We start from the raw sequence: 72089 nt of genomic DNA on the forward strand, positions 1-72089 counted from the left end.
ACAATTGAAGGGCAATTGATGATAGGGGAAGTGGGTTCTTTAAGATACTTTATTATTATTATTATTATTAAAACTCACAGAAATACAATCCCAGGTGACACACAAGTCCCACATATTACAATCAAATTTGCCTTGGAAAAATAACATCACATTTGAGACATCCCATCAATATCACGAAAGATAATAAATAAAATCAGTCAGAAAAATAACAAATAACTTGAAGGAAACTTTCAAAAACAAATCTCTAACACAAAAAAAAAGAAAATCCCATCTCATTAGAATCAGTTTCCCGATCAGCAAGAAAAAAATCAAAAATTTAGCTGTTACATACAATTTTACGAAACACATCGTTCATATTATTAAATAAATTCTTTAGATCTTTCCTTAAAAGTATTTACCCTGTTAGGAAAGGACTCGTATAGTTATGCGAGTAAACTGTTCTAATCAACAATCGTTTTATTAAGAAATGAAACATTTTTTAAAATTTGTTCTTTGTGCCCGACATTTTACCTTGATTTTGTGATCGTTCCTCCTTTTAAAATGTGGATATTCCGTGGATTTCTTTCCTTAGTTCTGCCCTAGCTTTCTCTCCCTTCAGAATGAGTAACATTCCACAAATTCCGCTTCATTTTTATTTTCAAGTAAGCCTCGCGCGACTATTTCCTCGGGTTTACTTTGCCGCGAATCAGTTTTGATTAAACTCTCGACGGTACAAAGTGCAGAACTCGGAGAACGTCGATTGCTTCTCGACGGCTTTGTGTCACTTGACTTCTCTGTGCGTCTGTCGTGGTCCTAGCGGCTAATGATAATCATAAATATTTGATCCAAATGTCACCCAAGTTCTCAGACCCAGGGGCAGTGTTAAAGTGAACCAAAGGAGGGGTCAATCAGTTAAATGGCTAATTCAAATCAATTAATATTTTGTATGGAATGTTAGGGCAACGAGAGCTTTGCGAGCAGGATTTTTTTAAAAGAAATTTTAATCGTGGAACTCGACCCGAACGTAATTCTTTTGTAATTTAATGTACTTTTTCTATTTAAATTTCAAACGTATCGCCATAAAACATGTGATGCTATTGCAGAGTGTAGTATGATCGGATCTGACACATTATCTATGATTTCATCACTTTTGAAAGAATTTCGAGAATGATTACCTGTGTTGAAGATTAGAGCATATGCGTATAGTTTTATCGAGAAGAATGTTAATTCCGCTCTGTCTACTCGTATCCGAGTGAACTGATTTTTTAAGTAGCCCTAAACACATTAATTGCCCCTCCACTTCCAACTCTACTCTCGCGGACAAATTCAATCTGCTTTCCCTCGTCTTGGATTAAGACTGAAGTGATATTGAAAGATTTGTCCCATGGTTTTAATTTTTTTGTGACAAATGCCCAAAAATATTATGATGACCTGGTGACGGCTGAAAAACTGTGTGTTGCGCTATGGTGCCCTTGAAGGATAAAAGGGCTATTTATTTAAATGTGTTATCTGCCGGTCAAAGTCATAACTATGATTCAATATATTTAAGCAAATATAATTGCACATTTTATATGGCCCATTAAAATTATTTTGAAGCTGCTAACGTAAATACCGCTGCACTATTGTTAGATTTCGAGTGCAACGGAAGGGAAATGAATACATGTTGCAACTCCTATCAACATAATTTCTAAAAGGTCATGCTATTTAATTCTGCCCGAAAACCCGGATAATTTACGAAGTAATAGCTTAATTGCTATAAATGAATGTAATGAATTTTAAATAGTGAAATGGCTATGAGTAAATTTCAGTATGCGGTTGTTAGGTCTGAGGGGAGGGGGTGGTTTAAAAAAATAAAGATAATAATTGGTGCCACGGTGGTGTAATGGGGATGAGCTAGTAGCGATGAATTCGACGTGGAATTTGTCGGTGGTTGGTGAGAGATCAAGATAGGAAGAACGGTGGATGAAAATATTATTTATTTGACGTAAGATTTCGTGAGATGGATGAGATTTTTTCTCGAGAATTGGAGATAAAGATTGATGTCGAATGAAGATGTTTTTTCGCAATGAAAAAATCGCATATCCGAGTGAGGTGCAATGCCTGCATGCTATGATTTGAAATACTGTCGTAGTCAACCATTCATTGTAGATTACAGAATGTGCTCAAGTAAAATGGATAATTCTACGTGCAGTGAATCTCGGCCGACGAGGGGAAACTTGCATCGGCTCCTTATCCGTGTAGATACCCATCTTGACGGAACTTTGGATTAATATTGACCGAATGTATGTGGAAATAATATTTTTGTCACCTGATCCCACGGACAGTGGCAAGTGTGGCTCGTGTGTGAAGCAGCGACTTATTGAGAGTTGACTTGTAACCATTCTCCGTTGCGTTCACTCACTTTTGGCGTGTCCATTCACACGTCCTAAAAGGAACAGTTTTTACTGATCTGCTGGTACGCTAGCCATCGATGGTACGTGACGTCAAGGTAAGTGGTAAGATAAGAAAGGTTTTCAATCATGAATTTGGCATGAAATTTGATAGTAGGCGCCAAATTAATCGAGTCTTACTCATTTTTTGAACCTAGTTTCAGGGGCTAATTTAAAAAAAAATTGAAGGTCAAGCATCCACCAATAATAATAACTCATTTGGCCTCTGCCAATCCTGACATTGTATTTCATTTGTTTATAAGAATTAACAGGGATAGATTCTTCTCGAGAGAAAGGCATGGGAACGCAGGGTAGACGGTTTCGGTGGATCCGTTGGCCTGACGTGTTTATAGTTTCTTACCACCACCACCGTCCGTCCTTCCGCCTCGCCGCACCCGGCCCTGCATCCTCCCGTGCCGCGCCGCGCCAAATCCTTCCTTCCGTTCCGCTCCATTCCGCTCGAAGTCGGACCTCATGCCGTCGTCATAGCACGTGGACGGCGCGGTGTGGGGTTTGACGGAGGTGAGAAGGATCGGTGGGGGGAGCGTGGCTTTGGGGGAGGGGGGAGAGGCGCGAGGGTGTGAGAGGGGCCGAGGGGGGGGTGGCATGGGGAAGGGGTCGAGAGGGAGGAGGTTTAGGCGTCCGGTTGTGGCTTCTCCATATCCCCGGAGTTGGTCGACGAGGACGGAAGCTTCTAGGAGAAGCATTTCAATTTTGTTTTTTTTTTCCTGTTGTCATCACGCTCACGTCCCCTCCCGCCGCGCTTGGAACTCTGGGGGTCTCGGCTCTGCGTCGCGCGTCTCCAGTGCATCGTTCGTCCGTCGCGAAGGGATCGCCGGATTTTTTCGGACCTCCCGCGTTTCCCTGTGCAACCTTCGATTCGGTGGAAAGTTGTTTTTTGTTCCATCCCTTGTTACCGGACGCACTTCGATGCTAGCCAGGGTTTCCCTCTCTTGAAGTGGGGTGGACGTGGTGAAAAAGGATATACCGACTCATTTAAAGTGGGGGCTGTTTGCAGTGTACTGTTTATTTTTTCCACCCGCCAGAGTTTTTGTAGTGTTTCCCTGCAGTCGGTGTCCAGAAATGTTAATTTGAGATCACGAAGGGGAGAGGTGATCCCGTTTTCTTCGACCCTGGGGTTTCCCGGCGTGCTTTTAAACGGAGGATGGACCTCCAGGTTCGAAAGGTTACATCCGGAGATCGTCATTGGGATTACAATTATGCTATTTTCAAATGACATTATAGTGTAAAACCGGGTGTTCAACGGAGACATGACATCGAAAATCTGGTCTTAAATGCATTTATTAGGTGGTGACATCAATTTAAAAGGTATAGTTGCAGTTGATATTTTGTCGGCACCAGCCACGAAGAATAGTGAATACTATCGTCGAATTTACGGCTTAATCAGCGTCTATTTCTTAAGGATTATTGATGGATTTATTCATATTTTTCTTGAGGTCCCGAAAGGTGCGATGTTGGGTCCCAGATAGTTCATGAAGTCGAGGGAAGCGTATCACTAATAAGTGTGGCGTGTTTCGCTGTATCTCATTGGATCGTCTCGTTTGATTGTCCTTTGAGACTGTCCATAACCCCCTTGGATTGAATGAAAGGGGTCAATGTCGGGTCCGACCCCTCCCTGGCGGGTAGCAATGGAGCCTCAAGGATGACTCGGGGCGACAGTAATTGTGTGTGACTCTAGCTCCTGCTTGCAGCGCCTCTCCTTCCTCTTGCGGCGTGCGTCGCGTCACTAGTTTGTGAATGGTTTGCCTCTCGTGATGATCACGTGAGAGTTTCTTCTTAAGTGCATCCCGAAGTGGTGACTGGGGATTTGTGTGGTGGCGGAAACAATAGTCTACAACTGTAGAAGGACTTTCAAGACTCCGCGCGTTCTTTCCTTTGGAATACTTGAATCGGCAGAACGTGTACGAATGTGATGGTTGAAGCGCGAATGCATTTCTGGCCCATTGACCTTTTTTCTGCTAATCGAGGAGTTAAGGGACGCGTAAACCGGCTGACTTTGACATCTTTGCCCCCGCTCTCCCCTCGTTTGTTCGAAGCCTCGGCTCCGGGTGCGTAGTCCACACCCCGGATCGGGCGGCACCCGTCGACGACGGTGCCCCACTCTTCCGGAAGTTCGCGGGTTAGCACTCACGTTGTCCGTCTTTTCGTCCCCCGGATTCCGCGTCGCATTACAAGGTTAAACCGGAACCCGCGAGCCAAGACTTTCGCCAACAACCCCGCGATCCCGAACAAGAACCCTACTCCATACCTCCTGCACCGACCCCCCCCCCCCCGTTTTTTTTTGGAATCCCCGCGGGAAAGCGATTTTCGACTTTCGCAATTGCGAAAAATGAACGAATCCTTTCGATGTCCCTAAGTTTGGGGATGTGCAATGCGTCCTCTTTTGACCGCAGTTCAGCCGGATTCGAGAGTTCAACTCGGATATTTCCGTGATTATGTCCCGTTCATAATTCATAACATGTTACACGAGACCGGAACCAAGTTTCGCCTATGCAATCGATTTACGCTGACCAAACGGGCATCAGTGTGAGCTGGGTTGGATACAATCTTCACCACACCCGATTACGGTTTCTTATCGAATTAACGAAATTTACGTTCCATCGCACGTACCAATGCACTCTTAAAAAAATGTGATAGTGATGTAATCTGTGGTCTTTCCCTCCCGATGAATGTGTATTGAATGACTTTTCCATTCAATCGGACGGACGTGGGTCGGAGTCGTGGCGATAAATCGTCATCAAGCGCGCAAGAGGTCTCTCTCTCTCTCTCACAAAAACGCGTCAAACATTTTCGACAGCGAACTTCAGCTCTGCGTCTGGATGTGTAGAGCCCATTCGCCGGAGACTTTTGACGACTTACTCACCCCGCTTGAATCACCGGCTGAGACCCTGGGTGACCCTGTCGAAAGGAAGTGGGTTGCGGAATCTTGAGTCGGGTCAGCTAGAACCGTGCGAGTCGTTCGATAGCTTCCACTTTAATCGCTAGGTGGCGTAACGATCGCTCGTGTGCGTGTGTGAGTGCGTGTGGCGGCGAAGACTACAACGAACTGATTAAGTCATCCGTTAAGGAGTTGTGTTGATCGGAGGAGACATGGAGGGAGGTGAGAGGGATCCCGCCCGCCTGAGCTTGGGCTCCCTGGCCCTGCCGGCCCTGGCGATATTTCTCATTTCCTGGACGGTGTCCCTGAGCGCGGGTGTCTTCGTGTTCGCCCTTGGGTCGCTCGTCTTCTCCCTGGATCGTCTGACGGCGCAGGTGAGTGTGTCGCCGCGACGCCTGGAAGTAGTCGACGCCTCGCCCCTCGAACGGCCACCCTTTCTTTACGCATGCGCTTAAATCCTTTCACTTCCGAGTCCATTCGTGCGCTACTTGGGTTTGTGCGCCGCGCAGTTTTTAATCTCTCAATCGCTTAAGATCAATGGCGGCTTGGTTGCACTTTGGCGGCATGCCGTTGTTTGGTTTCCTGTCGATTGTTTTTTGATTTAGTCCCTATCTTGTTGCCATTTGTCAATTTTTACGATCCATGTGCGTTGTAATTTTTTGTTAAGATTTCTCGAAAAACCAACCATCGATTTATTCTTGATTTTTAATTTATCTTACAAAGAACACGAGATTATTTCCGTAAAAATATGGGCGAAAATTATCATTCTATTTCGGTGTTTTGAAATTTTATGCCGTAATGTCATTATAAAACTTTACGTGATCAAAGTGCAATACAAGGTGTGCATAAAATGTGTCGGTAACAATTTTGAATTCTGACGTGCATTGCGTGGAGTGCTGAATACAGAGCGTCGGTTGTTAGGGGTGCTCATGATCTCAGATATCGCATATTGGCATTGATAAGACAGTGAAAACACCATTATCACTAAACATTTGGAGACGCGAAAGATATAAAGCGCTAAACTCGTCTTCCTGAAAGTCTTGACGGACGACCAAAAGAGCACAGTCGGTAATATCTGCTTGCGGAGACTTTCTGCAACGGCATCGCGACGATTCCCCGACCCCCTTACACTCCCGGCTTGGCACCAGCAGACTATTTCCTATTCCCTATAAAAGTGAAATCCTCCCTCCCTCAAAGGACACCACCGTGGGACCCTAAATGAAGCCGTCAATGAAGCTAGAACGCGTACCCTTAAAGACCTCCCTGAATCATCTCACCAGGGAGCCTTTGAGTCGTGGAAAAGCCCCCAAGGCAAAAGCGTGTCGACGCTCAAGGGATTTACTTTGAAGAACTTTGAGCTATTGCGGCAATATCTGAAATAAATCTTTCTTTCGGAATATTCTCCCGATACTTTTTATGTAAACCTAGCAGATATTTATCACAATTACAAAGCCATTTGTCATTCATCTTTCAATGAATCAATAATGCTTTCTTATTCATGAAAAATCATTTCGTGCCTCAGGTCAACGAACTGAAGACTTGAGTTCCATCTTCATGCGCAGATTATATCCAAAAATGGAAAGTCAGCTGACGTGGCAGGGAAATAGGACAGCGTTGGATCGTGAAAGCGAAAGGAACAGGAAAGGGTGCACATGTGCATGGGGATTTCTACCAAGATCAGCTTTACGATAGCATGGTCAACGCGATCACACTTTCATCAGTGTGATCAAAGAGGATGAAGAGTTCCAGAGTAACCCGCTCCTTTTTTTTCGGCTTTTCCCAGGGGAACCGTGTATAGGTATGGTTATCGCGTTTCACAGGTTTTTCATACACGATGCATAATTTGTATGCAAAATGCCGGGAAACGTTTTGGACAATTAGATTTATTTAAGATATTGCTATACCATGCCTCAAAATTCTTCTAAGTACATCCCTTGAGCGTCGACATACCAAAACGGTTTTCCCACGGCTCGAAGGCTCCCTTGCTGCCGGATTCCGGGTGAGGGCACTCTTGTGGACACGCGTGCAAGCTTCCTTGACGGCACTTAAGGTCCCATGGTGGTGTCCTTAGAGGGAATAGGATTTCGCTTTTATAGGGAATAGCCAGTTTAGATATTTAGCTTCGCCAAATTTGTAGTGATAATAGTTAGTGTGCTTCTTCCTTATCAATCGCAATACGACCCGTGACCATGCACGCACTTAACAACGGACGATCTGTATTCAACACTTCACGCACACGTCATGAAAAAATTGTGACCGATACTTTGTGCTCAAACTTCTTCTATCGTAGCTTGAAAATGACGTCCCCACGAATGGTGAATTGCCGATGAGAATGATGTTCTTTATCAGTTCCCGTTGTCCGCAGGTCATCATGAGTGAAGGGAACTTGCGAAAAACCGAAACTAATCAGTCTGGCCGATTTCAATCATGCCAATGGGTTGCGAAGAGATGATGGGTGATCCTAAACAATCGGCAGAAAATCGGCCTAAGATGGGAGGGACATTCGTCGCAGACATCCATTTATTTTAGTACCCTGCTGACCACCGCCAGGGTGTGTGGCAGGGGGTGTATACACACCAGAATAATTGTTGCCCGAACATGACCCTACCGTGGTCGAACAATGGTTATTATGATACCCTATCGTTTGTGGAAAAAATGACATCGTAAATCTATCTGTTCTACACTTAATCTCTCTACATTTACTAACATGGCCTCTCCTACCATAATACGATGGGGTTAATGATACATTTTCAATGTCACTGCTAAAGAGACGTCTTTCCAATCAATGCAAGAGCTTCAACCTGTAGTTTAACCTTCGCTCCATTGAGTGATTCCCAGCCTAGCTGCTCTAATATTTTGGATACGCTACTAAGTTTATCATAACAACCTTTTACAAATCTAGCTCCTCTACGCTGCACGCGATCCAATCCGGCAATCAATCCAACTTCGTGAGGATCCCATAATATACTTGCATCATATTCCAAATGAGACCTAACCAGTGAAAGATAACATTTCTCTTTGACCTTTTCATCAGATTTACTCATTACTCTTCTAATAAATGCTAATTTTTTGTCAGCTTGTCTACATATTGCCCCTAGTATGTGTTTCACCCAGGAGGGGTCGTAAAAGAGGGTAACTCCAAGGTATTTAATTGAGTATACACATTCCATTTCGGTGTTCCAGATGCATTAGGCGTTCGGAAGGGAATCTCTCTTTTTCCAAAAATTTATGATTGCGCATTTGTTTAAGTTTAAATCTAATTGCCAAGTATCGCGCCAGCGTTGTATAACATTAAGGTCATCTGACAGAGCTGCTTTATCCTCATGACTACGCGGTCAATGTCGTTAACGTAAAGTGGGAATAAAAGACGCGGCAATGTCGGGGGTGGTAGTCTCATCAAAGGGTGTCCACACGGGGGCGAGATATGAGTGGAAAAGGATCGAGAGTTGTTTTCACTCGATCCCGATCGACTTCCTTTAATCGCGATGTTTTCGATCGCCAATACCTCATTGAGGAGCAAATGATCCGTTTGGTGCGAGTGATCATCCATAATTGGAAATCGATATAAACTGTCGAAATCAAATGGAGGAACAGTTTTTAGCGCAGCTGTTCAATTTATGCTGTTCCTATTTGTCTCTTGCATACGCCCTATCGCTGCCTTCTTTCATTCCCGGCCTCCCCTCATTTACTGCCGTCAGTTGTCTTAATTGAACCATCGTGCCGCGGAATGCGTCCAATCAGGTTCCCTCTCCTTGGGAGTGTCGCACGTGAGAACCCGAGGTACTTTTTCTTCATTCGTCATTATTCCCTCTCGGGCTATTCTCCGTGTCCTTGGGCGTTCGGTATCTTTGAGTTTAGACTTGGGAGGGTGGTGAGGGCCAATCAGGCCTTTTTCGGAGATGGCGCCGCCGCTTTCGAGTCCAGCACGTCCCGAATGGATCTCTATCGCATTCGTCGGTGAATGGCGTCGCGTTTGCCGTTCCATGCCTCTCTCTCTCTCTCTCTCTCCCCCGCACTACCTCCTCATTTGTATCGACATTCAGTCCCATCACGTTCGACGGTGAACTGTGCATTCTCTGAATTCGACGATTTTGACGATCTAACTTTGTGAAAATTCATGATCGCTGGATAAACAAAACTTGGCATTTTTCTCACGCGAATAAACTTCAGTGTGAAAAAACACGAAGTGTATTCGTTATGCATTCCCTGGTTCAAATGAATGATCGCTCGCGTGGCACATCCTGACGACCGCGGTTGCCGGGAGACGGCGGCCTTCGCGTCGTCGATCTGCCGCGCTTTCACAGAAACCAGAGACCGGCCGTCATTATTGGAGCGTATGTGGAAGAGCGCGTTAACTTTTAAAAACCTCAACCATGGAAAAAATGTTCTTCATGGAATAATTCCTGAGATAACGGCATTTTGAATCTATTTCGCCCGATCAGTCGACAGAAGATAAAGCCGTTCACGAGAGGGAAAAGCGTAAGGAATTACCGCGGGTAGCGCGAATAAACTTTTGAACGCCATGCGCACCTTAGAAAACTTAGTCCCTGGTCCTTAGTCCCTAGTCCTTATCTCCAACCCTACCTTGACCAGTTGACACCCTACTGGTATGAATTTCATTGAATAATAAATTGGGTTGGGAGTCTGTAACGGTTGCGTGTCCTGGAATATGCCTTTGTTCTACTGAATAGCATCAAGTAACGTACTAATTATTGAAAAGGTCAACATTATGAATGCAAAGGCTTAATCGGGGTTCAATATTTCAAATCAACTGCATCCATAAGCTCTCTCTTTTTCTACTTCCCGAGATCGTCTACTTGAAGGCAAACCGGAAGCCTCAACAGGAATTATGTGCGTGCGTAGTGTAATTGCTGGAGCCATCAATTGTCTCCGCACGTAACCCGCTGTGTCTGAATATTTGAGGGACCCCCCGGTGACATTATGGCGGGAAACACCCGAAAGGGACGGTGATCTGTATATCAGCTGAGTTAAATGAATGAGGAACAGGGATATTGGTTAAGTTTTGAACCCGAAGAAGATGAACTCGTGAAGTGCTCTCTTAAATGTTGTCGCGGATGATGGAGAGTTTTGTTATGTCGTCTGGGAGAGAGTTGCGCAGACGTATGACATGAAAAGATTGGAGATATAGGTAATGGATGAGAATCAATTTAAAGAAAACAAATGATATGAGATTTCCAAAAGAGAGGATTGCTACGCTCAGCGTTTAAATAGGAGGATTGAAACCATGGTAGTAGTTAGAACGATGTACCGTTTTTTATCCCGGAAGGGCTTTGCGTTGAGATGGTCAAAATATTCGGAAAAAGATTTGCGTTAGGTAAGGAAGATTCAACGAAGGAGGAGGCTGTTGATGACGGGGACGTTGAGTAAGGATGATAAGAAAGACTCGTTAAAACTTAGATATGGAGCGTAGCTATGTACGGCGCGGAAACGTGGTCACTGAAGCGGGATGATAGAAGTAGATTGGACGATTTTGAAAGGTGGGTTTGGAGAAGAATGGTGAAGTTGAAACGGACGGGGTGGGCGGAGAGAGGGGTTTGTTTGGAGAATTCCTATGAAGGCAGGAAAAATGGATAGAGGACGTATTAGTTGGCAAAGAGATGTTGAAGATTATGGTGATAGAGGGGGGAATGTTAGGCAAGCGAGGAAGGGGCAGGAAGAGGATAGGACTGTTAGACGAGATGAAGGGAGGGAATAAATTCGTCTTACACGAAGCTCAGAAATGTGGCGATATTCTCTACGTTTCGGTGTAAAACAGACCTCAAATTCTAAGACTACCAATAATATTAACGACGCACTGATAGGCGGTGGAGGGAGCAAAGCGAAGTCATTCCGGGGGTCGGGGCCGTCATTAGCAGCCAGCGATAAATGGTCGCCCCCCCCCTCCCCCTAGTATGTTTAATAAAAACAAGGCGCGTGAGTTATTTAATTGAAATCCATTGCATTTCCATCTACGAACTATTCCGAAAGCCTATATCGCTCGCTTGCCCCGTAGCATGCGCGGGTGGGGCGGAGATGATGATGACTGCACGCTTTACGCCATTTTCCTCTGTCAATACGCCATTCCGGGGACTGCCAGTTCCGATGCATCGCCTCTGTTTCCTCTTGCCAATAAGTTCGATAAAGATTATTTATTCTTCGATAAAAGGATAGATGTCTTGATGCGGATTTTCGTGGAAGTGGGCATATTATATATATATATATATATATATATATATATATATATATATATATATATATATATATATATATATATATATATATTATATTATATTATATTAATGAACTCGAGGATGAAATATATAAATCATGATTTGATCTAGCTGAAATAAAATGCTTCGTTCAGTAACTTTCAGAGTGAATTCCCCCAATCGTCTGCTGGCATCCTTAGCCAGTGCTCATTTATGTTCCCCCTTCTTTGATAGACGCAATTATATTTCAAATTATCCATTCAAGCTTTGCTCGCCGTGGTACATGTCAATGGCACGTGGCACATATAACATCCGTGGAGTTCCGAGGGCAGTAATTCGAAAGGCAGCAATTCTGTGTTGCCTTATCGTTTAATTCTCATTCCTTTGGCGTTTGGCCAAGTGTCTCGTGACGCACTCTGATTTTCCTTCGTTTTTGCCCTCTGGGGCGCTGGCTCTCCATTCGCGGCAAAATGATGGAAGTTCCGTTTACGGCGGAGTCGTCCCAGATCCCCCGCCGCGGATGGGGGAAAGAGAATGGCGGAGGCCCTCGCCGTGGAAAAGAGCGTGTCCATTTAAGGCCGGACTACGTTGGCCTATGGGCTCTCGGGCTACGTCGAGGGCTTGCTGCAACGACTTAAAACAACGTCAAAGGTCGTGGTCGGCAGGTGCCCCATATGTTCGTCGAAGAGGTTTTTTTTCGTTCTTTAAATATAATTGCGTCTCTGTAATTGCTCTCCTAGTCATCATGCCGTGACGCTTAATACTTTTTTTTATATCCTTGACTCATAAAAATCTTTTATGGTAGTGTTCTCGTGTGCCTACGGATGCGTGACTTGTTCCTTTTTTATCGTTTTGAAGCTTCAATTGGCTCGAATAACAGTTCGCGTGTACTGCATTGTGTGTGCTACTCTAGGAGGGCGCTGCTATCTCGCTGGAACATTTTAATCCTGATGATTTTTTAAAAGCTTCCCTTTTACATTTTCGATTTGCTTCAAACCCGTAACTTTGCAACGGCCCAGCTGAGTTTCCCTCGGTAGTCTTTGATTTACATAATTTAGCAGAGTTTTGCGATTTTTGCGACGGCCTGTAAAATATTCGTAGTGGAAGCAGGCAGTTTGTCTTTGAAATGTGCTACACATCTACATCTACACAATTCCACGCAACCCTCCGCAAGGGAGTGTGGCGGGGGGTGTTAGGTCACCACCCGTCCGTTAACTAGAAGTAAACCACGTGGAAAGCCAAATCATGTTTACCTCTACACAAATATTAGTTTTTTCATGCACACGACAAACCTTAATCAGCCACGGAAGAAAGTACTCACATGCAACAATATTCAATAACAGGATATTTATATTAAAATCATGCTGTAGAACTGTTAAAAAATGGGTATTTTGAATAAAAAGAAAAACATGCAGGAATAAACATGCACGGTACGGACAAAATATAAACACTACCAATTTTAATTATCTCCTACGCTATTGTTGTCATGTCTTTTTTGATCTCTAATGGTACGAGGAAAGAACGACGTTTTGAATCCATCCGTTCTGTTATCTATGTCCCTTATTTTACTTTGTTGATCTGATCTGCCATAGCAAGTAAGTGGGGGCCTGTAATATGTCCTTAACATCCTCAGATAAGCAACCTGCCTCAAATTTACGCTGTAAACTGTTAAGCATATACTTAACCTACTTAACCTTGGCACATACTTAAACTACGTATAACGACCATATAATGGTACTGGTGTCAAGAAAATACTGGTGTTCTGACTCCAAGGAAAAAAAATCCAATGCGCCGTAATTGTTTTGAATGCAGTGATACAGGGCGTAGAGACGATGGGCAATGGGTGAGATGTGCAGATTCATTGCTGTGAAATGTGTATGTACCGGCCGTTGGACGGGAAATACTTCTGTCGTGATCCCATCTCGAAAATTAGATTCCTTTTGACCTGCTGAGTACTCGTCGTCTACTTCGGCTCTTAGTTCTTCGTTTGAGGGGAATCGCCCTCCGCCTTAGAGGAAAACTTTGAGCTTTGGGAAGAGATGGACATCCGATGGAGCCAAATCAGGCCAAGTCGGGCGGCGTCAATTCGTATCTCAGTTCACGCACTCCATGTTGGCCGTGGCGACGGCACTTGTATGTGGCCCTTGCATTGCCTTGATGAAAAATGGATTTCTTCCTTGCCAAACCTCGCCTTTTTTCGTGTCTCTTTTGGTGCAGTTGGTCCAAGGGGTGAGCGTAGTATTGGCCAGTAAATGTGTGACCAGTGGGAAGAAAATCCATCGGCGGAACCCTTTTCGCATCCCATTAAACTGTAACTCATATTCTTTTCGGGCTGAAATCTTTGCTATTTATTTATACCAATTTGGGAGGAATGCATTTGGAAATTGTAATTAAAAAACAGGAAATCTCAGACAGAAAAATGTTGTGATTTAATGTCATAAAAGGAAATGAAAAAAAAACTTTCTTGCAAATTTAGAGCATGATAACTGGAAGCTCGATAGTGAGACGTGATGCTGGCATTTTCGGAGAATACGGGTATGTTATAGTGATTTGGAGATGCGTATATGTCAACTTTGACCCTTTGATTGGCATCGGAATTCAATTGCATCCTAGCGAGTTTCAAATGATGCTGGCGTGCATATTTTAGTAATATTGAGTCTTGCCAAATTATATTAACATTTAAGCCACATTACCTTTACGTAAGTACTTTATTTGTAAACCATATTTTCATATTTTGCTTTAAAATGCCTATGACTAAAGCCATGTACGTGACCGCACGTATATTCCCCTAATACATGACACATGCCAGTTATTGGAGTGCCTACCGCTGTTGGGTTAATTGCCATTGAGTAATTATGAGGATAGAGGTGGAGTATCGCCGACGAGGTTTTAAATATAGTGGACGAAGGGAAGGACTTACCGTTGGTTTAATCCGAATGAGAGAGAAGCAGAGGGTGGGGGAGATGTTGAGATAGAGCGAGAGAGAGGTGGAGTGGGGTGTTGCTGGGAGAGGGAAGGAGGGAGGACGTCTGAGGTGTGGAAGTGGGAGGGGGAGGGAGGGAGGGTTTTGGAAAGCATGAGGGCAGGTAAAGGAAAATAAGGACTAGAGGAATCGATCAATGACCAAAGGAGAGAGCAAGTACGCGGTCTATGTCATGCAAAGTAATAATTGCTAGCGACAGACCGAAAGCCACCCCTGACTGATAGGTTTAATGATATTTGATTGGCTTGCATGGTACTGAAACGCTCATTTTGTGCTCACTTGCCACAAAATGAGTGCTTTTATACCCTGAAAGCCACCGCTATGATGTGTGGTAGGGGGTGAATACACCCCAAACTAATTTTGACCCGAATATGACTCTACCGTGGTCGAACAATGTTATTCTGATCACTCATCGTTCATGGGGAAAATGACATCTTAAATCCAGCTGCTCTATTCTTAATCTCTCTAATTTTCTTGACATGCTTCCTCCTACCGTAGTACGATGGGGGTAATAATACATTTCCAACATCACTGCTTAAGAGATAATGCAAGAGCTTCGATCTGTAATTTAAACTTCGCACCATTGAGTAATTCCCAACCTAGCTCATCCAATATTTGGGATACGCCACTAAGTTTATCATCCGAATCTTTTACAAATCGGACTCCTCTACGCTGCACGCGATCCAATCCGGCAATCTATCCAACTTCGTGAGGATCCCATAATATACTTGCAGCATTTTCTAAATGAGGCCTAACCAGCGACGGATAGCATTTCTCTTTGACCTTTTCATCATATTTACTCATTACTCTTCTAATAAATGCTAATTTTTTTGTTAGCTCGTTCACATCTTCCTCGAATGTGTTTCACCCAGGAGAAGTCCTGTGTGAGGGTAACGCCCAGGTATTCATTCGAGTCTACACATTCCGTCAGTGAACCATGAACCTTAGTGTCGACGTAAAAGCGAATATTCCCGAACGCCAACTGCATCGGGAAAGCAAAGCGTTCCCGACGCAGTTGGCGTTCGGGAGGGAATTGCTCTTTTTCAAAAAATTCATCTCTACGCACTTTTTTAAGTTCGATTCCAATTGCCAAGTGTCACACCGGCGTTGTATAAATAAATGATGGAGATGCTATCGCTCCTCAAGGGCTCGTTGCTCCCGCGCGATAACCCTTTCTCTTTCCCTCCTTCTTCCTTCCCATCACCTCTTGGCATCTTGGATTGCGCGCATATGTACGATGTCCCAACGACACGCACGCGACAATTCCGGAGGAAGGAAGCGGTCCGCCCCCGGTTATCGGTTCCGACCGATTATCAGTGAACAGTTAATCGGTTCCTGCGGCCTTCTCACCTCAGCCGGATTCGACTACCAGGGGGTCGCCTCCGCTCCACGCATGCGCGGGTGCTTCCTCACTCTCAATTGAAGCGCCATTGAGGGATGCACATGGCGCCATTCGCCATGATTTCCCATGACGAGTTGTGGAAAAATTAATGCTGGATCATCGAAATATATATATATGTATGAAAGAGGCATTAATTATGAAAATGGTGTAATGTCCTCTCTGATCGCATAACCTCGATGGCATAACGATGACCATCCTGCACACACGTTTACTCAGTAAATCACTTGGTCCGGTTAATGCCCTCCGAATATGAATGCCCATAACTATGACTCTAGTGTTAAAGTGTTTAAGAATGGCACACTTCCGATCTTCGTTGACAATAGAACGCCATGGTATCACTTTTCAAATGAATACAAACCCAATTTTAAATGTAACATATTTGTGAAAATAATGTTCTGGACGTTCGACGCTGGGAAATAATTAAAACTTTCCCTTGAGTACTTCATGTTTATGTATTTTAATTTTCGTCAAAGTGGCGACGACTGCTTCATTCACAAGACCCGCTTCTTTAAGCAGGTGCTCTGATCTCACTTGTCCGACGTATAATTCCGTGTAATGTTCATCTACATCTACATCTACTCAATACCCCGCAAGCCGCCGCAAGGGCGTGTGGCGGGGGGTGCTAGGACACCACCCATAATTTAGAAAAGAAAAATAATAAAAAAAAAATCGCATGCAATAACGACAAAATCATATATAAAAAAAAACATGGCATACATTCATGCATGAACACTTACACCCCACACACATGCAAACACTCAAACTACCAACTAACATACACATGCACCTGAAAGTATACCTAACATCTCTATAGTGTTTAATTTTGTTCCGACTTGTAAATTCAAAGTTTTTAATATTTCTAAAGTGACTTCGGTTTCTTGCTATTATGATTACTGATTGTTCGGGGAAAGAATGAGTATTTGTACCTATCTGTCTTGGAATCTATCTCCCTTAGTTTATCTTTGTGGTCTGATATACCTAAGTAGTGTGGGGCCATTATAATTCCTTCAGTGTCATATTTAAACTCGTTTGTTCTGAACCTTTCTAAAAGTCTAAGCCTCGCTTGTTCTCTCCGCACTTCAAGTGGTTCCCAGCCTAAATCCCCTAAGAGACCTGTCACACTTGTGTTTTTATCATAACAATTTTTAACAAATCTAGCGGATTTTCTCTGGACTTTATCTAATTCTTTTTGCCAAATTTTCTCCCACGGATCCCAAATACTTGCGGCATATTCCAAATGAGGTCTAACTAGAGCAAAATAACACCTCTCTTTAACTTTTTCATTACATTTCCCCACCACCCGTTTTATGAAGCCAAGTTTCTTTAAAGCTGATCCGCATATTGTCCTGATATGTGCTCCCCATGAAAGGCGTGGTGTTAGAACAACCCCCAAATATTTAACTTGATTTGCCGTAGTCAATACTGAACCCTCTATTTTGTAGTTTATATCCTGTTCCTCGCTTCCTTTATTCCAAAATTTCAAAACTGCACATTTATCTATATTAAGTGTTAATCCCCATTTATTGCACCATCCCGAGATATTGTCTAAGTCTCTAGAGAGTAGCTCGCGATCTAGTTGGCTCCTTATTTCCCTGTATATCACCGTGTCGTCAGCAAATAACCTTAGATTGCTACTAACGTGTGTGCTTAAGTCATTTATGTATATTAAGAACAGAAGAGGCCCTATTACACTTCCCTGGGGGACGCCCGAAGTAACATCTCTCTCCGTTGAGCACAACCCATTTATGACTACTATTTGTTTGCGGTTTGACAAGAAGTCCCTAATCCAATTAATTATTTTCTCATTGATCCCATAGTATTTAAGTTTGTGTAACAATTTATTGTGTGGGACTTTGTCGAAGGCTTTTTTGAAATCCAGGAATACTGCATCAACTTGGGTGTTGTTTTCTCCCGATCTAAGTATATCGTGAATGAAGAGACCAAGTTGTGTTTCGTATGTTACCAATATAAAACGATTATATAACATCAGTGATATAAATAGGGTCTTAGGGATATTGCCTTAGTCTGCCCTAAACTCCAGACGTTGCCGTTGTGAGTATGTGATATTTCGAAGTTTCTCCTTGAAATTGTGTCTGGTTTGGGGAGCAGTGTCCCCGCACCCCAGGGATGTCAGGGAGAAATTCTGAACTTACTTTTCTCCAGGGCATTTAGGGCTGTCGATCCTGTTTACCCTTCACGAGGCTAAGCGAGTCGTAACGAGATTAACTTCTCCGCGATTCTCTCCCTCGCGAAGAGGCCTGGAGGCATTGCCGCCTTCCGTTACGGCCCCCTCTCCCGCCGCGAAGGGAACTCAAAGCAGAGGAAATAAAGTTCAGAGAACTCGAGAAGGTTAGGCTAGGTGAATTTCACCCGGAGTGCATGCCGGTGCTGAACCAACCGCCATAGACACCAATGTTTGACTTGGCGAGGGAGAGATCTAAAGGCCTAAAGGGGTGTGATGGCCTCACGTCCACCGACAGGGTGTCAATAAGGGAGGCAGTTGCTTAAATCCCTGCGGTGGACTGAAGCTGAGGGTCATCTGGTAATCGCTCCGTCCACTACCACTCCCACTGGTAATAGTGTAACATTTAGATACGGGCAATCGATGAGTCGAGAAGTGCTTCAAAGTGCTTCTTCCCTTGAGAGCGTCGGCACGCACTTTTACCCTTGCGGCTTTTCCACGACTCGAAGGCTCCCTGGTAGGCGGATTGAGGAATGTCCTCAATGGTAAGCGTGGAAGTTTCTTTGATGGCTCGACTTAGGGTCCTATGGTGGTGTCCTTTGAAGGACGATTTCACTTTTGTGATTACGATTTACCCATCTGGTGCCAAGTCGGGACTGTAAGGGAGTAGGGGAATCGTCGCGATGTCGTTGCGGAAGGTTTTCGATAGCAGACACTTGACTCTTGCTCTTGGTTGTCTGTCGAGATCTTCGGGAGGACGAGTTTAGTGCGGAATTTTCGCATCGCCAATTTTCCAGTGATAATGGTGTGTGCCCTGTCACTGTCTTATCAATGCTAATATATGATACGTGCGATCACTTATCAACGGACGGTCTAAATTCAGCACTTCACGCACGCGTCAGAATTAAACATTGTTACCGATACTTTTCATACAAACCTTGTATTAAGAGATATTATGGATTCTGTCGTGAGTGGCTGCTGTACCACGCCGAAACGCTTCAGACGTGAAAAGTGACCCACAAAGGGAGCAAAATTTGTTCTTACCAGAAGCTAATTCCTGTTAATCTATCTGTTTTTTACCCTTCTCGCACGAGAGCACGCTAATGGAATGGAGGATATTGAGGAACGTGTAGTCACGGCATCATCGTATTTAAAACGGATGGGGACATGCAGAGGAGGTATAAGGTTGATGACTTGTCAACTGGCGACGAGAGCGTTTCAGAATTTGGCACGGAAGGGAAAATTGTGAAGGACGGAAGCGGTTATCACGTTTTGGACTAGTTAAAGGAGAGTGAAGGGAATATTGGTGGAGGGAAGTTGTTCATGTGGCGTAGAAATGTTTTCTAAAGATCGTGATTTACTGTTCAGAAACCACAAAATGCGCTTCCATGGTTTTGGTGATTTAAAGCACTGCTGAAGATGCCTCGGCAGTTACTTTAACGGAATCATACCTTTATGTACGTATTTTGTCATTCCAGCACTTAACAGCGCGAATACCATTCGCCTCGACCGAGTTGCGAACCCGGGTCCCTTCATGTCCAGGCGAGTGCTTTCACCATTGAAGCTACCGAGGAGCCTCCTTGCCAATCTTTACGTCGAGGCGAATTATTTTTATGCGTTGAAATTCCTGCATTTCAGTCCAGTTAAATTTACTATATTTTAAATTGAATTAATTCAAAATTTGAACGCATATGAAATTAATTAGGTATATTAAATCAGAGTTAAATCACGTACAGATCGCAGATATTTAAAGTACTCTAGTCTAAATTGTGGCGACACGAATGCAACAGTGTGGCGTCCGTCGAAATCCAACCAAGACGCAATAATATTGCTCGCGTGTCATTGTAGTTGAATGCCGTACATATTATTACAGAATTGTGTTAGGCACAACGTTAATAAGGCCGTGTGCGCGCGTGATGTTTTGTGAGCGAAGGATGTAAATCCTCGTAGGATTGGGTGGAGAGTACAGAATTAAATTTGAACGTACGTACATATTGTAAGTGACTGAAAGCGAATGAGGCCTTTCGCGTATTGCCTCCGACCGAAATAATGCTCGCGTCAGTGCACCATGGAAGCGTTTTGCGGTTCGTCCTTATGCGCAATTTTCACGTGTGGTTTGAGGTCGCTCCTTTCGCCTGCGGTACCGCCTTTCCTTGTTGACATTTCGTGTCCGGGTTGTTAGGAGAGGGCGATGAGGGGCGGGAGGTGATCTGTGAATGAGCATCATTTAGGATCCCCCGCTCCGTGTTCGTTGCGGTCAAGGGCTGTTATTTCCCAGCGCCCCCGTCGCGTGCGCCGCCCGAGTCAGTGGTCATCGAATTTTTAGGGAAAGGGAAGGACAGCCCTCCAGGGACGAACTGTCGCCCTTTGAAGCAAGCTGGAAATGCTAATGCGTGCCCTTTCGGATGTGTTCTGTTTGGAAGAACAACAATGGAAGCGTCTCGGCGATTTCGACGCGAATGCTCGCAGTTTTCTCGTTACGTCTTGTTTTGAATCGGCCCCCGACAAGCACCAAACCACAGCAGTGCACGACAACTCGACCTACCAACGTGATGGAATCCTAATAAAGTGATGATTGATGCCATTGAGGTTAGTAGAAGTGAAAAAAGATCACTCCTTTCACGTTTGAGCGAATGTTGTGACTTATTTAATGGGAGATCCTTTTGGTAGGCCTGGCATTGCTTACGACGAGTTCGCCAGGATGTCGTGCGTGTCAATCGTGATCCACTGACTTGCAGCAGTTAGATTTTCTTCGGCCGACGCGAATGGCATCCATGTATAGACATTAATGTCAATTCGTTGGAATGTTAACGTCGTTAGGCGCGGTGATAACACGGCGGCGTGTGAGTTGTATTTTTGCGAGTGAAGAATGAGAATCCTCCCAGTCTTGGATGGAAATTATTAAAGGTGGAAATGTCGCTCTCGTATTGGCAGGCAGAGAGTAGCTGTACGAATCGGTATCTCACCTTTTTCTGCAAAGAGTCGCCAATCAATTGTTCTTCTTCGGAGCATGAAATGGCGAAGTCAATGCTTCACGAAGCCAGAGTATTGGGTTTTGTGAAGACGACGTAGTCGGTAGAATGTGGACAGCCGGAAGTACGCGTCGAATGCGTTGTACTTATGTGACCTATCCCGCGAGTCACGGGTCTCCATCATCTGCCGGCGATCGCTTGGTGGCATGTAATTCCTTGGATTACGTATCGATGAAGCTAACGGTTTATGGCTGAAATGCCTGCTCTCCTTTCCCCTTCTTCACCCGGCATTCTTCCTTCCATCACGACGTGCAACTACTGCCGAGACTTCGTACTGCCCGAGTGCCGCGTGAGCCGCTCCCCTTGGGTGTTCGGGGCGGAGAGAGGGAGGCATTTTGGAAGGAATGGTGGGAGATGCAATAGTTAGTGGAGCTGAACAGTTGTTTGGTGTGAAGCAAGCGCTTAGCTTATTTAGTGTAATTATAAACAATGCTTCCCTCCCTCCCTTAACCACGGTCTCTCAAAACAAAGCGAACTCAATTCTCATTGCACGTATAATCTTTTTACGTATATATTTTGTCATAATTTGAATGACTTACGTACTTAATAACTAAATGGATATACATTCTGTCAAGTATTATTGTTGAAGCAGTATTAATGGCATAGGGAGCTACGTCAACGATGAGGATTATTAGTTTTTCTCACTCATAATGAGAAACATGATAAATATTTTCGTTCTACCTCACCACGTCCAAAATATAGGGTATTTTGTTCTTACAAAATGTTCCTTTATCTCAATACTTTTCAATTGCGCAGTTTCGTTCGTGGACCCCCTCCCTGTAGATTACTCATCACTTATCTTCAGTGCGAAGTATTTGCCGGAGCGACCGGTGTGCATACTGGTCCCGGCACGCGTGTCCAAGCCGTGGGCGCAGGCGAATGGATGAGTCGGGGGTGGTAAAAAGGTTGCGAATTTTCGGTGTGCGGAGGTGGCTGTTAAGGACGTGATGTTAAGACCTCTGCCAAGACGTGGGGTGCGCCATGTTCGCGCCCACTGGGTTCCGAAGCCCAGAATATCCCCGCGCGGGCATCCTTCGGACGATCTGAAAGACTGCCAGGGTGCGTGAATTTGCGTGCGAGTGTGCATGAATAAGTTATGCGGGAAAATACGTCCCAAATCCTTCTCGTCGAGTGGACTTCCCAATTTCCGTTTGTGAACTGAGATTCTCGAATTGGAGAAGCCGAAGGAGGGCGTCAAGGCGGGCGGGCCATCCAATCATGCCGCTGTGGAGTAATCATTCATCTATTTGCAAATCGAATTCCGGCAGTCGAAGACGAGCGGTCATCAATTTTGAGTGGCTGGTCTAATATAACTTATGCGACAGTGTGGTTCTTTCTGAATAACCTGGAAAAGAGGGAAGGTGGAAGATTTTGATTGCATAGATTAGTATTTGAATGTCGTGGTGTATTGGGAATCCGGCGAAGGGAATAAAACAGAAGAGAAACAGGAGAGGGTCTGATTCACGTGAACGAAATTCGAGAAAATATGGAATGGCATAGCTTGATTAGTGTTAAGTAATTGATTTATTCTCAAAGGCGTATAAACTTGATGGAAAAGGGCTGAAATAGCCCTTCAGGTATCTTGAGTCCAGCCTGGGGAGTTCTATTAAAACACGAGAGTTTATTCATGCTCAATTTTAGTTTAAAAACATGGTCATTCTTTCCTTTAATTGTCGCTTCTTCTCCTCCCTTGGACAACTCCCACAAGGACCACCCCTTGCACTGCCCCTGCTCAGGCAACGCTAGCATTGCCACAGAAAATTTGATCTCTCTTTCAAGCTTCATCACTATTTTCTTATCCTTGCATACATCTGTTGCCTCTGGTCACATTCATAAATTGCTTCCTGTTTCTCTCCGTCTCCCCATCTCAAAACATTTACTCTTCTCGAATATGTATATCCTTTTGATGATTTGACTTTCATCCTCTCTCTTTGCCTGATGAAATGAACAACACATACTTCCGTCATGCTTGTCTATTGCTGTCAGTGCATCAAATCAACATTCTTTCATTTCCTCCTCATTCCTCCACTTTCAATCTCCACTCTTTTTCGCCACACATTCTCCTCAATCGCTCTATTACCCACTGCATTTAGTTAACACATAGGCTTATCCTGATCACCATTCAAAGTTCTGTTGTTCCATATCACTATAAAGGGAGAAACAACAGAGAATCAATATTGTGGTGATCAATGGACGTGTCGGGAAATGTTGACTACATATAGTACTACGTACCATATCGGCTGGCGGTGGCGGTGGGGTAATGTCTTCGTCTGCCGACCCAGTGGTTGTGGGTTTGATTCCTGTCCAGGTGGATTTTCCTCCATCTAGGGTTTGGTTTTATGCAATATCTAAGGGTTAAGTGGAAGAAGGGACTATAAGTCTCAAGCTCGCGCAATTAAGTCGATGAATAAATGAATAAATAAATGCATTGCCCATAATTGAATGTAAATGGTCATGTATGTGCATTCCTTTGCAGTTGAGGAGCAAGTCGGAGAGGCCCTCTGAGTCTCCGGACAATGTTGAGGACGGCAGCAGTCCAAAGGGCGCCAAGGGGTTGCTGGCTGAGCGCAAGGGGAAGCTGGTGGAGGCGGCAGAGGGCTGGAGGAACAGGGTAGAGCCCTCGGATGCCATTGGGTTCTCGGTGGCCGGCAGAATGGGGAAGCCAGCACTGCCCCCCTCTGCCGCACTGCTGCCACCTTCGGCAGTGGCTGCAGCGACCACTCCACCATCGACGTCCCCGCTCCCTGCAAGGCGTACCAAGAAGACACCGAGGCCAGCCAGGTTCCGAAGCAAGACATGTAAGTTGCTCGGTCTCTCATAGTGATGCAGGGGGTTAAGTCATCATCAATTAATGATAATGTGTCATTGGTTCTATTGCGGAACAATATTAAATGTGATATCCACTCCGAGGTTATCATAAACTAATGCAATTCAGTACTAATATGTGGTAGTTAATTTTTCTCAGTGATGTTTTGTTTGGTCCAAAAACCCAAATCATAAAACCAAAAATTGCACGCAAAATTGATAAAAATATTATTTAGGTCTCGGTTATCTTCCAAGAAAGTCCGAACATGCCTGAAACTCTTTCAGGCATTCATATTACTTTGAATTACAGCTTTTCAACATAAAATATTTTTTAAGATTGGCAGCCTATTTTCTCTCATTATCATTATGAATTTGCCACTTCATTTGCAGTATTGTCGACAAAAATCAAATGTTGTGTTTGATGTATCTTCCCATTATGACAATGCAAATGAATTTTCAAAGTTGTGCTCGAGGTTTAATACTTAGGTGTTTTTGATTGCATTCCTCATGCATGGGAAAGCACTGCTTCAACAAAATAGTCAGTAGTTCCGCCAACCAGAGCAATTGTTTTGACAGTGCTCATTGATGCTTTGAAGGAAATGGTTCCATTATGCTTCATACCCTTTGCTTGATGGAAAGTCCGAGTGACAAAATATTGTTCTGTTGTTGACGGAGAACTCTTAAGACTGGTTCATCTCAAGCAATAACTGCTATGTACACGGTAGAGTGGCAACAGATATGAGAGGAAACGTTTGCAGTTGCCACCGCGTTTGGCGTGAGATTCCACTTGTCACTTACTGTCCATTCCCTTTCTCTTTTTCAGCCACCAACTTGGCATCGGAAGCCGCAAGCCTGGCGGCATCATCCCCATCTCCCGACACTCCCGAGGATTTCCCATACTCCTTGAAGAGGAGCATCTCTGCACCTGGGTGCGAGGACGGAGACTTGCGTAAGTCGCTCATTTTCATTCCTTTCACTCTATTCCTTGCGCCATGTTCTCTCCATGAATCTCAAGAAAGCGAGATGGTTAAAATTATTCATTAAGACGGAGTAAATGCCATTTGATCATGGTGGCAGAGTCAGTCAGCATTGCTGCTGAAAGCTTTTGCAAAATTTGTTTTGGTGCATTTAATGTGCGAGTAGATGGATTTAAGTGACACTTCCATGACTCCGAGAGGTCAATGCCACCACTTCCATGACTCCGAGAGGTCAATGCCACCATATGTTATTTCTAATGTCCACACTCAAGGAATTTGCATCAGGAGTCCAAAGAATGCGAGATGTGTTTCCAGCATCCAATTTCCAGATGCCTATGTATAATATTTTCTTATCTATTAAGTGCATTAATATTAACCTGATGCCTTCCATTTTTCTCCAGTCCAGGGTTTGGCAGGGGCTTGCAAAGTTGGAGTACCTCGTGCTGATGATGAAACATTCACCGAATTCTTCAAGGGTTTGTCAACGGAGAAGGCATGGTCGGAGCACTTGGACCTCGAAGTGGATGACTTTGACTGTCTGACAAGTCAATCCGGGGAACTGTGAGTGTCTAGAGTTCTATGTGGGAACAATTTAGAAATCAGTTCATTTTGCAATGTCATTTAATATCATTAATCCAAAAGTTTAAAATATTGCTCGTTTAATTTATGTTGGAGGTATCTGATGTTACTTGAGATTTACACTTAACAATAAAATTACGAGGGTATGTATTTCTGAATTGGAAAAAGTAGTGGATAAGGGGGAGAAATGAAATTTCATTACCAGTTATCAATCGACAATTGTGTAATGGCTTTAACATTAACTATCTGACAACTTTGGTCTACCTGTGCTTGTCAGCTTCGATTACTACTTGTAGGTATGAGTTCATTTTCCTAATTGTAGCCCTCCTGGGTTAATGAGGATGGTCACTTCTCCTCTTAATGTTTTTTTGTATAGATGTCAAATGAAACTTCGTAAAAGGATTCTTTGCCAAGTTGTGGAATCTCTTTCGGCTGGTCCGGCCTAAACAGCAAAGAAATCACTCACTGGATAATACAATCGTCTCTGTTTTGAATCGCACTCAGGATATTATTGGCTGTCAGTAATTTCATGGGTTATGAAGTTAAATGCAGAGTGAAGCAATAGAAAATTATAATGTGCTCATATGCTCGAGTGTGTGAAATATTATTTTTATAGTGATTATCAAATTAAATTTATTTTTAAGTTATCTCATTAAGAGTTGATTTTTATGGAGTCCCAGTTTTATGCAACCCCTATGGTCCTATTAAATTCTCATTAATCTGAAAACAGCCCTTCAGCCTTTACATCGCATTTTAACAATGGTATAACAATTGATGCAGTTACGTACGCCCATGCCGTAGGTGGAGAAAAACCCACCTGGGTGGAAATCGAACCCACGACCTCTGTGTTGACAGGCAAGGATGTTACTCCACCGGGGCCGTTTGAATTGTGCATTGAGACTGCTCTCCCGAGCAGTTTTTTGTTGAATGCATTAATTTGTGACACTATCCTTCCGCCATTTTCTCTTCCTTCCTACGACAGGCTGCTTTCCATCCCTCCGATGGTATGAGATTAGACCTCTTCAATAGCCAATCATGTAAATCCACCCTTTCCATTCTGATTAGTGTGGCTCTTATGTTTGTCTTTGTTCGATGTGCTGCTCCCATCGCTCTACGCCATGCGTGGCTGGGGAATGCACCCTTGGAATGGATTCCCCCGTGAAACGTCGTTCCTGCGATGCTGCTCATTCCTCTGCTGCTTCCTTCATCGCTTTGTAATTCCATTCCCTCATTGTATCTACCATTTTATTGTATCTCCCTCCTAACACTCTCTTGCAGTCAACTTTTACTTCTGTCATTCTCTTCTGCTGACAGTCCCATCTTTAAATGTCTCCAAGTCAAATCTCTTTCCCTCTTCTTATAAAGTGTCAATTATACTTGTCCCGTCATACATCCTCTGCGATACAATTCTTCAGTTGTAACTTTGCTCAACTTTTATTCTATTCCATTTTTGCCGGAGCCACGCTTGAAAGCCTTCTGGGTATCTCTTTACATTCTGTCCAATCATTCCTGTTTTGGATATGTAAATTGTAATATGCCAGATAAAGCATTCATCAAATCTTTTTCTCAGTTCAATGTTATTTCTTTTGACTGTTCATAGTTGTTTGAATGTACCAAAAGTCCTTTAAATTTGTGGAGTTTCTCATCTCAGTGGGAGTTGAAGGGGAGGTGGCCGAGGTTATTTGTGCTGCTAGGGATGGATGGGAGAGGATGAAGGGTGAAGAGAAACCTGGCGTCGGCATTAGCGTAAAGCTTACTTTCTCTTAAAGAAAGGCACCAAGGGGGCCTCAGTGTAATGTCCCAAGCGATGGACGGCGTACTCACTTAAAATGCTTTCCATAATGCACCTGAAGGAGGGTTGGAGATACCACTGAACAATATCTGCCATCTTGTCTTTGCATCCCGTGTACAACTGGAATGCCATTTCATCACACTTTCTAAGGATTTGCAAAGGAATGAAACTACTTGTTCCATTCCATGTCTCTACTCTATGATCACTTTTAAGAATCTTTCTTTCTTATCTCTACACTCGCATTACTGAGATACTTCATTCTATATTCTTGGTTACATTCGTTTTCATTCCTCAATATTTCCCCACCCACATTGTTTGTCTGCATTGCGCATAATTCTCCACGGCTTTTATTTCACTCCCTCTCCTTAGGTTGGTGCAAAAGAAAACTGTGAGAAAGCAGCAGCGAAGGCTGGCTACGTCACGAAACCCTGTGAGGGCACTGGCCGCCCGAAGTGACCTTCGCGAGGAGTACTTTGAAATCAAGTCAACTGGTATTGCGGAGAGAGAGCTTCGCCGGATGAAAGTTGAAAAATGTGAGTCACTTTGAAACTCGGTTCACCTTGTTGCTGGATTCAAGTGGAATGGAGTGAATGTGTGAAATGAGCTCGTGTCCTAGGAATATTTTGCATTTTTTTATCCCACATTTTTTTATTTTTTTGCTATCACAAACAACTTTTGTCAATTATGTGTGTTCCCTAATTGGTTTGCCCAACGGTTGTCAATGTTTCCTCTTCAAAACTGTGAAATGTATTTATTTATGCGTGGGGCATGCATTTTAGTAAATATTGCCATCAGTGGTCCTAAGACTGATTGGGCTGCCCTCTATCATGCCGTCGGCTAACCTCCTGATGCCCACATATGCCTTCTCTTTGCCGTCTGAGCTGTTGGGAAATATGTACTTGGTCATGTGAAATTTGTACCCATTTTCACTGGGAAATATCAAATTGCATTGCCATGTGGTTCCAATTTGCTTCTTACTTATCAAACAAATAATTAAATGTTTCTCCCAAAATATCTCCTCAAAAACGTAGTGTCTGTGAACTCATCAATGGCAATTGAGGCATTGGCTGGCCTCGCCAGCAAGGAAGACTTCACCGCCGTTTCCCTCAGGAAAGCCAATGCATCGCCCATAAATGCTTCGATGTTGCCCTACAAGCACCCGATGCTGCTGCTAATCAAGGGAAGGCGTCACGTCCAGACACGACTCGTGGAGCCCGTTGCCAAGTCCATCAACCATGGAGACACCTATGTCCTCGTCACGCAGCATGAGGTAACAGCTCTGCACCAGAAGCATGCAACGTTATGCTTTTGTGATTTTATGGCGTTGAGTAAATTCTTAATAACAGAGACGGAAAGTCCTGAAAGTTTCACAGAATAAAGATTTACTTTGACTAGTTCCAATGTACTTCATCATTTTCAAGTTCTTGAGGTCTTGAAATTGATGCAGTACATCGAAGCTAGTCGAAAATAAATCTTCATTGTGTGGAAAATTGTTAGAGTTACCATGTCTGTTATTATGGAACATTTCCACCTCATGACACCTGAATACGTAATTTATAATAAGTAAATTAGTGTAGCCAATAATGAGAAAACTTTAGAAAGCTCCAATAATGTTATTTTGGTCAGCCTGTGACCGTCAATGGGACAGCGAGAAGACGTCAGTACTGCAGCACTGTTCTATAACGAGTGAAATTTTTATTACTGGGCTAGAGGTATTAACTTAACTTCACATTCACAGCCAATAGCTCAAATGTCTTCCTTCATTTGTGTTTTTGTTTCAAATTTTTGTATGAAAATGAAGCAACCGCTCTCCTGCTCAGGTTATGATGTTCTTTTCTATGAATCTTAATGTATAGTTGATGTTTAGTCATCATTATGCCTAGCTTAGAAACCATGTAATTAAATTCATGTAATGGACCTGCAAAGCTTCATGATTTGATTTGCAAATCATTTTGATGATTAAATGGTCAAAACAGTATTTCTTTCAGTAAACACACAAAGAATCCTCTTGGACTAATATTCATTTCAATTTTAATAGCTCACAAATAAACAGAGAAGAATGCAGAATAGCTTATGTTGGAAACAAAATGAAAACTCTTTCTGTTTCAAGTCATGATACCTTTAAATAAAACATGACAAGAGTAATCATTTTTAAAGCAATTTCAGGGTGGAAAAAAATCATGCTCTTTGTATGTTCAAAATTTTTTACGTAATGTCGAAAATATGTCTATTGATGATTGCTATGTTCAAGTACTTATAATGGTATTTTTGGGATTTGGAGTGACCTCTCTGTAGCTTAATTACTAATTCATGGTAACATACTTCACTCTACTCTTTGCAAGTTGACTATTTTAGCCAATGGAGGTGTTGGTAAGAGTGAAGAAATGAAACAACTGTCATTTAAGGTCAAAATAATGACCTTGCATAGTGGTTGTAATTTTAAATCCCCAAATATTTTAATACTATGAAAAAAAATGTCTTCCCAAAGGTCTACAATTGGATTGGGGATTATTCCAATGTGATTGAGAGGTCGCGATCAGCTGAAATAGCCGCCATGATACACCAGAAGAAGGACCTTGGGTGCTCGGGTGCATCGCAGGTGATAACCATAGGCGGAGGACTGCCGGGGGCACCAGCCAAGCTCTCGTGCACCTCGGCACAGGTGGCCAAGTTCTGGAAGATCCTGGGATCGGAGGACGGCTCCCCTCTGGGTAAGAGCAGTGCCGAGACAGCCACATTGGCATTCTCCAGAGAGCATAGTTGCATGCTTGCCTGGTTTCTTAAAAAACAAAACCTACCCCAACCTGGTGGGATGCTCCCAAATATACACAAAGAACACATATTCAGAATTTAAAAAACAGTGAAATAGATTCTCCTGAGCAGCAAGGCATAAAAAAACATTGTCTTTTGTAAGCTATGGAAGCATAAACGATTATGTGCCTTTTTTTGCTTTCATGTGACAATAATTGATGGGATTTATTTTTTATTGTTTTTTTAATGTTCTTTTCCTTTGAAACAGCATCAGAGGCTGGTGATCCGGATGAAGATGAACTCTATGAAATGTCAATAGTGGACACCAACATAACCTATGAGGTGAAAGGTGAAGAACTTGTGCCATTGGAGGAGTATTGGGGATGCATTCCTAGGATACAAGTATTAGATCCCTCCAAGGTATGCCTTAGACTTTTTAAACAATGGATTGTCTATTTTCTGGATGCTTTTATTTACCCCTCAGTTATCCCATGACATGAGCTGCATATTGGTATGGATTATGTATATATAGGGTCGCGGTAGTCCAGTGGGTAAAGTGTTGGACTGCTGACCGGAGGGTTCCGGGTTTGATTCCCGGGCAAGGCACTCTGGGCACCTGCAGCTCCACCCAAGCTAAAGTGATTTTTCGGGTACCAGGTCTTCCTGGGAAGCCATAACCGGCACAGGGAAAGGAACTGACCCCCCTACCCTGATGTGTAAATTTTCACACGCCGTATAGGGCTTAGTACTGGGTGATCTCTACCATCACCTACCAAACCGACCTTCTGGTTGATTACTGTGTTTATGGTTTTACATAAAATATATATAAAGCTAGAGCAGGTAGAACAGTTTACGTATCTCGGAAGTGTTTTGGACCTACACGATCAAAGTAGTAGGGACGTGAAGAGAAGAATTGCGCTAGGCAAAGAGGCTTTCACAAGGAGGAGGGAGTTGATGACGGGGACGTTGAGTAAGGATGTTGAGAAAAGACTCGTAAAAACTTTAATTTGGAGCGTAGCTATGTACGGCGCGGAAACGTGGTCATTGAAGCAGGAGGATAGACGTAGACTGGAGGCTTTTGAAATGTGGGTATGGAGAAGAATGGAGAAGGTGAAATGGACAGAGAAGAAAACAAACGAGGAAGTACTTGGTGTGGTGGGCGAAGAGAGGGCTTTGTTGGGCGTAATCCTATGGAGGCAGGAAAAGTGGCTTAAGGGGGTATTGACTGGCAGCGGGATGTTGAAGACTGTGATTGAGGGGAGGATGTTAGGCAAACGAGGAAAGGGAAGGAACAGGATAGGGATGTTGGATGGGATGAAGGTAGGAAGAAAGTACTCAGAGCTGAAGAGGGGCTTGGTGTAAAATAGGATGTTGTTTTTTGCTAGGGGCCACAAATTATTTAATTAGTAATTACGTCCATCCCAAAACCTACCTTAACCGGTAGATTACCTAATAATAATAATAATAATAATTAACAGAGGTGCAGGTTATGCATCTAAAGAAGTTCTCTGGTGTTCTGTCGCACTCTACATAGTCCAAATTGAGCTAATTTTTGTGAAATCTGAGAATTTTGACAATGTCAACGTGAAAGCATAATCCATTTCATCTTTTGCATGCTCGAGGGAGGAGAGACTTGAAATAAATTGTGCAATATCATGTAAGGCAGTGTGCCCAGAACATCCTGTTCTAGACTGCTGGGATAAATAAATATGAATTACCCAATGAGATAATTGAGTAATCTTATCGAAGATGCCCTAGGTATTTTGGGGGAAGGAAAGAGGTTTTGTTGGGAGACTTTCAAAGAAGGTGGGCATTAGGGATTCCAGGTACGTGCAATGAATGGAAATGGAATGCTGCACATTGTCTTATATGCAGAGTGCAAATTGTAAAAGTTAAACGAAGGAGGAGGCATAATGGGCAGAATGAAAGGAGGTAGGAATTACATATGTGGGATGAGAGAATGGTTATTGTGATGTGGGGTGTGTCAGGTTATGTTAGGGCAGAGTCTCTCTAGCTATCGAAAACCTACCAGTAGATCACGCCAGTTAATGATGGAATCACATTCTTGATCAGTTAGAATGAATATAATATTCTTGCCGTACATATTATCAAATTTTGATGGATATGCTGCCTCCTTGATGCGAGAGACAGCATATGTTACCTCACTCACGCACACCTTCCTCAGGTGCGCATTTGGTCGAGAACAATGAATGTCTGTTGTTGGAGTGCATTTGAGCCTTCAGGTGGTGCCATCCTTTGCCCATTTCAGGTCCTCGTCTTTGACTTTGGGTCGGAGCTGTACGTGTGGAATGGGAAAAATGCCACCCAACCAATGAGGAAGCTCGGCACGAAACTTGTGAAGGAATTGTGGGAGAATTGCAGTGATTACTCCGTGTGCGACGCCAGCCCGCTGGAGCTGTTCCGGCCCAACGCAAGCGGAGGGGGGAGGTCGGAACTGGGTGGGCGTCGCCCCGAGTGGGCAATGCTCGGCAAGGTCAACCAGCACATGGAGACGGTGTTGTTCCGGGAGAAGTTCCTCGACTGGCCGGATTTCTCTCGGGTCATACGAGTCAAGAGTTCGGAGGATGACGAGGAGGCAAAGGGGGGCGGCAAGGGGGGGGCGAGCTACCTCGAGGTGCTTGCATGCAACGCCAAGGAGATGCTGGAATCGGAGGGGTCGACGGCAGACCTGGAGTTGGAAGGGAGCCACCTGGGTCGTGGCGATTGCTATGCGGACGAGGAGGTGAGCAGAGTCCTCCCTCCTCCGCCACTTTACTACCTCCTTCAATCAAAGAATACCCTTGTGCCAACATGCTGTTTGCATGCAGGAGCCCCTCCGAGATGTGCCGTTTGTTAGCAAGATGGTCGTTACTGCAAAGCCTCTTTTATATGTTGCAGATAAAATTCCATTTCAAACTATTTTATAAAATAATTGTTTATTCTCTGGTTTTTTAATAACCAGAAGACAAAGATTACTCATCCATGAAATTGGAGTGCATGATGACTTAACTGCCTTTATATTCTATTGTTTCAGGCTTCACTTTGTGGAAGTATTTAATATCCATACTAAAAAGAAAGACTCGTACTTTTCCACAGATTTACTCGTATAAGACTCGTACTTTTCCACAAATCTGTGGAAAAGTACGAGTCTTTCTTTTTAGTATGGATGTTAACTGCCTTTCTTTTGCTGTTTGTATATTCAACAGGCTACCTCCCTGAAATATTTATGTTGGTAAAGTTGGGGAATAATTGCGATTCACGGGACTAACAATCTATTATGTGCTTTGCTTATAAATCTGCATGGAAATTATTTATGGATCTGAATTCATTTCATCGAGGGAATGTGAAGTGTTTACCTATGTACAATAGTCTGCAGGCCTAAGTTGAGCAGATGTTTGCTTCATAATCGTAAATTTGGTGTAACTTTGATTTCAAGACATTAGTTGGCTTATCTCCTCTTATTTAGTGATGAAAAATATGAAATTGTTGGCATCTCTCTTTTCATCTCTTGAAAGAATTCCATTCCAATTACCTTTATAATGCCAAAGTGTGATGCAATTGAAAACCTACTGAGTCTCCCCACAGTTGTTGCTTTATAATTTCGGCATCAAAATCCTTTGTCATTGTATCTACCTGAATGATGTTATTTTTGGTTACATTACCCCCAAATTCCATGGCAGTGTTTTTGAATGCCCTGCTTCAGTTAATCACATGGCGTTTCCTAGCAGGTGGATATTTTTCTGGGAAATGGTTTGATTTCACTCTCACACTTGACCTGTGTATTTATGTTCAATGTAATGCATTCGCAGAAGCAAATGCTATGAGCCTTGCAAGAAGAGAGGTCTCGGCATTTGAGTGAGAGCTCATTGAAATCTTGCAAGGGAAGAAATATTAACGCCAAGTCTATGCTTCTTCAATTTCAAAGCAAATTTTAAGCTGTTTAGTGGCGCTGGACAAATGTTCAGCTGCATATAGTTGCTTTCCAAGATATGCTTAAAACATGTATCCCATTTAAGGAAGGAATTTAGCATTGAAGTTCCTTTTCGGCTTTGATCAAGCCAAATATTTTGGGGCTTTTAACTTTCAGCTTGACTCAATTTAAATGAACATAATCAATAACTCAGTGCTAATAGTTAATTTTAATAATGTTGTAACTCACATTTATCCTTTATATTTTTACTTAACATTTTGTTTTTAGTTTCTGAATGTATTTAAATGCCATGTGTGCCAACTAACAAATGTGTGCTCATAATTTGTCTGCTTCTCTTTTTTTATAGCTTTCCGAAATAGTTGCTCAGTTGAAAAGGGTAAATACGAACATTTATTCTATGGAGATTGTTTATTTTTATGTTGCTAGTGCACTTAACTTGCCAAAAGTGGGATTTGTGGAGGGATTCACTGTTGCCTTAGGATCTTGCATAGTTGGAGTGCATTGCATTCACTTCTCCTGGCATGCTTGGCAGTGACCACGCTCTGCTTATGTACACCTTCCTAATCTGAAACTTGTACTTTGGCATGCGCACACATCTCTTGAAATTCCTTTCTTTGTCAGAACAGCGCGATATATATGACTGTACTCATTGACCATCTAAGTAAATGCAATTCTTTTGTCATCGTAGGAAGTGTGGTGGACTGCTGTCATTGGGTTAATGGCAAAGAATACATGTCTTTGACTAATGTTGTCAGAAATGAAACTTATCACGAATAGTTGAGGGTGGGTTCAACAACATTAATCACATCTCATGTCTACAGAACATGTAGTATTTAATTAATTGATTATTTATTTTAATGGGAAAAGCCTGTAATGATGAACTAGTGAATATTGAGTTAAATAGAGGAAGAATAGCCATATAATCATTAAAATATAAGATATTTGTGAATCTTTTATATTTATTTTGTAATGTAATCATTTGGAAAAACATACTGCTTCTAATACATCTGTTCAACCCTTCTTAAGTAGTTTGACATGGAAGTTTTTCAAAACTAATGTCAAAGTAAAAATCAATTTTGATTTGTAGTTTTGGAATAAACTTACATAATCATCATCAAAGGCAGTTCTGTGGAAAACTTCCCACAAATGTAATCTGGTAAAATCAGAACTGTTTCTTTTTATGGCTGTTAACAGTCTTCAACTTTTCATAAGGAAATATTAATACTCTTTCAATTCAACTGTAATAACATCTACAATCAATCAGTATTCCAATTTATGTTGCCTCAGTCGCTGAATTTGTTGAAGATTGTCTCGTGACATACTCTAAGATTGTCTCACCCAATGGTATCTTTGATGAATTGTAATCAATGAGTATTGTTATATTCAAGGATTGGGAGAATGTATAAAGTTTCACTTTGTTTAGCATTCTGTCATGTAACAATTGGTGTTATATTGTGTTTTTAAATCCTGTCTTTAAAAGTATTTGCGAGAGAAAGTACCTGTGCAGCATAATTTATTTCCCATCATTGACTTCTTTCATTTCTAGTATTCAATGGCTTCCTTTATGTGGTGTGAAATGCCTACTTGCTGTCCCTTCCATCACTTCTTTGGCATAATTGACCTTTCCATAGCTACATTAAATTACCTTCCAGACAAACTCTCTTGATATTTATAGATATGTATATAGCTTGATATCTCCCCTTCATCAACTCTTATATGTTTCGTCTTCTAATCCATTTCCCTCTCTTCCTTTACCTTTCCCCAAGCCCACACACAGTGGCCTATGACCCCATGCTGTGCCCTCCTTCATCAAAATCCATTTTTCCAGACAGCTATTTGTAATCATATGACAACCTCATTGTGACCTCCCTTCTCAAAGTATTTACTATTTGTTTTGTTTGTTGTGATTCATACTTAGATAGCATAGAACATAATATCGTAATAATTAGCATAAATCTGTAATGACTACATTTTATTAATTCAAAAACACAATAAAGGTGTAAAGCTATTCAAATTAATCATAACTTATTTCTACTGAGTTGTGGAACATCTTGGAATAATGGAGATGAAGCATGGTACGGAGTGATGAACCTCAACAGATGCATTCGTCAGTGGTAACTTCCAGTTCATGAGGAGCCAGTAAATGTCGTTGTTTATGAAAAGTTTAACTACTGTTAACCACAAAAGCTAACAATGAAGTGGTGTGCTGTTTAAATAAGATACCTTCTGCAGCAGCAACTATTGTCAAAATGGCTCCGGTGGCCTGTTGGCTTATTTTTGTGCAATGTTGTTGTTTATGGCTTGGTTTCCATGTGCACTCTCTTTGCAATGAGGTGTAAAGTTTCCCTGGTCCGATCTAGCAAAGTGATTACGACCAAATCAAGGTGCATCTTTCCTTTCTTTTACGTGGGAACGTGAACTTCTGGGCATGATTGAGTGTCATTCTTTGTGACTCAGTTGGACTATTGCATGCCTAAAGCTCACCAATGTCTTCATTATTCTCTTCCTGATTGTTCTCCAAGGATGGTCGATTTGAGGGTGCACCCTATCTGAAAGGGGACGTCAATGGTTTGCTGTATGGTCTGCCTGGTAGCTTTAGCATTTGGGATTTTGACTTTTCCTCTAGTTCCTTCCTCTCTCTTTCCTTTCGTGTCTCAGAATAGATCCCTGTGCTCTCAACTTCGGTTTGACTGTAGTGTTGCGCTCTTTGCAGGGCCGGCGCATGTACGAGATATCGACCATTGGCGTGACCATGTGGCACGTTTCTGAGTTTGAACACGAGGAAGTCGAGGAGCAGTCCTTGGGGCAGTTTCACTCTGGTGGGACCTATGTGATACGATGGCACTACCAGGTCACTGTGTCCGGTAATTCATCCTTATTTTACATTTTCCTCTGGTGAATTTGTTATCAGTGTTGATAAATCTTTGTCTCATTCCAGTGGAGCGTAACTTTTTTAACCCATTTCGGTCACATACCACGGCAACCTTCCTTAACAACTTGTGTTAAGCTGGGAGTTATGGCCACAATTGGTTTAAAAGTATAAAATACTGTTTACTTTGACTGCATTTCAAAGAAAATTTGACATGTGGAAGCTTTTACTATGGATATTTGACAAAAATAAAAAGTTGACGGATTTTACATTGGTTGTGTTTTAACTGTATTTTTTTAAATTTAAATTTTCCTGGATATTATTACTTAAGGATTTTCATTAATCACTTTCCCTTCACATATGATTAGTTTTTTTGAAAATGTGATGGGCTCTTCCCTCCAAACTCTGTTTTAATTGACTGAAAATGCTTGGGAAAAAGGGAAACATGTTGAAATATTACCTCCCAAAAAACTTTGTTGCTTGGAAACCCTGTGGTGGGTGATGCTGCTAAAGCTTTTCTCCTTAATTCCCACCTCTGCCCTTGCCCCCCCCCCCACCCGACCCCAGGTCGCGAACTGAGCGGTGGCAAGTCGAGGCACATGTTGACGGGGCGTGAGCGCTGCGCATACTTCTGCTGGCAGGGGAGGGACGCATCGCTGAATGAAAAGGGTGCTGCCGCCCTGCTCACGGTGGAGCTGGACAAAGAGAAGGGACCCCAGGTGCGTCTCACCCAGGGGGCAGAGCCACCCGCTTTCCTGCGCATCTTCAAGGGGTGCATGGCGGTCCACAGGGGTCGCAGGGGCGAGGCGGGAGGCATCTCGACTCCGGCATCAAAGGCAGGCTGCCGCAGGAGAAGTGGTGAGTCTCTCTCACCATGTGCACCCTGATTCAATGAAAACTATCCCCTTCCATTGAATTTACCTCATTGGCCAATTCATGAAGTTGTGTGTTCAAATTGTAAGTTAAATTTTGTTTCTTTTTGGTCAGGAAATTGATGTTTTTAGTAGGGACATGAGTTTATACACATCATGTAAAATATCAAGACTTTTTGCTATTATAATAATATCCAATGATAATTTTGTGAACTCAGAAGTACGAGGTCTATTCAATAAATACGAGAACTGGTGCGATCCGGCGGCCATGATGCGGACTGTACCCCCCCCCCACTAGTGGCGCAAGTTGCCTGAGACCCAATGAGCCGTCTTTGCTTGGCAGATCATCGAGTTGTGCGTATAGTGCCAGTTGTATTAGTTTCTGTTGTCCTTGTTTTGTGATGTTCGTCGAAAATGGATACTGACAAAATCACAACATCAGCAACAAATCAACTTCAAGTTTTTTGTTGAAGTGTGGTAAAAGTTATCCTGAAATTACTGAATTGTTGAGAGCTGTTTACGGTTATAATGCTCTGAAGAAAACATCCGTTGTCAAGTGGATTAAATCAAACCAAAAAATCAAGAAAAAGCCGATCGAAAATCAAAGTCATGCTCCTGGTTTTCTTTGGTGTCGAAGGTCTTGTTCATCGTGAATTCCTTCCTGAAAGACAAACGGTGTAACTGCTGAGTGTTGTGCCTCACAGTTCTCAAGCGTTTGAGAGATTGCGTGCGTCATGTGCGACCAAATTAGACTCAGGGCGATGGATGGATGGATCCTTCTTAACCATGACAACACACCTGCACATTCAGCGTTGATTGTTCGCCCTGTTTCTGGCAAAACATTCAATCGCCTTGATCATCCTCATTACTCGCCAGTTCTCGCCCCCTGCCACTTTTTCATATTCCCCCAAAATGCAAAAATGTGATGAGGGGACATCACTGAAAAGACGTGGACACAATAAAGTAGGAAATGACGAGAAAACTACATAGCCCAAGCCCTTCCAAGGGTGCTATACTAAACATTGGGAAAGCAGATGCAATGAGTGCATGGCCTACGGATGGAGAGTACTTCGAACAGGGGACAAAATTGATGTGGACTAAATTGTGCAAAATGAAGTTTTTGATGGCCTCAGTTTGCGTATTTATTGGACAGACCTCATATGTCATAATTTTTGTGTTTATTTCATCTTGTTTGGGGAAAGGGTAGTCATGGGGCTTTTGACTGGATTGCCTGGGTTTGATTCCCAGGCGCACCTCTGGGCACCCCCAGTTATACCCGAGCTGTATAATCTTTTTGGTACTAGAATTTACTGGGAAACCGTGAGCGGCACACCGAAAAGATCTGACCCTCCAACCGTGATGTTTGAATTTCACGTGTGGTATAGGGCTTAGTATTGGGTAAACTCTACCCCCACCTACCAAACCAACTATTCGATTGAAAACCTCGGTTGGTTTGGTTGTCATATTTATTTTTCTAAAGATTAATATATTTCTTGGCAAAAAAGAGTGCTCTCTTGACTTTGTTGATCATAATTCATCGCACTTTGTCACTGCCGTGGTTGTCCTTGTTCTCATTTACGTGACATGCATTGCCGACTCCGTCTAAGTAATTTCCCCATTTCCTGATTTTTGCCTGAATAAGTTGCCCATCTCTTCGGAGCAAGAATTCAGACTCACTACAAGTAAACCATCGGTGGACTGACTAACTGGTGTCATTAGTGGTACGAGGTGTATTCCAAAAGTAAGGTGACTTTATATTTTTATGGAAAAATATTTATTTATTCTTCAATAGATAAGTTGTCCCCTTCCAAGTAATCCCCCCCAGATGTAATACACTCCTGCCATCACTTTTTTCAATTCTCGATGCAATTCTGATAAGCACTTTTTGTTAGAGCCTTGAGCTCTTCCAGCGATACAGTGTTTATCTCCTCAATCGTTGCAGAACTCCATCCTTTCATGGGTCTCTTCAGTTTTGGGAGCGGGAATATGTCGCAGGGGGCCAAATCAAGGTGAATATGGTGGCTGAGGCATAATTGGGGCATTGTTCGTGGCCAAACAATCTCTCACAAGCAACAATGAGAGAGCTGGTGCATTATTCTGATGCAAAAGCCATGGATTGTTTTTCTACCATTCCGGATGGTTTTTTTGTATTGCTTCTAGCGGACGGCACACAACTTCAGGGTAATACTCCTTACTGACCGTACGACCTTGTGGTAAGAACTCCTGATGTACTACCCCATGATAATCGAAGAAAACAGTGAGCAAAACCTTGACATTTGATCGAACATGGCGTGCTTTTTCCAGTCTTGGTTCTTCTCCTGGGTTCTTCCATTGGGACAATTGGGCTTTGGTTTCAACCTCATAACCATGTTCTCATGGTTTGTCTCCAGTTTTGATCCTTTTGAGCAAATCAGGATCATCGTTGACGCCATTCAACATCTCCCGAGCGATGCTCATACGATGGTTCTTCTGGTCATAATTGAGCAGTTTCGGAACGAGCTTCGCTGGCATGCGTCTCATTCCCAAAACATCCGAAAACATTTCATTGCACGAGCCAACCGATATTCAAACATCCTCAGCAACTTCTCTCATTATGATTCGACGATTTTTCAAAACAATTTGCTTCACTGCTTCAATGTTTTAATCTGCCGTAGACGTGCTGGGTCATTCAAACCGAGGTTCGTCATTGGCATCTCCACGGCCATCTTGGAAGAGCTCATGCCACTTGAAACATTTAGTTTACTCAGAGCAGACTCACCGCATGACACTGCCAATATTTAAAGTGTTTTGGTGAACTTAATTCCATTTTTTACACGAAGTTTGATGCAAATTCTTTGATCCATTTTTTTATAGCAGAAAATCACTGAGCACATCAAAACATGTCTAACGTTTGTGTCTGTCAATAACATACTAAATGTGCTCTATTGTTGAAACTGTAAAGAAATGTTTGGGGCATGTGTACCAATACAACAAAACAAAAGATCAATTGTATGTTGCCCGCGAAATTTGAAAAGTCACCTTACGTTTTGAACACACACCTCGCTGTATGTGTTGTTGAAGTGGAAGTATCCATCCCGATGGGAGTAAACAAACACTGGAGCGTGATTTTGTTAATATGGCACATTCATGGAGGAGTAACCCATTTCTTACAGCATAGATTATTTTTTTTAATCTTATGAAATTTATTGGAATTTTTTTATCCTTAATGCCAAAATTTCACCTGTGACCTCCCTCCCCTCCCACCCTCTCCCCTCTCGCCTCATGCCGTGCTGCCGTTTCAGGCTGGCGACTGTACATCTGCAGGGGCGCGTTTGAGGAGGCCGAAGCCATTCTCGAGGAGGTCCTGTGCGGCACGAGGCACTTGAGGAGCAGGGCATCCTTCGTCCTCATCCACTCGGCATCTGGCACCATTTATGTCTGGCATGGAGCCAAGTCACATCAGAAAACGAGAAAGGTAAGCATTATCCCTCGAGTCTCCCTGAAAAATGCATTCTGAGGTGCATCTATTTAAAATAAGCTCCAAAACATGTGCCCATCAGTGTGAACTTAAGATATGAGACCTGAGCTGCAAGAAATGCTCATTATTGAGTGGGGCGATAAATATTATATACGTGTGGTCAATAGATTGACAGAAATTAATGTCATGTCTTAAATAAATACTACATGTTGTTCCATGACTAACGGAGATCCTTCTACTTGACGCATTCTTTCTTTTTGCAGTGCATCATTTATATATGTATAGGTTAAAGTGTGTGCTATATCATTTGAATATGCATTTGGTGTCCTTGAATGCAAATTACGAGGGTCATCGGAAAATTAGTACCACATATGCCATATGCGTGCTCAATCTCAAATACCTTCAGTTTTTTATTCTGCTCACTGTGTCTGAAGTTGAATAATGCTGTCATTGCTTTTTTTCAGTGTAAGTCCATCAATGTTTCAGAAAATTGAAAATGCCTCCACTTGTGAAGTTAGGGCTGTGGTCGGGTTTCTCAATGCAAAACATGTGTGAGCATGTGGTATTTGCTGGCAATTAAAGGTGCTTTATGGAGGCAGTATCATTGACATTGTCTGTTTGACAAAACTTCCAACTTGAGGGATGGAGAATGTCCATGATGACAAGCGTTTGGGACACTCATCTGTCGCTACGGACACACTGCCGAGTTCAGCTGGCAAACTCATAAAGAGTGATCGGCATGTTACGCTTGAGGAAATCAGTGAATAGTTTCCTGATGTTTCGTGCACAATTATTCATCAAATAGTCATCTGCAGTACGTATGGGGAAATATGTGCATAACCAATGAACTCAACCAAAAGAAGGGTTGGCCTTCTTTCTCAATAGACTGGCAAAGGAATATGAAGGTGGATTACAATACCCTCTTACACATTAGGATATATGCATAAATTTGCATGGTCAATATGCAGAGAATTAGTTTCGAGGTTTCAGTAAACACTTAACTAGTTCTTTCTCGGTCTAATTCTGCCTCATTGCACTTTTCTTGTCCTGCTGAATGCTTCCTTGGCCATCGCTATCCTTATTTTAATATCCCCTTCACTCCTCCAGCTTTTTGTTGCCTCCGTAATCAGGTATTTGCACCTCTCCGCTTGTTCCAGCCTTTCTTCTTCTATTGCAGCATATATTTCCTCATCTCCACCCACATTCATTACCTTGGTGTTGCTCCTATTTATCATCAGGCTACACTACTCCTTGAGGCAATTAAGGTGTCACAACATTTCATTTGATTTTTCTTCTTCCTCGGCAAAAAGGATCATGTCGTCAGCAAATCCGATGCACACAATCCTTCTTCCTCCAACTGACACTCCTGAATCTTTTCTCCGGCACATCCAGACCATGTCTTCCACAAAAAGGTTAAAGAGGGTGGAGGGAAGACCGCACCCCTCCCTCACTCCCCACCATATATCCAGCCAATCTGTACTCTTTTCATCAATTCTTGTACACATCTTCTGGTTTAAGCACAGATTTTTATTCAGTCTTCTGCCTCTCCAGTTCACACCTTTCCCTTTTAGAATGTTCATAATTTTTTCCCATTGTACGCAGTCCAAAGCCTTCACCAAGTCAGCAAAACACACACATATCTTTTCCCTTCTCCAGACATCGCTCTCCGGTGCTATGCATTTCTCCTAGCAGTAATAGTTTTTATGGGAGGCGACCAACAGCTTAGGTCAATTGCACCATTAGGAATGGATGGGAAAGGAAGGGTGGAGAGAAACCCGGTGTCAGCATTAGTCTGCTCTTGTCAAAAGGAGCCAATGGATCCGAAGTTTAACGTCCCATCCAACGGATGCCGTACTCCTTCAAAGTGCTCTCCACAAAGCACCTCAAGCAGGGATCGAGGGATACCTCTGAAAAATATTTGTTGTCTCCAGGATTTGAGCCGGGGCCCTCACGGTGGGAAGCCTATACGTTGGCCACGGCACCCTCCCGATCCCCCTGCACTTCTCCTCGTGCATTTCTTGCACCCATACCTCTTCCGAAGCCCCACTGATCCTCCACCGTGTTCTCTTCCATTATTTGGTTCAATCTTCTCTTCAGTATCCTTGACAATCTCTTTGCTGCATGAGTGATGACGCTTATCAAATCATGCTGCTCACATTTCCTTGTTCCTTTCTTCTTTGGCAATGGGATCATCTTGGTTCTCAAGAAGTCCAGCAACCACTCACTATTACAGTAAAGTTTGTTGCAGAGGGATGATAATTTCACCAATCCCTCTTCTTGCAGACATTTCAGTAGCTCTTCAGGTATTCCATCTTGTATTCACGAGTATAAAGAAATTAGTAGCTATTTGTTCATTTTTGAGGATAATTATGTTCGTTAAACTGTGTTTAGTTTTACAGTTTTCTTCAATGATTTTGATATGACTTTCAGATTGCCTTGGCAGCAGTGAACAACCTGAAGGACAACATGCCCCCAGAATTCTCCTTCCCTGAGGGCATCGAACTCACTGTCAAGGAGTTTGAAGAAGGCTCTGAATCAAAGGACTTCTTCGATGGTAAGGGCCGAAGGGGAGCATGAGATAATGATATCAATCTTGTCATGTCGTATGACATCATAATGCTTCATGTTACGTCTTAGTTGCGTCTCTACTGGCGAAGAACGTAATGGAATGGCGACTGTTGCTGTCACTTCCTCGTGCAGTTCTTTTTTAATGCTTTGATGATGATGTTCATGACCTTATTTCTCAGAATATCTATGTGGAACTCCTCTGGTGGTTTCTACATCGGTGATTTAAAGGACTGAAATGGAGGTTTTAACAAGTGGATAATGAATGATTAATTCATCAAAATGACCGCAAAAACATGTGGATTCTTTTGTTGCGCTCAGTCGCTGTGTTTGAGGCTTTGATTCTTGCATGACCATCATTATGTCACTTTCTTATTTCTATGTTTCAATTTAACTGTCACTTTATCAGTTCCAACTTGTATCAATTGTTGCTTTAAATAATTATTGGTTATCTAAATTGCTCAAATAATTTTGCAAAAAAAATTCCTGTCTTAGTTTTACAATAAGTTTTGATTCTCAGAACTGAAAATATTTGGAAAAAATACACTGTGTCCTCCAGAATCTAAAATAATGTCCTTTATTTTTTTCTCGGACTTGCAAAAAATAAGAGGGTCATTTTACAATCACAAGTTATTCGACCTGCAGGGAAAAAGTTGTGCATCCTTACTTAGATACGCAAACATTTACACTGAGTGAATGAGAAAGAAGAATGGAATGCAATGTGCATAAGTAATAGTTAACATGCTGTAATTTTAGAAAATTTTTGAGAAGTTTAAATTATGAAGTTAATTAATCAAAGGAACTGCTTTTAAAAAATAAAACGTCCCTGCTAGCCTTGTGGTAGTCTTAGTAGTTTCAAGATTTTTACAGTGCAAAAACCATTCACCGAGACATTGGTGCATCAGGGGGGTTCAAGTCTCAATCCGGGCAAATTATTTTTGTCCGCTGCGGAACTCATATATTTGTGTGCTCACTTGCCGTGGCCATTGCTGCACTTTCATGCAATGTAATATGCAATCATTCATTAATGGATACACTGTAAAGTGAAATCTTGTAGAAATAAGGTGAAACTTACGAAGGCGATGGATCAAAGTCAAGGTGGAAAGAATGCAGGGCATTTCGGCAACATTGTAGTTAAAGAATCGGATTCTAAATGGCTTAAATGGGGATTTTATTTCTCCCTTGGAAATTCATGCATGAGGGCTTCCACAAACTGAGGAGCCAGAATTTGGCAGGAAACTGGATTGGATGCTCATGATCAATTAGAGACGGCCGCTCAGCTGAAACTTATTGCACAAACAGAGAAAAGATCAAATGAAAGTATTTAAAAGGAAGGCAATTTTATTTTTAGTAGGAGTTTGAAATCTTCCAGTGGAAGACTCGTGGGTTTAAAACTCAATATAAGATGATAAAACAATAATCAAAAAATATTTTCAGCTTTGCAGCAACAAGGAGCGTGTGTATTTTCGGGAGCTTACAAAAGGAAAGAGCCTCGTGAATTGAAACATTTAGATTCATTCGAAACATTATTCCCATCGAATTGTCCGTGTGGGTCAAAACTTTGTCATTATCTACTGACGTTATTCCAGTGAAAGAAACATTTCTTTGGAATGAATTTAAGAATAGCAGTGATTTCACTGTTCCTTGTTGGCTCTGTTACTGCTTCTAAGCAATGTATATGTATTTAAATGCAACAATTTCAGAGTGGAAAAATCATTCGCCTTGACTGGGATGGGATGGGTAGGCCAATGATTTTTACCCTCTGAAATTGTTGCATTCAAATACGTATTAGCGGATGACTCTGTTAAAAAGTTACTGCTGCGGCATCTCTGGCTGTTTCTTGGGAACAAGGTATATGTGTCTAACCATGACTGTCTTGACGTTATGTCCATTTGGAGGTGGTTTTGATGCTAATGAGTGAAATATGAACACCACAGCACTAGGTGGCAGCAACCGCCAGCTCTACTCATCGCTGCTCGGGAGCCCCCTGTCTTTCAACCACACTCCGAGACTGTTCCACCTGTCGAGTGTCTCATCGGGGACGTTCTCTGCAACGGAATTGTTGGGACCATGGCGCTGTGGCTCTCTGGCACCTGGTGGTATACCGTGGTCCCAGACCCTGGCGCCTCAAGCATTCCCGTTCCTTCAGTCTGAACTCTATTCAGCCAGCCAGCCAAGTGAGTATTGCTCGCTCGTTAAGCGACCCCAGTGCTCATTTTGCATGCCTTCGAATGTTATTCCATAAGCTTCCCCTGGGAGAGGTGAGTGATGGTCTACGAGGGGAGGTTGGGCACCATTTGCCCATCGTCAAAGGTCACCCACCTATGAAGTAGGCTGTGAATGGTACGTAGCGGCATGTGGGGGACTCGGAAATGTAGTGGGATTGAGGTCCGCGTAAATGTCCGGCAAAGTTCTTTGGAAGAATAGGGGTGATTCTCTGGAATCTTCCAGGGGACTCAATGCCACCTAAACTCTCCTCCCCTGTCCCGCAAAGGTCCGTCTTTTCCCGCTTGTTCAATCCCACAGTCCTGCTCTGCTCCCATTTGGAAAAAAAATATCAGTTTCTTTGTTTCTAATAGTTTGATAGTTTGTGGAACACAAATATTTTAACTCATCAAAGATGAAAGATGAAAATTTAAATAAATATAGTATGTAATATATGTTATTTAGATTTTCATCTTGTTTGCCCTTCTTCAGCTCTTTCTATCCCCTCCCAGCCTTCATGTCATCCAGAGGGCCTGCATCCATTTCTTCCCTCGAGCATTTCCCCATGTATTGCGGCCTCATCACTATTTCACTCAGCCTCTCCAGTGACATTGCAATGTTCAGTCATCTTCCCGAGGGATTCTTGGGTAGTCACGGTTACTCGTCACTCAATCACTGGTCACATGATCTTTCCCTTCATGGTTGAAGACAAAGATGGAGTCACTCGAAGTTGGCTCGAATGGAAGATTTGACCCAGAGAACATCCAGAGAATAATTTATCATGTGTAAAGTGATGCTGTGGATCAGGCCAGTGGTTAGAGTATTGGACTGCTGACCGGAGGACCTTGGTTCGATTCCCGGGCAATCCCCTGGGCACTCTCAGCTCCAACCAGGCAGTGTGATTTTTTTGGGGAAGTATTAGATCTTCCTGGGAAACCACAGGCGGGATGGGGAATAGGGTCCGACCCCCATCATTACCCTGATTTGTGTGAATTCCACTTACTGAGGGGCTTTGTACTAGGTGAGCTCCACCCTCACCTATGAAACTAATTTGCAGGTCAATTTCTGTGGTTAACATAGTGTGTAATTTTTCTCAAAGTTTTCCGAGAGGATTAGATATTTTGGACGTTTGCTTGGACTTCTGGCTTAATAAAATGATTGGCATGAATGTAATAAATGGTCTGTCCTGCATCTAATCCCCACTCTTTGCCTTCCTTTTCCTCTCGTTGACAGCTCTGTTCCTGCTGGACAACGACCACGAGATCTGGCTGTGGCAGGGGTGGTGGCCCGAGGAGGACTCCTCACCGGGGGACTCTGGTGGTGAGGAGGAGAACCGTGTTCTGGGTGACGGGCACGTGAGGGGCTCTGGTGCCATTCGGTGGCAGGCGGAGCGCAGGGCCGCCATGCAGACGGCCCTCGACTACGCCAACGTCAAGGCAGAGCAGAGCAGAGGTCAGAGGCCTCGAGCCTGGCTCGTTTGGGCCGGCCTCGAACCATTGGCGTTCACCAATCTGTTCCCGGAGTGGACGGATCGGGACGACGTGGCTGAAATAAACATTCGGGTGGGTGAACGAACGGAAGGGAGCAGCTCAAGTCATTGCTATGAATCCCAATCTCATCATGAATTGTGAAAGATTTTTCAGAATTATGAGGGCAGGAAAAGAAACTTAACAATTCCACAATTTAGATTTAATGCTTCACACGACCGTGGCGTCCATGCTGTACATCATCATCTTCGGGTGATGATGAAGCGCAGCAACGAAACCACGGTCGTGTGAAGCATTAAATCTAAATTGTGGAAGTGTAAAGATTCTTTTCCTGCCCTCATCATGAAGGCATTCCACCGAGTAAAGCCTGAAACTGTTATATTTACAGAATTAGTCGTGAATATTAAACTGGAGCTTTGAGCTTACTTCAAGTTTTTTAACTTAATCGAAATTAATTTGGCATTTTGAATGCTAGCTTAGCATGTTGTGGCATTTATAGTATTCATGTTTAGTGTTTTGTAGCAATTAAGTGAGAAGATATGTAATGTAGTTATGGAAAAGATAATGACTAATAATGAAGAAACAAAAAATGTGGATGTGCGTCATTGCATGAGCAGCCCAGTTAGAATGTCCAGGAATATGATATGGTCTCGTTCAGCTTTCCACTAGTTTTTACATGAAGGCACAGACAGAGAGGTTGTCAGCCTCTGGTGATTGGCCTCGTAGTTTACCCTCGGCTATGTTTCTAATCTGGCTCGTTGCTGAAGGAGTGTGTGTGCCCTTTGGCTCCCGAGGCATTCCGCTGCTCTTTCAAGTAACAAATGAAAAGCAGATGCGATGCTCAATTGACGCATGTTTCAGTAGGATACTTTTTGGACTTATTCTGTGCCCAAGGAGGCTCTATTAATTTATCGAAAGAAGTATTAAACAGTTCATATTTTTATAGAAAAGAAAGTAAATTTACCTTGCCAAACCGACAAAAACATTAAACATCAAACTATACGTAGATAGATCTTGATAGATGAAAATAATAGAATTTGGGTGTTGAAAACATTTTGAGTCCAGGACTAATTAAATTGTGATAATCACAAACTCTTGTGAGTACTTTGTATTACCACCATTATTATATTAAAATTGGAACTGGCAAAAAAAATAAATTTTGTTTTGTCATGTTAAGACTTTTTTAAATATTATAACCCATATTTGTTTTGTTGTGTACTTCAAATGGGTTGATTTTGTGTGTACCAAGTTTTCCTACCATTCACAGACACTGAGTTTAACTCTTCTACGAAGTTGGATTTTGACAGCTTGACTCTGGGGTATTGAGTTGTTTGTTCGCATGCATTAGGAAGGTAAATTGCCATTAAGGTTTTCATTTGTCTCGTATGAAGTTTCATCATATTCTAAGGCAAATGGTAGAATAGTATGTTAAAGGGTGGAGCACCAAGAAAGCCACTGGTGAATTTGGTCAAAGAGATATTATAGAGTCTTCAGGAACAGAAGGAAGCGTATGCAACAGTGTATGCCAGACACGTGTGTATACGGTGTGTTCCAGAGGGAAAAGAAGTGTTCCTGAACAAAGTAGTAAAGAGGATAATAGTACAACGGATCATACTTTGCCGAAATATTTTTAAAAAACAGCTTTGTGCCTTAAAAGAGAGTTGTGTAAAGGATATGTTTGTGTATATGGCATTGCATATCATTCCCAATCCATGGAAGATGAATCTGTAGCTTGAAGGTCATGGCACAGGTGGGTGCTGATGCATGCCCCCCTTCCTTGTTTGCAGGAGGGCAAAGGAGGAGAGTCGTTGCCAGTGGAGCAGGAGCTGGCGCGCCTCACGCGGTCCACTTATCCCGCGGCTCAGTTATTGCAGAGGCCTCTGCCGGAAGGCGTGGATCCCACGCGCTTAGAGCTCTACCTGTCTCCACAGCACTTTCAGGTGAGCAGTTTATTTGTTGACAGGAATAGCCCTTTTACGCAAAGAAAGGCAAAAAACATGTATTGGTTCCAATATCATAAAAAAAAACATTTACAAATGGTACAAATTACATAAAGTTACACACTCGTTATTGAGAATTTAAATATAATTAAAAATAAATACCATAAGTTAAGTTAATTAATGTAGACAAAATATCAATATATTATCAATATAGGAGGGAGCATCGATATAATAGCGAGGCAAATATCAGTATAAGAGGAGGCATGTCTCTCAGCTAATGCTGCCACGCTCCTTCCAGTAGGAACAGGGTGAAACATTTCAAGGAATGTGTACATTCTGAAGTGTCAATTGGCTTTATTGAAACTTCACTTTGTTTTTCCACAAAACATTCACCTTATATGATCGATGTTGCCGGAGAATCACTGTGTTGTTACTCGTGGTGCTTACGATATTAAAATTACAGGCACCCAATTGCACCACAATCAGGTACTCAAAGCCACATCATTCAATCGGTAGGTGTTGTTTTGACAGGTCACAGCTCGAGTATAGAGCTAGCACTGTACAAGACCTACACGTAGGGTGTGACATTCACACATCAAAGGAAGGCCAGGGGGGGCAGTTCTTTGTTTTGATTTCATGGGAAGACCTGATGCCTGGAAAAGCATGGAGATGAGCCTGGGACTTTTTAAAGTGGCTGGGATTTCAATCTGGGTCTGACATTCCATCACTGAATACTGCACCGGCTGTTCTACTTTGCCCAAATATATATCATGTAAATTTTTAAAAATATCAGGGAGAAAATTGCATCATCATGAAGCAACCATGCCACTATTTCCTGGTGATAAATGAAAATCAATAATTTCTTTTTTGGAGATTATCTTGAGGATGTTGACAGAATAATTGAAGCCCTTGGTTGCAAGGGCCAGTCAAGTTTATTCTTTAAACATAAGCCCTAAGGGCAATAGAAGATAATCATACATATGCAGGAGGATTATTAAATGATTTACTGCTTAAACCTTTATTCAAATTTAGCCAATTAACTTAAAAAAATCAAACTAGTAGCTTTAGCTTTTTTAAGGAAGCTTTTTCATCCCTTGCAAAAATGTAACGCAATATGGTAACCCTAGCACTTGCCTTTGCGGCAGATGGTCACTGGCCTTAAGAGTGATTGAATGCTCACCAAGTACTGTGCGATGAGGTCTCAGATGTATCGCCCACATCGCTCCCCTTACTTTACGTCCCTTCTTCTACCTTTGCTCCTTTTGAAGTCTCTTCTCCCTGTTCTTCCCACGGACTTCTTAGTGGAGAAGCCCTCTCGAGCGTTGGGCTGACCTGTCGAGGGCGGCACTATTTGAAGCAAGCATGCGCCATGACTAGTTATTGCGCAACGGATTAATTTTTGCTCTTTCTGTTCTAACTTGCCAATGTTGTACGTTAAACGTGCTCATGTTTCATTTGATACCTTATAATAGAGCATTTCCTACAAAGACAAATTTCTCCAATTTACGAGGAAATAAAATAGTTCATCCTTGCATAGGATGCATGAGTTCCACCATATTAAGTATTTAAAATGCTTTCATATAATGGATCTGACCACAAATGAATGGCAAATCTTTGGAGAAAGTAAGGTCAAGTGAGAGGTCACATGGTATGTGTTCACATCTCTAAAAGAGCAAGATTGAAGTTATCTGGAATGGTTATTCATATTTTTCTTCTCAACTTATTAAATAAATTGCATATTATGTTGAAAATATTTATCAGATAAAATCTGTACCAAAGACTCAATCATTTTTTGGTGCCTATTTTTTACCTGGCTTCCAAGTATTCTAATCTCTCTCTCATTCTTATTTTTGGCGTCAGTGTTGGAAATATTTTCTCGATGTGAAATATATTGTCAAAACAATGACATTGATAAAAATCGTCCATTTTAATATACCTCTGTGCAAATGGGTGTTCGTAGTTGGAAAGCTAGATTCAGTAAAATATAATAATTATTATTACTTTTTATTTGCCCAGAGATCACAGTACGAAAATACCAGGTGGGTGGTATCATATGAGGCACGTCAAAAAGGAGTGAAATGTATACAGGCTCAATTAAAATGCATAAAAGGAATGGTGCTCGCAGTTACGTAATATTTGGCACAAACCCATGAACAGTGGCTGTAACATGCACATGCAATATCAAATTCAGAAAAATCATTGATCACCAACATGAATCAGACCATGACCATTGCTAGAAACTTAAAGTATGAACTTACTGGTCGGGAATATTGCTGAGATATTCGTCAACCGAGTAGAACATATTGCGCTGTAGATATCTTTTTAATTAATGCCTGAATGCAGCAGTTCCCTTTGTATCCTTGATACTTTTGGGTAGTTTGTTATATAATCCGATGCCCATTTCATTGGGTCCTAATTTCAGTGCTTTAGTTCTTATATTCCCATAATGGATGCCATTCCTTCCTCTGGTGTAATGATGATGATAGGCAGAGTTAAGAGAATAGTTGCCAATGTTATTTTTTATATATAGAATTAATGACATAATGTAGATGCACGGGAGTGGTAGCAAATTTAATTCATGGAAAATAGGCCTTGATGGAGCATTATGAGGTTTCCTGGCGATGATTCTAATATCTTTCTTTTGCATTTTACAGATGGCTTAAGAAATAGCAGCTCATCCCCATAATATTATTCTGTAGGTTATATTTGAATGAATATCCCCATAGTATGAATTGAATGGTACAGTCTTACTTGTAGTTTTATAGAGGTGTCTTAATAAAAAAGAATTGGAGATGTGCTTGTAAGGTTAAAGCATTTTAGAGAAATAATTTTCCAGGTAATGATAAATGTATTCATCGAGGAAGAAGAGATATGGTTCGAATATCTCAAGTACATTTCTCCGTATCCTAGATTTACTTCCTCACATCTTCATTTTCATGTTATTTTTATCTTGGATTGTTTAAACAGTGAGATAATGAAACGTCTCCTTGGAAATGGTTTCAAGTTGGTGGTTTCAAGACCCCTGCTCAAAGTAAATTTATAATTTCTATCGCACCCTTTGGAACAGCCCTTGAGTTTGAGGCTTGCCAATCGATGCCTGGTGACGCCAAAGGAGGAGCGCCTAATGTCCTTCCATTCCATCAAAATAATTAAAACCCAACTTTTCTTATGTGCGTCATGTAAAGGTAGTAAAAATCCCAGTAAAATTAATGGAATTTGTAAGAGCTTCGAGGCTGTTTTTGAATTCTGGAAATGCTGTGAACCACCCATGAAAATCAGGAGGGAGTTTTGTGATTGTATTTTCCCGATTGCCCAGCAATAACCCTTCCTGGGCCCATAAAAATTTTATTTATCATGCCACAGGTAGGTATGTGAGATAATGTTTGTGGCCCATTCCGTGGGCGCTTGTTTCTTGGGCATCTGGTCGAATCAGGATGAGTTGAAGTCCCCTGTTGAATGCACAAGTGCAACTCAAATGTGTATCCCGTTCTCATTTGGCCCTTCCATTGCAGGAGCTGTTGGGCATGTCAAAGGAAGACTTCTCCGAGCTCCCCGCTTGGAAGCAGACAAATGTGAAGAAGGAGGTGGGTCTCTTCTGACCCCAGGAAACCCCGAGTCCCAACCCAGTCCCGCACCCTTCTTGCCCCCCAAACCCTCACCGAAGGAAGGAAGAGTGGCCGGAAGAGGGCCGTCTCGGTTCCAATGTCGTACATGACGACTCAAACCCTACCCAAGTTTTTCTCTCTCTTGATGTTGTGGGCATGTTGTATTTTGTGTTTTGTATGATATAATGCGACCTGAAGCAGCATCTTGCGTTGATTGCCTCGGTCTCGTTGTATCGGGCAAAACTGACGTCATGAGGCAGACACTTTTCCATTTGGGAAAAAATTGAAATGAGCTCAATGATACATTTTAGTCTTGTACAATTTTTAAATGACTCACTAGATCGGTAGAGGAAGCAAAAAAATGAGAAAAAAAAGAAAAGAGGTCTGCAAATTTCATGAATTATTTTTAACTTAAAATGAAATTAAACTTTGACTAATTATCTTTTTATCTGCTTAACGACATGGCTGCAATTATTTTTTGAATGAAAAAGCTACAAAATAATTTGAAATACTTTTTTTCATAAGAAAGAAGGAAAAAAATGAAACAAAAATTCTACCACTCTTTTTCTATATGTGTGTGTGTGTGTATATATATATATATATATATATATATATATATATATATATATATATATATATATATAATACATATATACGTACATAGACATGTATATTAGTGGCCTTTTCTGTACTGACTGCATGTTTTTCCAGTCATTGTTACAGCTCTTTGTGTGAATATCTCTCTGCATATACATACATATATTTTAATAACAACTCATATTTCATGTTAATTGACTGTGATTTTTCAAAGTGAGAATAATTAATGTAAACATTGGTTGGTGAGATGTATTCAGTGGTTTATTGTGCTTGTGATTTCATGCTCGCAATGAGAAAAGGATGTGGAAGAATCGAATCATATGACCGCAAGGTGTGGGGATGCCGTCAATGTGAGCTCTTGTGCTCCATTTTGTTCAAGACTTGCGTGGCAGACTGCCATGTGGTTTAATGGGTCTCTGGCTTCGAGAGGCCTCACGTGCGTTTACGCATGGCTGTTCCTGCCTAGTGAATGAATAACAAAAGAAATTTTAATATATATATATAGAAATGTGCATCTACGTCATATCTTCTTTTTTGTGCTTTGCTTCCTCCTTCCTCGATGACATTCTTTTCAAATAAAGTGATTGTTATTATTATTTTTCCAAGTTTCAGACAGGATGGGGGTCATAAGCAGAGTATAAAATGTTTGGAATCGTTGCCATTTTTTTCGTGCAATGTGTGCAATCTGATGTTTTTTAACCTTGTTCTGTAAATGTACTTTAAGAAAAGTGTTGTTTTTTTAAATCGATAACTGCTGGGGGCACACCCTGGGGATTGCGTGGCGGGCTCCTGGGCACACGGTGGCCATTTTGTATTACTCTTTGTGTGTCGCTTTGCCCACGTAGAATCCCACAGACTGATATTGTGCCTTTCCCTTCCTGCCTTCACGGCCAGGAGGTGGCAGAAGAACTTAATGAACAGGAGAACCTAGCCTCTGTTCTAGATGCTGGGGAAAAATACTTGAAGGGAAAATATGAGAGATTGGAAAGAAGAGGAAACTAACTTCTAGTCCAATTTAGGCATTTTGTAAACTTAACAGCTTTTGTTTTTTTAAAATGATGTGGTAAGGCCTCGATAGAGTGAGCCTCTCTAATGAAATCCTCATGACAAAACTACATGTGCATTTGTTCCATTATCTACCAGCTACAAGGTTTCCTTATGCTATTTATTGTTGTAATTCTTCAATTATTTGGTTTGCGGCTTCAATGTTTGAGAGAGCTTGCATGATTGTTTGAAATTATTTTCTAATTAATTTGAGGCACTTGATGCTCGAACAAATTACGATGCATACCTATTTTCAAAACTTTTGTAGAGCTTTGTATGTAAGAAAGTTGTAGTCATGTCCTCGGCCTTCTTTGACTCTGTTTCATCTCGCACTTCTCTGCTTTGGAAGGGATTTGTTTTTTGCTTTTGTCATTGCCCAAACTATTGTGGGGATAAAGGAAAAATAGGGGTACTTTTTCCATGGCGTCGTGGGCTATCAATTCTGGAGATCCCGTGTCCATACTGTCTTCATCAAATGTTCCTTTCCAAGACTTATCGAAGCGGTCCTCTTGCATATGTTCTTCCTCAATCACTGTAAGAAGAACATTTACAGAGGTATGAGGATTTGAATCGGAGGGATGAAATTCTTGCACATTGTTCCAAATGATTTGTGAGTCATGTTTGTGTATTATCAGTGTGCATCCATTTGAATTCAGTGGAGAGGAGATGACGGCCATGTTTTCTACTAATTACTGAAATAAGACTGTTTAAGCCCAATTGTACCCTACTCTTTCAACGCATTGCTCTGCTGAATGAAGACTTTTTTCCAAGGTGATTTCCATGAGGATTTTGGAACTGACATTTTTATACACGGCCATATAGAATAAGAATGAAGCTCTTTTTTCAAATTCCCATGGGCCCCCGCTGTGTCATTACTCCTGCCTCTTCTCCTCTGTTGTGGGGGATATCTGATGTGTGCGATTTTATTTTTGATTGAGGCAAGGAGTGTGCCAAACTATGCTTTGATTGTTCCTATTCCATCAACCGTGAAAATTGGAACCCTTTTTCACTTTGCAATGAGAGCTTTCCTTTCACATTAATCAAGTGTGCAGTTCTTAATGTGCGATGCCTCAAAGGATGGAAAAACAATCTTAGTATTTGATGCATTTCTCTCTAGCGTATTATTTCTCACCCTCTGTGTATTGTTCATCCCAAGGGTCATTCGTTGCCCGCAAGGCGTTTGACTGATGATATGTCAGCGCGTGTGGTGTTGTGTGCAGATGAGTCCTTTGTGCGTGTGTGTGCAATGTTTTTTAAAAGCCATAATTTCCAAATAACAGATTCAGAACTGCTCTGTTTTTAAACAACCTTACATTATTTTATTTTGCTGTGACTAGCACATCATTTGATTGTTCAATGGCTTTAGCCAATAGCTTTTGAAACGTTCATTGCCCATCTTGAAAAAGAACTCACTCTCAAAGCTGTAGTCAGGGAACGAGGTTGCGGGAGCAGCTCCTCTCCCTCGGTAATTAGTTTGGTCAGAGACAAGCGATACATATATTTTGGGATGATCCCAACCACCCCCCACCAACAGGTGTATTTTATTCATTTCCATAACTTTTTTAAATGTATTGATCCTGAAAATTATATATATATATATATATATATATATATATATATATATATATATATATATATATATATATATATATATATATATATATATATACATATATATATATATGTATATATATATATATGTATATATATGTATATATTATATACATATATATATATATGTATATATATATATATGTATATATATGTATATATTATATATATATATGTATATATTATATATATATATATATATATATGTCTATATATGTCTATGTATGTATATGTATGTATGTATATATATATGTATATATGTCTATATATGTGTATGTATGTATATATATATATATGTATATATGTCTATATATGTATATGTATGTATATATATATATATATATTTATATATATATATATATATATATATATATATATATATATATATATATATAATATAGTGCCAAAGCTGTATTGGCGGGAGCATGTCCATCCTGTGCAGGCACTCCCTTACTCGCCCCAGTTGCCTGCTCAAACATTTGACCAAATCTGCAATGTTGTTTCCCAATGCATGTTCATCTACGCAGCCCCTGTTGTGCATTCTCACTCCCCCCTTCCTCCTCATGCGCATTCTGTCTCTCTCTTTCTATCTTTCCTCAACTTTAAATGCATATACTATATATATATATATATAGATATATATATAATATATATACATATACAAACATGTAAAATTGCCTCTGGCCATCTTCATCAATATTGTGTCGAGGCTGTGAAAGGGGTTCTTTATAGCACATCGTGCCTGATTGGATTTTACCCATGTTAACTTTTTTGTACATATATTCATACTTGTGCATTTTTCTTTGTGATGTTTAACTTATGCTTAAAAATGATGCCGAAGAAAATAATGAAAATAAATCAATAAAAAATAATACTTACATTTTTTGTTATTCGCACCATCATGTTTATGCCCTTCCATGCGTGTTATTCAATGGAGACATGTAACCGGACAATTCTCATTCTTGACCATGACAACTGTGTGAAAAAAATAATACTTTAATCCTGAAAGGCCAAAAGGAAATTTTTTAGTGCTTGTGAGTTTATAGGTTATTTTGCTTCTTATTGCATCTCGAAACAGTTCTATTGAAATGCCATGCCTGACGTATTGTTAATTGCTGAAATGAGTGAGATGATGGATGCCATTGGGTGTCACTGGTACTTTTAAGAGACCAGAAATCTCAAAAGGGGCTTTTTCCGTTGGAATAACTTAGGAATTTTTCTCTGTTCATGTCTCATCTCATTGAATTGCAATTCTATGCTTCTCATCAGGTTCAAAATAGTTTTTCATTTCTTGAATTTTTTTTATTCAAGCATTCGAAATCTTACAGAGCATGGAATACATACCCTAACATTGCAGTAATGGAGCTCACTCCTTACTTGAGATCTGGAGCACTTTGGCACCTGCTGTTGCTCAATGTACAAGTAGCTCTCATGTCTATTACTCAGCTGGAATCATTCTCAGTGTTTGCACAAGTTGGCGTGCATTTTTCTTTTACGACAATGTACCCAATTAGTAATAATAACATTGCAATGAAAGCATTCATGTCATTGCTGGAAATCGTTGGGACCACAGTATTAGTAAGCAAAGCATAATTGGTCACCTCATTTACAAGAAATGTCATCACATAATTTGCTAAGAAAATTTCAAATCAATTGCGGACTGGTCCCAAACTTCTCTGGACATATGTCCAGAGAAGTTTGGACAAGAAAATAGTGGCATAGTTTTGTTCATGCACCTTGGTACCAGGCACTTAGAGTGGTTTTTATGTCTCAATGCATGAATTTCCATCATGGCTGTTTGTTGATATGCCCCCGTATTGTCAACTAAAATCTCTTCTGAGCAGCTGCAAATCTGATCAGAGCCTGGCAAAACTGACTTGGCACCAAATCAAGAGTTGAAGGCTGCTTAGGTCGTTCACTGTACAGGCATTGCCTTTGTCAGACGAATCTTCATCTGATGCTTGCGGTGGCTCAGTGGATATTCCCCATTTCTCATCATCCTCTTCGTCATTCTGGAGAAGGTCAAGAACTTCTTTCATTGTCCAATGCCCGAATTGAAATAATAATGATAAGAATTACATACTCGTAGGTATGGTGAAAAGTATTTAGCAGGTAAATATGATCAATTGCAAGGTTATTGCAAGCGAAAAATTTCATACTACTATCTACATTGGGAATAATTGGAATTAAAAATGAATGAATATTCTCATGGATGTCATATGACTTAGGAGTAATTAGCAAAGAATAATTTATACAAACATTACAAATACTCGATGAAAATAATAAATATCTAAAAAATAATGTATCAAAAACATTATATCCAAAAAAATATGATTAAGGTGTAAATCTATTATATTTAATAAGTTACTTTGTACACTCATTTATTTACTGTGACTCTTGGGGCAATTGGTTACCACAAAGATACTGGGATAAAAATTATCAAAACACTCACAGAAAGTCAAAACAAGCTGAACGAAGGTAGAGTTGCAAGATTGCCAATGAACTCTCACACCAAGTGATACAAAATTGAATAGAGGCAGTTTTTAAGCACTGTGTGTTAAAAGAAAATATTTTTAATATTTGAGAAATTTACCATTTGTTGTGACATGTATATGGCCTGATATCTATATTAGTGTGAGCATATTGAGGTGGGGTAGGGTACTATCCCTTCCTCATTATGCTTGAAAAAAATAAAGAACTTTGTTGTTATTTTAGGTAATCTATCTGTTAAGGTAGGTTTTGGATGTAAATAACCACCAAAACAATATCTTGTCTCTCCTAAATAAGCACAACCCTACATCCCTCTCTACAATACGCCCCTCTTCATCTCCATATACTTCCTTCATTCTATCCAACATACCCATCTATTCCTGCCCACTCCTCGTTTACCCAAAATTCTCCCCTCTATTACAGTCTTCAACATCCAACTACTAGCCAATATTCCCTTCATCCATTTTTCCTGCCTCCTGAGGATTTCTCCCAACAATACCCTCCCCTTGCCCATCATGCCTAGTACTTACCCATCATACTTCCTCATTTGTTTTCCTTTTGGTCCATTTCATCTTCTCCACACCCACATTTCAAAAACATCCAATGCACATATATCATCATTCTTCAATGACCATGTTTCCATGCTGTACATAATCTATCTCCATATAAAAGTTTTATTAAATCTCTTCAGAACATCCATAGAAAACCATTAAAACCAATTTGGTCAAATACACTTCCATGATATGTAAATTGTCCTGCCTGCTCTAGTTTTTGCCCTCATATTTTAACGTTTAACTTAGCCTTTCTCTTTCTGGAAAATCATATAACCTTTGTTTTTCTTACATTTATTCTAATCCTATATCTATCTCACTGATTTTCCAATTCACTCAGCAATGCTTGCAACGCCTTGGCTGACTGACAAACTAAAGCTTGGTCATCAGCAAATCTAACTGATTTTATCTAACCTTTGTTTTATTAATATTGATTCTCATCCCATACCTGTCGCACTGAAATTCCAATTCACTAAGCAATGCTTGCAGCCCCTTGGCTGACTCACAAACTAAAGCTTGGTCATCAGCGAACCAAACTGATTTTACGAATTCCCCGCCCACTTTCATTCCTACTTCCAGTTCTTCCCATGCCTCTTTGATTATTACCTCTGAGTATACGTTGAACAGCAACGGTGATAATGGACAACCCTGCCTTACTCATCTGCTTAACACTGCCCAACCGGACTCCTCGTTCCCCATTCGCACCTGAGCAGTCTGAGACATGTACAGGTTGCGGATTAGCCTCCTTTCTCTCCAATCTATTCATATTATCTGCAATATACTCATTAGTTTTCCCAAGTCACTCTATCAAACCCTTGCAAAGCAAAATAGAAAACAGCGGCAAAGAAGAAGACCAAATCAGTTAGAATAGAAACTTGGAATTTTAGTGCAAAGTTGAGGACAGGAAAATTAGAGAATATTAAGCAATAGATGGAAAGAGGAAATATAGACATTTTAGATCTATGCCAGGTGAGATGGAAGAATAGCAGGGTTTACTTAAGGGATAGTAATGGAGTAGTATACAGCGGAGGGGATGAGAGCAAGTGAGGGGTGGCCATTATATTGAATAAAAAGGTAGGAAGAAGGGTGTTTCTTAAAGAGCAAGCAAATGATAGAATGTTAATAGTAAATATAAAATCAGAAACAACATGTTTTACATATATATTTTTTCCCATTGACTACAACCTTGAGGTGGTGGAAGGGCTAATGCGTTCCGATGACCCCTAGAGCTGTGCTGGCGGGAGTAATAATAATTGCTCCCAGTAGGGTCACCCATGCCAGATAGGTCGAAGGTTAGGAGCCAGACGAAAGGCAGTCCATGCAGTGTCTGTTCCTCAGTGAGGCAGCTGCAATGGCGTCCGACCCCAGTGGGGCGGCCAGTAAGTGGTGGTGTCACATTAAATACACTATTGAGGAAGGCAACGGGAAACCACCTCAATTATCATTCCAAAGATTTAAATGATGGACTACACAGATATTTAGAGTCCTGGCAACTACGGGGCTTGGCCCAATCGGCCGTGTGTCGTGCCCGGCAGCGGGGGAGGCAAGGCTTCCGGGGTCGTCATCCCACGAAACCATTTCAAGGAAAAACCAGCTGCAGCAGGACAGAAGGTGCAGGAGAAGAAGACCAAATTAGTTAGAATAGGAACATGGAATGTCAGGACAATGATGAGGACAGGGAAATTGGAGAATGTTAAGCGAGAGATGGGCAGGGGAAATATAGATATTTTAGGTCCATGCGAGGTGAGATGGAAAGATAGCGGGGATTACTGGAGTGATAAGTATAGAATAATATACAGCGGTGGGGACGAGAGTCAACGAGGGGTTGCTATAGTATTAAATGAAGAGGTAGGAAGAAGCGTAGTCAACATAGAGTAGGTAACGGATAGATTATTACTAGTAGAGATAAAAGCAGAACGGACGAACTTTGTTATTATTCAGGTATACATGCCACCGAGCAACCATATGGAGGATGAGGTCGATAGGATATACGATCAATTAGAGGATATAATCTAGTGTGTTCCCGATGGGAAACATTTGATAGTGATGGGGGATTGGAATGCGTTGGTGGGAAAAGGAAGAGATGGTGATGAGGTGGGAGACTACGATTTAGATAAGAGGAATGAACGTGGGGAGAAAGCAATTGAATTCTGCAGAGGACTGGGGTTAGTCATCACTAAAACTTGGTTTAGACACCACAGAAGCATAGGTCTTTATTTTTTAATTAGTCCGAAAACATTACATAGACCTTAACATTAGACTTTGAACATTGATATAACAATCACATAATTACATACACCCAAGCCCTAGGTGGAGAAAAAACCATTCAGGCGGGAATCAAACGTGCGACCTCTGGATTGGCATACGAGGACGTTACTCTGTCACCACCGGGGCTGGCAGGTAGACATGGAAAATGCTATGTCACTCATAAAGGTATCAGTTAGTTTGTATTATGGTTAGTTACAGATTTAGAAACGGTGTGATCAATTCGCACAGTTTCCCAGGAGCGGATGCGAACTCACCACAATTTAGTTGTTATGAAGTGTAGCGTTCGTTTCAAAAGGATAAGGCAGGGGCGGCGAGTTAGGAAATGGAATGTAGAAGCATTAAATGGATGGACATGGAAGGTGTATCTGCAGGCTGTAGAGAAAATCATGGACGAGGGAAAAGAGCTGAGTACTATCAAGGAAAAATGGAAATATATCAAAAAAGGTATTCGAAAATGGGCGGGTGGGCAAAAACAAAGCAAAAGAAGCATGGTAGAAGATGTAGTGCAAGGATAAGGAAAGTTTGCAGAGGAAGGGTGAAATTGGGGTACTATGCAGCAAGGCTAAATGACTATCAGGAAGTAAGAAGGGAAGATATATGTTAACAGTTATAGATAAGTCGAGATAGATAATAGATGACATAGAAAAGATGCAAGAGGGATAGAAGGAATATAGAGAAGAACCGTCTGGTAAAGAACTCAGGCCAACAAGCTTAGACATAGAAAGAGAACATGACATAGAGGAAGACAGCTTAGGTACAGGCATACTCGATGATGAGATAGAAAGGGCAATAAGGGAGATGAAACTAAATGAGGCCGTGGGGGTGGATAATATTCCCGCGGAACAATTGAAATGTTTAGGAAAATTGGGAGGCAGAGGCTATATGGGCTGATTTGCAGGACTTATGAGGAAGGAATCTGGCCGGAAGACTTTATGAGATCAGTTTTAGTTCCTATTCCAAAAAAGGGAAAGGCTACATCATGTGAGGACTACAGGACAATAAGTTTGATATCCCACGCAGCTAAAGTTGTTCTCAGCATCATAAACAAAAGGATAGAGAGTAGGGCAAATGATTACTTAGGGGATGATCAGTTTGGGTTTAGGAAGGGGATAGGTACGCGTGATGCCATTGCAGTAATGAGATTATTAATCGAGAGGAATATAGAACACAACCAGGAGGTATTTGCCTGTTTTGTAGACATTGAAAAAGCATTTGATAGAGTGAACTGGGAAAAACTAATGAGTATATTGCAGAAAATAGGAATAGAATGGAGGGAAAGGAGGCTAATCCGCTACCTGTACATGTCTCAGACTGCTCAGGTGCGAGTGGGGAATGGGGAGTCCGGATGGGCAGTGTTAGGAAGAGGTGTAAGGCAGGGTTGCCCATTATCACCGTTGCTGTTCAACCTGTATGCAGAGGAAATGATCAAAGAGGCATGGGAAGAACTTGCGGTAGGAATGAAAGTGGGCGGGGAATTCGTAAAATCAGTTAGGTTTGCCGATGACCAAGCTTTAGTTTGTTATTCAGCCAAGTGGTTGCAAGCATTGCTTAGGGCATAGGAAATTCAGTGCGACCGGTATGGGATGAGAGTCAATATTAATAAAACAAAGGTAATACGATATTCTAGAAAGAAAAAGGCTTAGCTAAACATTTAAATAGGAGGGCAAAAACTATAGCTGGTAGAACAGTTTACGTATCTGGGAAGTGTTATTTGGACCAACGCGGTCAAAGTAGTAGGGACGTAAGGAGAAGAATTGCGCTAGGCAAAGAGGCTTTCACAAGGAGGAGGGAGTTGATGACGGGGACGTTGAGTAAGGACATTAAGAAAAGACTCGTAAAAACTTTGATATGGAGCGTAGCTATGTACGGAGCGGAAACGTGGTCATTGAAGCAGGAGGATAGACGTAGATTGGAGGCTTGTGAAATGTGGGTGTGGAGAAGAATGGAGAAGGTGAAATGGACAGAGAAGAAAACAAATGAGGAAGTACTTGGTATGGTGGGCGAAGAGAGGGGTTTGTTGGGAGCAATCCTATGGAGGCAGGAAAAGTGGCTGAAGGGGGTGTTGACCGGCAGTGGGATGTTGAAGACTGTGATAGAGGGTAGAATGTTGGGCAAAAGAGGAAAGGGAAGGAACAGGATAGGGTTGTTGGACGGGATGAAGGGAGGAAGGAAGTACTCAGAGATGAAGAGGGACCTAATATAGAGTAGGATGATGGATTATGTGTTTTGTTGGGAGTAATAAAATGTTTGTTTGGTAGTTGTGTCCATCTAAAAACCTATCTTAACCGGTAGATTACCTTGAAAAAAAAATATCACAAAAGTGGGGTCGTGGAAGTCCAGGGAAGAGCATTGGACTACTGACTGGAGGGCCCGTGTTCTGTGAAACCTCAGGCAGCTCAGGGAAAGGATCTGACCCTGAAGTGTGAACTTCACACTCCATTTTGGGCTTATTATTGGGTGAACTCAACCAACACCCACCAAACTTACTTCCAGATTGACTACTGTGTTCATGATTTTTGAATTACAGAAGTATAATTATTAGAATAGGTTTTCCTGTTTATTTTTACATCTTCTATAGGCTATTCTGATGAAGGCTGAACCTGAAATTGGCTATTTTGTGTTGACCAGTTTGTATACTTGGAGAGTTGGACCACATCCGAGGGAAAGTAATAAAGTAAGTTAATTGAAGAACTTCATGTTCAGATTTTCAAGGAACAAATCATCTTTACTTTAGGTTCATATACACTTAGTCTTTGTCATTTAGTGATAATCTTTTGAAGATACTATTTTCAGAATAGTAGGATGGACTCGGGCTCAATGGATATGAATCGGGAGTAAATGAAATTAGTTTACCATATTTCATGGTATATAAGATGCACCATCATTTCAGCCGGGTAAACACCAGAAAAAATTATTAGGACACACGAAAATGTGGCAAATTTATCAGTGTAATTTTTTTAAAACAAATAATGCCACTCGATAAGAAGAGTACATGCTGTTTATCTATGAACAGTTTGATGAAAGGTGATCAAGTGTCATATTTCCCTCCCTCATATTCTGATATTGCACGAGGAAGCAACACGGTGTTCATGTCTCATCATAGCGATGAACGAAATAATAACAAACCCAACTAAAAGTTTCCTCAATTGACTAATACATTTTAGAAATAAGTAAACATAATGGAGTCAAAATAGGCAGTACTCCTGGTATAAAAAAAAAAAAACATTCAGTGCAAACATTAACTCATGTAGTTCAAAGCTTCACATATAAGAGGCAGGTGATTTTTTGAGCTATTGTTTATTTGAGAAAGGTCTTATTTGCCAAAAAATGTGGTGGTATTGAAGTTAGGTGTAAGTTTTGCTAAGGAAGTGATCACTTATTAAAGTTGCAATATGTTTTTATATGAGAGACTTTGCTTTGGGCAGTGTGACTCATTTCAGGAGAACAAATTGAGTAGTTTCAGGCGTGATGTGGTGGAATTCGAGCATGATAAAGAAATTTTCCACTGGATTTCCACTTTTCTACGCAAAGTGGAAAATTCTTACTATCTTTTCTTTATCATTTCAGGTGGTATCATACCACAAGTGGAGGAACTTCAAAGGCAGTAAGAGATTCTTAATAGTCCCTCAGGTTGATTCATTTAGCAGGTTCCACTGTAGTTAGTTAGATGAAACTAATAATAAATTTAAAAAAATAATAATAAGGAAAGGTGGTGAAGGAGTTTCCTCAATCACACCTTTCCTTTTTTTTATTGCGGAAGCAAATACAAAAAAAATAGCATACAGAAAAATAGCATGATATGTCGAGGGGGTTCCTGCTCTTGCTTAATCCCCCTTTAGTGTTCTGATATAATTAAAATCAATAACACAGCATGAGAAAAAGAAATATCAAACAAGATGACACAGTAGCATTAAATTACAGAAGTAATGTAGGACCCAAATTTAGTACAATTAGAGATAATAATTATTATAAGAAATAAATATATTAGTTTATGATAACACTTCAGTTTACGAAGTCATACAAGATTTTTTTTTCCTTTGATCGTACACTAGGCAAAATAGTACACGTTAACTTAAAATAGCAATTACATACAATGCAACAATTTCAGAGCGTAAAAATCATTCGCCTTGACTGGGACTCGAACCCAGATCCCTCAATATCCGCTCGAGTGCTTTAGCCACTTAAGCTACCGAGGCGTCCTCTTAAACTCTGAAATTTTGGGGCTTTTAAAGGAACTAGATGTTATGACGAAATACCGTACATACAATGTCACATGCATTCGTAGTCGTGCGCGAGGCGCCACTGTCCACGAGGTTAAAGCCAACTTTAAGTTTCTTTGGAATTTGTCAAAGGGAAAACACCATACGTGCTTAAAGGCTACTCGCGTCGTCAGCACTTCATGCGGCACGAACGGGTACTACTTTCCGGATGACCCTCGTAAGTCATGCTGTGCCAAATTTCATGCCTGGGTTTTTCATACTGTAGGCACTCCTCTATTCTATGCTTAGCGGTGTCTTCTGTTAGGCAGGTACTACAGAGATTAGTCCTTGATTTTCCTATTCTATTGAGGTAGTGTCCAAAATTTCCATGCCCTGATAGGAGTTGCGTCCCTTTCTTAGAAAGCTTGAATTTTATATTTAGCCTTTCAATTACGTCTGGGAATATTTATTTAGTGTGAATACCCTTATCGGAATTCTGCCAGTCTTTATTCCACTGACGAAGTGTTTGTTCCCTGAGTATTTCTTTTAATTGTTTTTTGCTTAGGGCATGATTGTGTTCGATTTCGGAGTTGAAGTACTTTGTGTCTTGGCCCGAATTGACTTCGATTATGCTAATTCTCTCCATAACCTCGTATTTTAGAGGTGGTTGTCCGGTAATTAAACATAGTGCGTCCGTGCTGATTGTCGAGTAACCTTTGCTAATTGCTAAGAGGCAGGGTCTTTGTGCTTCTCTAAGTTTTCTTTCGATTCTGCTGTAGTTAACCTTATGACCCCAAGTGGAGCAGCCTAGGTAACAATGGGTATTGTTACAGCTTTGTATATCAATTGAAGGGAGTCCGTTCCAAAATTAGTTTTGCAATACCTACGGGCAGCTTGAAAAATGTTTTTGGTTTTGCTGACTATGAAATTAATGTGGGCCTGATAAGTTAATTTTTCGTCTAAAATGATGCCCAAATACTTAAAAGATGGTGTGCGTCGGATATTGCTATTGTAGATTTTAACAGTGGGGTTCCTAGACATTTTATTTCCGAAGACCATGTATTCTGTCTTGGTTGTTGAAATTACCAATTTATTAACTATTGCCCATTGTTCTATTTGTCCAATACAACTTTTTGTCAGCTGCTCCCTTTTAGCTCTTGAGTTAGCTTCAATAGACAAAGCCATATCATCAGCAAAAGCTATTAATCTACATCCTATGGGGAATTCTTTCCTTAAGATCTGGTTAGTAATAAGGTTCCACATTAACGGACCCAAAACAGATCCTTGTGGGCAGCCCCTGGTGAGGATTTTCTTTGTTGAAATAGTTTTCATTTTGTATACGACCTGCCTATTTGTAAAGTAATTTGAAAAGAGTCTAGTTAGGTTTGAAGGAATTTTTAGTGTTTTCAGCTCCTGAAGGACAGAAAAACAAAAAGACCAAACAGAGTCAAATGCACCTTTTATGCCAATGAAAACCACTAATGTATATTTACTTTGATTATTTAAGTTATTTAAGAGGGCTTTGATTGCGTCTGATGTACTTCGGTTTTTCCTGAAACCATATTGATTAGAATGATACAGCGTGTCCTCGCGAATTATTTGTATTCTCTCTTTAATTAATCTTTCAAATATTTTCCCTAGGTCAGGTAGGAGTGTGATAGGACGAAAAGAGCTGGAATCTGCATGGTCTTTTTCTTTGGATTTTAAAATTGCATGTAGGGTCCCTGATTTCCAAGTGTCAGGGAAGTATGATAGCAGCAGACAGTCGTTGTAAATATTTGCTAAAAACTTGTTATGTTGTTAACAAGTTTTTTGATAACAAGGCCATGGATTTGGTCATATCCAGGCGCTTTTTTCGGTTTAATCTGACCAATTGCATGGAGAACTTCTTCTTCCGTGAATGGATCAAGTTTTTCAGACTCTGGGATTATTTTAGATTCCTTCCTGATTTACTCATGCTCCTTGTTGTCGAATGTGTCGTCCGGAAGCAGAGTGTCAAGGGATAGCTTGATTTTTTCCTCCAACAAAGGGATGTTTCCGTCGTCCCTGAGGGTAGTCCCTAGGATGGTTGGTAGCTTCATTTTTTCCGAGAACAATTTATAAATGAATCCCCAGGCATTTTCTTCGAGGTTTCGGGAGCTAAACTTCTCCCATGATTTGTTTTAGACTCTTTCACTTTAAGTTTATATTCCTTTAGTTTGGCCTTGTATCTACTCGTACTTCTTAGGATATTTTTGTCTTCCGTAATACCTTTCTGGTTTTCGGAACGAAGTTTATTGACCTTCGCTTTCAAGTGTTCCAGCTTCACGGTCCACCAGGGGTGTTGGTTTTCCGTTTTAGTGTATTTTGGTATGCTTTCATTCATGCTTTCTTTTATTGCTGTAGTTAACCTGTCTATGCGGAGGTCAATATTGACTCCTAGTAATTCTTAATCGATGATGGTTAATTAATTTAGGAATTTTTCATTGAATTTTTCCCAATTTGTGCTTCCAAAATTGAATCTAATTTGTGGAGGTGGTGTGTTTTTATTGTCTCTAATATTAAAGGTGATTAGTTTGTGGTCACTAGTGATCTGGTCTTCTATGACCTTCCATGTTCTGACTTTTCCTAGTAATGATGCGCTGATCAGAGTTAAGTCGATGTTAGAGGATCCGTTTAAGCTATGGAATGTCTGCGGTTCGCTGGGTTCATTTAATATAAATAAGTTGGATGATGAAATGAGGTCTTCGAGTTGGTTTTCTCTGGAGTCTGTTGCTGGGTTGAACCAAGTTTCGCTCTTCGCATTCGAGTCCATGGATACAATAATTTGTTTGTGCTTAAATTTTTCAACTATAGCTTGGAGTGGATTAGAAAAGGTAGGATATCTTGGCTTGGTGGGAAGTTGGCACTTACTAGGATAAAGGATTCTGAGTTTGATCTTAATTCTACTACCGCTATGTACTTGTCAGTGAAGCTACTTATTTCCAAAAGATCCAGGTCTTTGTTGAACACAATTATTGCGGCAAAGAGTCTTGATACAGGTCTTGTAGGGATGATTCTCATCTTCAGTCCTTGTCCCAGAAGGATCCAGTGGTTCTTGGTTGGTTTGCACATGTACGGTTCTTGGACCAGGAATATGTCAACGGCTAGTTGCTCCCTTACCATTCTGATTTCATCAGTTGGTGTTTTAGCCCGTTGAAGATTTATTTGAGCTATATTCAAGCAGTTTTTATTCGTTTCCATAGTCGATGGTCTCAATTAGATTCCGAAGTCGCCTCTGGTAGACACTGCATGCATGGTCATTTGCTTTGTGGGATGTATCTTCTATTTTCGCTAACTGGCAATTGGCACTAGCTGGAGTGTTATCTAAATGTGTGCGGTCCTTAGATGTATGGTCTTCAGAGCAGTGTTGACATACTGAGGTAGAGGCATTACAAGCTTTGGAAATATGACCAAACTTTTGGCATTTGTAATATTGTGTGAGCCTAATATAATCACTGATCCTATGTGAGTTGTAGCCAATATATATTCGTTTGTGGTTGTTTAGAATGTTCCTAGAAATATGATCAACTTCTATGACCCAGTTTGTTCTATCAATTTCTCGTTTCCCAAACTTAAAAAGTGTTTTTACATGGGCAGTCTCGGTGAGGTCATTTTGTTTTGTGATGCAGTTGACCAGTTCTTCATCGGTAACAGTTGTTTTAACGCCCGTTACACACATTCTCGGTTTGTTCTTCTCCTCCTTCTGTATTTTTAGCTTGTTTTCCCTGATGCAAGGGTACTCTTGTAACTTTTTTTCCAGGAAAGGATTTTCGGATTCAAGTCTTATCGACTTTATTTTTAATCCTACTGATTTTTGTAATTTTTATCCCTGAAGTACTGGGGTCTATTAATGTCATGACCTCCTTCTTAGTGTCCTCACTGGTTTCTAAGGTTGTGTTGTCTTCGGGTGGGTAGATCATAACTGCTGTGCGGCGCTGTGTGGTGATTTTTTTCCCGCCTGGTAGTGTTACTTTATTGTTTTTCTCTCTTTTCTGGGTGGCTACAATGCTGGCAAAAGACTGTTTCTACTGGTTTAGGGAGGCATAATTCTAATTCCTCTCTAATAATTCCCCTCATTAAGTCACAGTTATTTTTGGTATAGTTTTCATTGGCTTCAAGTTTACCTAACGTCCTCTGATGTGTGTCCATTAATTTCCTAAACAAATTTACGAGCTTTCTTATTTCATCCGTAATTTCACCTTTCTTTAAAGAACTAATTTTCTCGTTACCAATTATGCGGCGAACGGTGTCACTTACAGTACTAAATTCGTCGCCCATGCGCGAAAGTTCCGCCTCCCCAGATGGGGAGAGTGGGTTGTCAATCATGGCTGAAGGTATTGGTTACAATGTTCTGCGCATAGAGAGAAAGTCGCATAAAATGTACACAAAAAAAATCAAGGAACAATCGTTAAAAATTATCGACTTTAGCAATGGCAACGCCATGGCTGAAGGTATCGGTTACAATGTTCGGCATCACATAGAGAAAGTCACACACACAATGTACACAAAGAATCAAGGAACAATCGTTGGAATTTTCGACTTAAGCAATGGCAGCGCAGCCGAGAAAACAGGCACTTCCAGCTGGAACCTTGTGTTCCGATTATTGAAAGAAAATCTCTGATTGGCACAAAATTCACACCAATCCGACAAATTATTTTGAGGAAAAATCACACAAAAACATTGGAAATTGGGCCGAACAAGGCCGAGAAAACAAGCAGTCCCGGTTTCGATCACGTGTACCAGTTATGGATCACAGAAACGATTCGCACCAAAATCACACCAGAGACTCACCTTCTATCTTGGCACCAACCCTGGAGATATTTCCCAATTCAGGTGAAACTGTTGAACACTGAAAATATAGACACTTACATGAATACTTGTGAGCTGTTCTGGTGGTCAGTTTCTGTCTGCCGTTGTCAACTGAAGAGTACTGCTGGCATTGAGTGGGGGGAAGAGAAGTGGAAGGGGATGAGCGAGGGTGGGTAAAGTGGTTCAGGAGTGGAGGAGGTGCGGTACTCAGTGGGTATGGTTCAGACTAGGGTATTCAAAGGGTGCAAAGCACAGATATGTGCCATTTCACAATTACTCACTTTGATGTTTTTTGTGTCTACACGGAGGGACTCAAGTATGGAAGCTGAAAAACGTTTCTATACAGGCAGTTGATTAGGGATATGGTATGTGTGGGAACAGGAAGAGTAAAAAGTTACCATTTTCCACTGGATTCCATTCTCCCATCAATGACTGCCATGTCAGGAAGTGTGAAATGTCCATTATTTGATAAACAGGATAGAATAAACACGGGTTTCATTTTTTCTAAAGGCATTTGGATGCAAACATTACATAATGCTTTACTTTAACAGAACTATTTGTCCATTTCAATTATTTATTAGTTTGGACTTCATCATTTTTATTGTAGTTAGGGGCAATGGGAGCTGAGTTTCACCAGGCCTATTATATCATTCTACCTTCCAAGCGAGACTAATCAGTGTCAAATTCAAAAGTCAAATGTATGGAAAAATTCCTAACAGAACAAATTCATAAAGAGTATCTCAAACCAGTCAATATAAATTAACATAGGTATTTGTTCTTGGGCAAAAAATTCCTACCTCTTCATATTTTCAACATTTTTATTTCATTTAAATGTTTTTCTTTAAATAACAAGTGCGTAACAATAAGTTAAAAGAATGAAGTAATTCTTTTGATATGAATGCTCTGGTATAGCTGACTACTTCGATGGTTACATAGCATGCGTATATGATGATGAACCATGAAACAGCAGAACTACAAAACAAATTGTCCTCCCACCAAATGAGTGGACAAACAATTTCATCTGTTCAAGTGACATTTCCGAATTTTGAAAAAAAGTCACTTAAAATATACAGTTTTTGTGTGATAGTTCAGAGTCTTACTAAAGTTGTCAATTGATGTTGTCCGATGATATTAAAAATGAGCATAATTATGCATTTGTCACCACCCACATGTTGGGAGATTGACAACTTGAAAGAAATTCAGCTCATTTAAGGTCGCAACGGTCACAAAGGAAATATATGTCAGCAAGCAGAGGAATCCAATTTTTCTGTCTATTTTGAACTTGTTGCATGCAAATAAAATGTAGAGTATAAGTAATGCTGACAGCAACGAAATCGCACTGTATTGGATACCCTTGGAGTTAATGAGCACATAGTGAGATCCAGGTTTGACTGGTATCACTAAACTTTTTAGTAACCATGGTAATCCAAGACAAACCAAGATGTCAAATGTGTTAGACCCAAGGGAATTGCTGAGGCCCATGGCTCCATACCCTGAAAAAAAGACAACTATGGTGAATTCATTAAGTTGAGGATATGCTAGATACAAC

At 41.3% G+C, this 72089-nt stretch overlaps 2 protein-coding genes across 4 annotated transcripts in view; one reads left to right on the forward strand and one right to left on the reverse strand.

The window, feature by feature from the left end:
• The first annotated feature begins 5251 nt into the window (after positions 1–5251).
• Positions 5252–56168, forward strand: Svil (Supervillin). Of its 3 annotated transcripts, XM_071594971.1 has the most exons (19): positions 5252–5681; positions 23592–23913; positions 24744–24869; positions 25299–25458; positions 27638–27801; positions 28300–28538; positions 29757–29979; positions 30288–30439; positions 32289–32762; positions 34297–34326; positions 36664–36814; positions 37387–37677; positions 40973–41145; positions 43579–43702; positions 45651–45890; positions 47152–47480; positions 49193–49345; positions 52858–52929; positions 53847–56168. In XM_071594971.1, the coding sequence occupies exons 1-19, from the start codon at positions 5520–5522 to the stop codon at positions 54018–54020; spliced, it is 3759 nt and encodes a 1252-aa protein (XP_071451072.1). In that variant the 5' UTR covers positions 5252–5519; the 3' UTR covers positions 54021–56168. The 3 variants fall into 3 exon arrangements, with proteins under 3 accessions (XP_071451072.1, XP_071451074.1, XP_071451075.1); XM_071594973.1 differs by lacking the exon at positions 34297–34326; XM_071594974.1 differs by lacking the exon at positions 53847–56168 and having other exon boundaries at positions 52858–53528.
• A 14337-nt stretch (positions 56169–70505) lies between these two features.
• LOC139696901 (sodium/potassium/calcium exchanger 3-like) overlaps positions 70506–72089 on the reverse strand; it is a 26311-nt gene continuing 24727 nt past the window's right edge. The window contains exons 6-7 of the mRNA XM_071595781.1: positions 71710–72033; positions 70506–70570 (exon numbers count right to left, since the gene is read on the reverse strand). Of these exons, the coding sequence (XP_071451882.1) occupies positions 70506–70570; positions 71710–72033 (389 nt within the window). The remainder of the gene's footprint in view (positions 70571–71709; positions 72034–72089) is intronic.

Source organism: Hetaerina americana, unplaced genomic scaffold, assembly GCF_022747635.1.
Source record: "Hetaerina americana unplaced genomic scaffold, ioHetAmer1.1.p SCAF_7, whole genome shotgun sequence".
NCBI classification, from domain to species: domain Eukaryota; kingdom Metazoa; phylum Arthropoda; class Insecta; order Odonata; family Calopterygidae; genus Hetaerina; species Hetaerina americana.

What these genes read in the sequence shown, in the direction of transcription:
- Svil (XM_071594971.1), top strand. Translation starts at nt 5,520, where the DNA reads ATGGAGGGAGGTGAGAGGGATCCCGCCCGCCTGAGCTTGGGCTCCCTG. An exon ending in CAGGTTCCGAAGCAAGACAT is followed by an intron (nt 23,914 to 24,743) that starts GTAAGTTGCTCG and finishes TCTCTTTTTCAG; the next exon opens with CCACCAACTTGGCATCGGAA. An exon ending in ACAAGTCAATCCGGGGAACT is followed by an intron (nt 25,459 to 27,637) that starts GTGAGTGTCTAG and finishes CCCTCTCCTTAG; the next exon opens with GTTGGTGCAAAAGAAAACTG.